This window comes from Leucopleurus acutus (genome assembly GCF_964270905.1).
Source record: "Leucopleurus acutus genome assembly, chromosome: X".
NCBI lineage: Eukaryota > Metazoa > Chordata > Mammalia > Artiodactyla > Delphinidae > Leucopleurus > Leucopleurus acutus.
In genome coordinates, this window is record NC_139148.1 from 39,414,346 (window position 1) to 39,486,434 (window position 72,089).

A 72,089-nucleotide genomic window follows, 5' to 3' on the forward strand; every position below is an offset into this window, starting at 1 on the left:
ACTGAAGACCCCACATTGTATGTAGTTCTCATGTCTCCTTAGTCTCCTCGAATCTGTGACAATTCCTTAGTCTTTCTTGGTCTCTCATGGCTAGTGGTAGGTTGTCCCTCAATATGTCTGATGTTATCTCATGATTCAATTGAGGTTTGGCCTTTGGGGCAAGAATACCACCGAAGTGATGCGGTGCCCCTCTCAGTGCATCATATCAGAGGATACCTGATGTCTATGTGACTTATGACTAGTGACGTTGACCTTGATCACTTGGTAGAAGTTGTGTCTGCCAGGTGTCTTCAGCATAAATTTACTATTTTTCCCTTTGTAATTATGAGTGTGTTGTGGCGAGATAACGTTGAGACGATGCAAACATCCTGCTTCTCATACTATGATCTACTAGTTTTAGCCTCACTGGTGATACCTGCCTGCAAGAATTATTACTGTGGTGTTTGCCAAGTGGTGATTTTCCATTCCCATCATTTCTTCTACTTTTATTAATTAGAATTCTACCATAAGGAAGAGCTCTTGCCTCCTCCATTTCTTTACTTATCTGTTTATTTATTTATATCAGTATGGTCTCGTAAGAATTGATTTTATTCTATGTGTTATTACTACCATTATTTATTTGATATACAAATTGTCCCAAATTTGCCTCCTGGGAGCCCCTTCCTTTCTGGCAACACAAGAGTATTCCAGGCCCATCTTGTACTTTCCTTGTCTAGTCTTGGAATCAGCCATTTCTCCAAAGAGCTCTGGTTTCTTTTACTGAAGAAACCAAGACCCAGGCACTAGGTACTGGGGTGTCACTGCTTATAGACCCTCTCAGAGACAGAGCTAAGAAATATATTTCTGTACACTCACATCTTAGTGATGTGAGCGGTGGGATGGAAACATACATCCGGATGAGTTGATGAGCTCCAAGACTGACCAAGTCCACCAGTGTGCACCCGGACAAACTCCTCTTTTGAGCACGAAGTGCTATTTGGGCATTTTGCCAATTGGTTCTGATGTCTGTCTGCCATTGAGGACCGTTTGTGAGCACTGACTGCTACTTGGGCATTGTGCATACATATGAGAAATCCTTAGAGAGTGTCATACAGAGTGAAGTAAGTCAGAAAGAGAAAAGCAAATATCGTATAATAACGCATATATGTGGAATCTAGAAAAATGGTATAGATGATCTTAGTTGCAAAGCAGAAATAGAGACACAGACGTAGAGAACAAATGTATGGATACCAAGGGGGAAAGGGGTGGGGTGGGAGGAATTGGGAGACTGGGATTGAAACATATACATTATTGGTACCGTGTATAAAATAGACAACTGAGCGGAACATGCTGTATAGCACAGGGAACTCACCTAGTGCCCTGTGATAACCTAAATGGGAGGGAAGTCCAAAAGGGAGGGGATATCTGTATGTGTATAGCTGAATCAGTTTGCTGTACAGTAGAAACTAACACAGTGTTGTAAAGCAGCTATACTCCAATAAAAATTAAAAAAAAAAAGAAAGCCTGAGTTCATAGTGGTACCTCCAGTTCCAGTCTAACATCAGACTTCAAAATTGGAAGGAACACAAAATTCCCTCTTTCTTGACTTGTAACTCCTTTCTCGAGCCATGAGAAGCCCGTCTCTCACCATCCACAACATATTTACCTGCTTGATCAAAACTTAGTTTCGGAATTGCTAACCCAGATCTTCATGAGAAAAATATTTACTGACTAGGGCACAGATTTTGTGGATGGTTCTTTCTTTCCGCTCTCTTTTTAAATTGAGGTAAAATTCACATACCATAAAATTAACTGTTTTAAAGTGTGTGTACACTTCTTGTTGTTTTTCGTCTTATACTATGTAGTCAAAAGGCTTAGTTTCCAAGTTACTTAAGTTAGTTCCTCTGTGTAGTTATTTTATTCATTTGTAATACAGTTGGGTCCATCTGTTATTCTTTGTATTTCATTTTAGTTCAACCCACCTCCTGGTTGATCTTAACTATTTATTTGTGGGTTGTGTGAGGTATTCCCATGGTTCTAAGAGTCAGAGTTATACAAAAAGGCATGCTCAGAAAAGTTTCACTCCCCCCTCATCCCTGCTGCCCCACTCCCATTCCTCTCTTCTTTCCACCTCATTGACACCCACCCCCTGTAGGGAACCAATCTCATTAGCTTCTGGTTTATTCTTTATTTATTTTTTAGTATTTTTTGTGTGGTACGCGGGCCTCTCACTGTTGCGGCCTCTCCCGTTGCGGAGCACGGGCTCCAGACGCGCAGGCTCAGCGGCCATGGCTCACGGGCCCAGCCGCTCCGCGGCATGTGGGATCTTCCCGGACCGGGGCACGAACCCGTGTCCCCTGCATCGGCAGGCGGACTCTCAACCACTGCGCCACCAGGGAAGCCCCCTGGTTTATTCTTTAGATCTATGTATCTATACACCCACACATGCATATACACACACACATACATATGTGTGTATGTGTGTGTGTGTATATCTTTTTTTGCATCACAGGTGAACGGATACGTAAGTGTTTTCTTATATCTTCTTCTTTCTTACATGAAAGGTAGCATCCTATAAATAACCTTGTGAGCTTTTTTCCCCTCACGTCATACTATATCTTGCAAATCATCCCATGTCAGTTCCTAGAGACCTTCCTTATTCATTTGTAGAACTGCATAGCACTCCTTTGTGTGGATGTACTGCAGTTTATTCAACCACTCTCCCATGTACGGGCACTGAAGTTGTTTTCTGTGTTTGCAATGACAAACAACGCTGCAATCAATAACTTCGACGTACTAATTTTGGCGAGAGAGGCTGGCACAAGATCTGAAAGCAGACGAGTCTGCTTCCAGAGCCGCTGATCCCTCTGCGCTGCCACAGGCAGCTCAGACCTGAGACGATGCCCTGCTCACCCTAGTGGGCTGGGGGTGCTCTCTCTCCTTGTCTGCTTCTACAAAGAGCTCCAATGGGCGGGCCACTGGTTGCTCAGCTCCCCTTTGCTGGCCTATTCCTCTAAGTTGCCTTCTTAGAGGGTCATTACATCTGCAAATCAGGGCCCTCAGCCTGGGTGTTGACCATCCCGCACAGTCCGCAGATGCAACCATTTTTTAAAAATGACATGAAGAGCTGCAGACCAATCTGACTATACTTGTGTGCACGTGAGCTCAGCTGTGTCAATATATGTGAGCAACAGGCCTGAAGTGGGCAGGAAAGCCACATCACCACACACAGGCAGTGAGCTGTGAGCTTTCAATGGGCCAAGAGGGATACTTGAACCTCTCGGATACTAAGCGCGGGTGGACTTCCCAAGGATCCCAACGTTACCTGCTCAAGGAGGATTCCCTCCTGAGCCTGGTGGAGACCTAGGCTGTGGAGGCGAGTGTAGTGGCTGCCCGGCTGCCATTCATGATCATCCGAGAGTCTGGAGAGCGGGAGGGAAGAAAAATGGCCCCAGTCAGACTGTCCGGCAGCCTGCGGCATCCTGGTGGTTCCTTTGGTCTGGAGCAGAGCTTTGGGGCAGAGATCAGCGTCCCTCCAGAGAGGCTGCAGCACTCACCTTGGCTGTGTGAGGAGCCCTTTCTGCCAGGAAGCCCTCTGCTCTTGCCCTACATTTACCATTAAATATAGAACGCCCGTATGTGCCAGGCTCTTGAGAAACAGTGTATTATTTAAATAGGATAATAACCCTGCAAGGGTAAATCTTTTTCTCATCTTTTTATGAGTGAGGAAAGAGAGACTCAGAGAGGTTAAGCAGCTTGCCCAAGGTTACACAGTAACCAGCAGAGTCATGATTTGAAGCCAGGTCTGTCTGATTCCAGGGCTCTAGACCTTTTCAAAATGAATACAAATCCAACAAAGTATTTATTTTAGCTCTAGAGGAAACATTCAGGCTCATGCAGTCACTTATAGGCAGAAGTTAGATGCTACAGGGGAGGACTAGGAAAGCAAGAGACCTAAAAATTGTCACTTTGAGCAAATCGCTTGAATCAGTTTCCTTGTTTGAAAAGTAGGACTTGCCCGCAGGGCTGTGGGGACGCTGAGCTGATAGCTGAAGCCAACGGAGTCTGTTCTCCTATGTCAGTTCCTTTGCCATGATGGTTATTAAATATTTTATATCACCTCTGGCTCCACAGCTACTCCCCTTGGTTGTGGAGATCAAGTGAGACCCCAGTAAACCCCAAGAACCCTCTACACAGAGGTTAATTAGTATTCTCAGGCAGCCAGGGCTGGCTTCGTGGGCATCAACGTACAGCCGTACGGGGCCTGCACTTAGGTTAACACTCTGCTGGTCCCATCTTGCAATTCTCAGTGACAGGAGGCCCCACGTTTTCATTTTGCAGGGGGTCCCACAAATTATGCAGCCGGTCCTGCAGGCAGAAAGACAGTAGCTGGCAAAACGCAGAAAAAATAATGCCTCCAATCAGATTCCAGGGGGATGAGAACATAGTACGATGGCTAGGTCTCTTGAGGGTTGACTCACTTGTCTCCTGGCTGTTGAGGGGAAAGAGCTGTTCTCGAGGACGTGGCTGCGGCTTGTATATGTTCAACATGGTGTCTTTGTCCGTTTGGGCTGCTGTAACAATACCACAGACTGGGTGGCTTATAAGCAGCAATTATTTCTCACAGTTCCGGTGGTCAGGAAGTCCAAAATCATGGGGCTGGCAGACTCAGTGTCTGGGGAGAGCAAGCTTCTTGGTTCATAGCCAGGACCTTCTTGCTGTGTCCTCACATGGCGGAAGGAGTGAGGGAGCTGTCTGGGGTCTCTTTTATGAGGGCATTCATGAGGGCTCCACCCCCATGACCTCCAAATACCATCACGTTGGGGGTTAGGATCTCAGCCTATGAATTTTTGCGGGGGACACAATAAATCAGTCTAAAGCACATGGTGTATGAAGAGCACAAAAGAAAACGGATTGAAGAACACAGTCATTATTCTCAGCAAGAATATTTTCTGAGCACGTGCTCTGTGCCTAGCCCTGTGCTGGTTGCTACGGGGAAAACAAAGAGCTCTGTGCCACTAGCATCTTCAGGGAGCTCCCAGCTGGATGGGAAGGCGGAGCACAGATCTCTCTGGAATACCCTTGAGGTTAGCCTCAAATGGGTGCGGGCCTGGGGTTCAGGGGTACAGAGGTAGGATTCAGAAAAGGCTTGCTGGGAGCTGGGCTGTCAGGAAAATCTTTGGGTCAAGGTAGGACTCAGGGTCTTCAATGATGCCCAGGACTTAGTCAGTGGAGGAACGGAACCGTCCAAGCCCCAGCCCTGGTTATGGACGCATAACACACTCCTTCCTGGTGGGTCTGGCTTTTGAATCCATCACAATAGACTGGAGCTGGGGAGCATTGCAAGTTGGGTTCTCTGGAAGCAGACACTAAGAGTTCGGGGTATGTGTTTGTTTCCTGTGGCTGCTATAACAAATGACTCCACAGTGAGGGCTTAAAACGATAGAAATTTATCCTCTCCGAGTTCGGAAGGCCAGAAGTCTAAGATCAATTTCACTGGGCTCAAAAAGCAAGGTGTTGGGAAGGATGGTCAATCCTCGCTCTCCAGACCAAGCCAGGAAGCAACTGTCTCAAAGACTCTCAGGCAGCCCAAGCCTGCCCTCCCAGAAGCTTGGCCTGGCATCCTCACTGTTACAATTGCCCCAGAGGTAGTGCCCGGAGCAGTCAAAAGGGAACTCCCAACCGCACCGCAGTGTACCACCGAACAGGACTTTCCTTGGCTACTCTTTAAATGTGAGTGGAGGGACCAGAATTGGGCAGGACAGAGGCTGAAGGGGAAGGCAAGAGGAGCCTGGACGGGTAGCAGGAGTTCTGGAACTATCCCAGCAAGTCACTCTTCCTCCCTGGGCCTCAGTTTCCCCGTCTGCAGCGTGAAGCCTATTAAGCCAGGCACTCTGACCTTAAAGGTGGTGATTCAGAGGTAGAAAAGAGGAAGCCGACTGAGAGGTGCCTGGGGGGTGGAGGGCTGGCAGGGAGGCTGGGCAAAGGTCCAAGGAAGCCCCACTAATGTTTGAGGGGCCCGGGCAGGAGTATGCACGGAGACCCACATACCACGTGGCTAAACATTTTAAAGATATAAAGCAAACCGCTGAATAAAATATATTCCGTTGGCTGACCTTGAAAAACTATTTTTAGAATGACCTGTAAGGCCAAGTTTGAATGAAAATTCTCAGACAACTTAAGAGTCCTGCCCTGGAGGCCACGGTGTGGAGAGAGCTGGCCCTGGTTCCCGGCTGTGGCTACAATGAGAATCTTCGAACTCACAGACCTTCTGCTCCAGGGAGCAGACCTGGCTAAGCGCCCTGCGCTGTGCTTTGAAATCCATCTTTGCGGTTGGGCTGAGGCCACGCTTCCCACGGGCTGTTCCCTGCCACAGGAATATAAGGGCTCTCCATTCTTGCGAAGCTCCTCTGATGGCTGGCTTTGCCTCGAGGACACCCTGACGGTCTCGCTGAAGCTTCTTTCGGTTGTGCAGATGGCAGTCTGGGATGCCCCAACCTGACCTTCTTGCCCTTGCTTGGGGGAGGGAGGGGTCAACCTTACAGCCCGGCCTGATGGCTCTCCCAGCCTTCTCCGCCTCCCTCCTCCTTTCCTCCCCCCCGCCAAGCCTCTTCCTTAATATTGATACAATCCTTGCCCATTTAATCCTGTCTTGACACCTGGTTCTCTGACAAACACATTGGCCCCCAGCCCAGCCCTCTTCTCTTCTTACCCCTGGCTCCTTCCCACACCATGAAGTGCCTCTCTGGACACTTCTGGGACAGAAGGGCCTTCTGTCCACGTGTCCCCTTGTCCTGCAGTCTCCTCACCCTGTGGCAGCGCGGGGAGCGTAGCAGGAGGGCTAGGGCAGGGGTACAGTCTTCCCTCCGTGCCAGCCTTTTGACCTCCACGGCTCTGTCACATTTGCCCTGGCCGTGCATGCTTCTGGAACATTCTTTGTAACCACCTGGGCTGGGGGGAGGGAGCACGTGTCCCTGGCCCTTCATATCTCTGTGTTTTTGCACTAACTCAAGAGTCTGGTGGAGAAGAGAGAAAAATGAGGCTCAAAGAGGCCGAGTGAGCGTCCACACCTGGTTCTTCCGATGCCCACCCTTGGGCTCTTCCACGATGACCCAGCCAGTGGGGGTAATCATGCCACCCGATGGCATGACTGCCCTCTGATGTTTGGCATGTTCCTTTCTCCCTGGGAAACAAAGGTACCTTTCTCCCAGTGTCTAAAAGGGAGCAGCTTCTTTCAACCGTGCAGCAAGCGAGCGGGCAGCGGAAGTTCAAGGATGTGGTCCCCGGAGGCCAGCAAGGCTCCAGCCCCTCAGAACTTATCATTATACTTGCAGTCTGGGTAGCGGTAGGCAAATCTGGGGTCACAGGTTCTCAGGGGCCTCAAGATGTCCTTCAGCCGGCTGGCGGCTTGGAGGACCTCGGGGTCTGGCCGGGTTCCCTCCCCACAGCGAGCGAGCTCGGCGTCTATCTCCTCCTGCACCGGGGACGGGAACTTGGCCTGGAGAAGTGGGGGCAGCACCTGGCCACACACCAGCACCAGGCTCTGCTTCTCAGGGATGGTGTCGCAGGAGGGCAGCTCGGTCTGGCAGCCAGAGACCAGGCAGCTGAAGATGTCTTTATTCTCTCCCGCCCTGGAGGCTGCTTGGCTGCCTACAAGAGAATGGAAGACATCACACACCCTACAACCTGTTCTCCTTGCGGGGAGGTGTCACTAATGAGAATTGCTGGGCAAAGTGGTTCAGACTCCTAGCATCTCCTGTCACCAGGAGATTTAGGGCTCAGGGACACAATGGCACCTGATGAGACCCTGGGGGGAACTCTCTTGGCTACAATAAGGTGAGGCCTGGGACTTCCCTGGCGGTCCAGTGGTTAAGACTCTGTGCTTCCACTGCAGGGGGCACGGATTTGATCCCTCGTCGGGGAAGTAAGAGCCTGTATGCCACCCAACAAATTAAAAAAAAAAAAAGATGAGGCCTGGGGATGGAAAACGCACTTCTTCCTACCAGAACTTGGGCTTCTAATTGCAAGGTTCTCATGCATATCGTGATTCTCCCATTATTATGACTGAATTAGGGAGCTCAGGAAATTCCTAGGGCTGGTTTCATGTGCCCTCTTTAAACACAAAGTTGGGAGAAAGAACAGGTAATCCAGAATATGCCTTCCGTGGGTTGTAGGGGGACTGCTATTCAGCGGTTCACATATCCCGAATATTCTGGTATCAGCCCCACTTCTTCTCATTTGATTCTTCTTGATAAAGGCAAATCAGGACATGAGTAAGCGTGGTTTAATTGGTCTATCTTTGTAGGCCTTCTCATATAAACAAAATCAGAAATTGGAAATTAAAATCCTCTGTCCTACGATTGGGCTCAGAATATCTAGTCACCACTACAGACTGCGATGTTCAAAGGGTTCTAGAACCCTGGATGAGCCTGTGCACATCATCAAAAACACGATTCACTCATACACCTCATTCAGTGCCATGTTTTTCAATTTGAAAACTTTATAAAAAGCAAAGGTGCCCAAATGGATTGCGAAATGTACCACTGAATCAGCCAGATAGTTCAGCTAAAGCATCTGATGAGAAAGGCTCTGAGGGGGAGATGTATGTCCCCGCGCCACACAGACCCAGTCGGACAACGGCAGTGCCCTCAGAGGGTGAAGCTGGGGCCATAGCACAGTGCAAATCTCCTCCTCCTGTACTGACAAGGTCAAGTCCGGTTCCCCTTTGGAGCTGGAGCAGAGACTTAAAACGGGGAGAGGGACTCTCTCCCGTCCCAAACTTGGGCTGCTCTCACTGTGACACAGGGAGACTGGCGAGGCCCAGTGGTGTGAGCCACACCCCACCCCCAGGCCCCGTTGTCACCCCTCCCTAGCGCCTGTCACCCTGGCTTCCCCTCTGACAGCTGCTCAGCCAGGCCCATGCTGGGTACCTTCCTGCCTGTCGATGACGCCCAGTGCGCTGGCATCCCGGATGAACAGATGCCCGTTGTTGAAGATGCCAAACATGTCCACATCCACGTGGGTGAAGTAGAAGAAGTAGTTCAAATCGTTGCTTCTCAGGGACTCCAGGACACCCAGGAGCTGGTAGGCCAGGTCGGCCACCTGGTCTGCGGGTGCACCATAGAATTCCTGCAGCGGGCTGGTGCTAGTGCTGACCAGGAATCTGCCGCAGGAGCCCAGGTACCTGGGCAGTGGCCATCCCTCGGCGCCCGGGAAGATCTGCCAAGCGAGAGGAGGAGGCATTAGAGGATTAGAGAGAAAAACCTCCTGAGACAGTTCCCTCCCTCTCTCTCTCTCCCCCTCCCTCCCTCCTTCCCTCCCTCTCTCTCATTCTCTCTCTCTCTCTCTCTCCAAGAGCAGACAGAAATATCAGCCTTACTCAGGTACCCAACATCTCAAGACACGTCAGCAAAGCATCCCTTAACCTTGTTTATACCTCTTGGAACATGGCAATACCTTGCTCCCCCGTCCCTCCCCCCACCACTTTTTTATTCCATTGTTGATGGAGGGATTCAGAAAAGGGAGCTCTTCTTTCCATATTGTAGATTGCATTTCAACAAAGTTGCCCCAAGCGAGGTAAGAGAATGCCGATGCCCTTGCTACAATTTTAGAGGGTATTCAGGCTTCAGGGAAATGTGTTTATTTGAAGAGTTGTATAGTTGAAGAAATATGACTAGCATTTCAGATTTCACAGACATCACGGCTTAGGAAGAGGTTATGGGGGAAGAAAAAGAGGGTCAACTTAAGGCTGATTTAAAGAAAATATTTAAAAAAATAACAGTGCAGGCAGTAGATTCTGGGATAGGGCAAAAATTATGAAGGTGACCCTTGGGTGACTCAAGTTTTGGGAACTGGGCATGGTCCTGGGCAAATCTGCCTGGTTGGGGTAATTACACACTCACAGAGACTCCCCCACTGACTGGAACGTTCTGACAGCCTAACACTGGTCTAGGGAAGCACACAGCTGTACCCAGTTTCCTCTGTCTCCTTGTAAGAGCTCCAGGAGTTTTGGATTAACATATACACATTACTATATATAAAATAGATAAACAACAAGGACCTACGGTATAGCACAGGGAACTCTACTGAATATTTTGTAATAACCTATAAGGGAAAAGGATCTGAAAAGAATATATATATATATATATATATATAAATATATATATATATATATATATATATATATATAAATATATATATATAACTGAATCACTTTGCTGTATACTTGAAACTAACACAATATTGTAAATTAACTATATCTCAATTTAAAAAAAAGAGTGGAGGGAATATCCTAGCTTTCTTTTTTTTGACTATTTACTGAGGCAGCTATATCTATAATGGTGTTTCTTTATGGGAGAAATGACAGAAACTATAAATATTAACACTTTTTTTCCTCATTTTCCTTCTTAAAAAAACAAAGTCATCCCCCTTTCTGATGATTTTGTGTGGCCTTCTGCCATTTTAACCCGCTCACCATGTTGTGAAGAACCTTTTCTTGTCCCCGCCCCGCCCACTGGGGCCTCTCCACTGTGTGCCATGCAGAGAGGCCCCCGGCCCCCTGGCGATGTCTAAATGTGCGGCCACGAGTCATCCCGGGGTTGGGGGCAGATCGACGCCATGCCCTTCCTGGGCGGAGCTCAGGGTGGATGGAGACTCCCAGCCCAGACCTCTCAGGAGCCAGGGCTGGAAGCAGCCAGGTCACCTGCCTTGGCCACTAAGTGTAGGACAATTGGAGAAGAAGGCTTCTGAGCGTGAAGGAAAACCAGCAATTCCTTCTTCTCCTCTAGGATTTCAAATGCCAACGTTAGTAGGCAGCTTTTAGCAGGAAGAGCGTGGACCCTGAAGTCAGACAGCTCTGGGTTTGGGTTCCATTGCTGACACTGGCTAAGGGACTGTGGCCAAGTCACTTCATAGCTCTGGGCTCCACTTACCTCATCTGGAAGAGGGGACAATAATAATATTCCTGTGGGGTTGTCGAGTTGTGAGCATTAAATGAGATAATGATGTAAAACATTTAACACAGTGCCTGGCACATAGCTAGTGCTCAAGAAATGAGTTGTTATTATGTACTTAGCCATCATGCCTTTGGCCAATAATATATAGTTAATATATTATATATAAAAATAATATGGGGCGTCCCTGGTGGCACAGTGGTTGAGAGTCCGCCTGCTGATGCAGGGGACACGGGTTCGTGCCCCGGTCCGGGAAGATCTCACATGCTGTGGAGCAGCTGGGCCCGTGAGCCATGGCCGCTGAGCCTGCGCGTCCGGAGCCTGTGCTCCGCGACGGGAGAGGCCACAACAGTGAGAGGCCCGTGCAACGCAAAAAAAAAAAAAAAAAAAAAAGTAATTATATATTATATAATATCTCATAAATAATTTTAATAATATAAATAATTAGAATTAAATATATTATAAATAATTAGAACAAAATAATATAGTATAAATGATATTAAAATAATAATTATATTATAAATAATTATATTTATTTATAAATAATCATAATAACTAATATAATTATTAATTAGAATGATTAATATTAACACAATACTACAAATAATTAAAATATAATCTCGATATAATTATTATAGTTATTAAAGTCGATATAATATTATAAATAATTATAATATAATTAATAACAATACTAATTATTATTAACTGTTGTGGGGCTTCCTCCTCCTCCACCCCCTCCCCTTCCTGCACCTTCTCCTTCGCCTCTTTCTCCTCCCTCTCTTCGTCTCCCGCCCCCTCTTTTTTTTTTTTTTTTTGCTGTACGTGGGCCTCTCACTGTTGTGGTCTCTCCTGTTGCGGAGCACAGGCTCCGGACGCGCAGGCTCAGCAGCCATGGCTCACGGGCCTAGCCGCTCCGTGACATGTGGAATCTTCCCGGACCGGGGCACGAACCCGTGTCCCCTGCATCGGAAGGCGGACTCTCAACCACTGCGCCACCAGGGAAGCCCCTCGTACTGATCTTTGAGACACCTGGTCAAAGTCGCCCTCCTCCACAAAGCCCTTCTGGGCTGCCTCTGGCCGTGAAAGTGGCCATTCCCCGCCGCCCCTCCACCCCAGCTCCCACACCTCTTTCCTCTGCAGCAACCACAGCACTTCCCCACTGCAGAAGCCAACACATATTTACTAAATGCCACAAAGGTACTAATGTGGGCTGGTGGCCGCAAGGTGTGCAGTGATGGCAGAGACAGCTCAACCCAGGGCCTGCTCCCTCGGAGCCGGAAGTGAACCCGCTCCCTGGACGGGCTTTCCGGGGCTGGGGGTCCCTGCATACCTGTAGGAGGATGGGATGGGCGTTGACAGCTAGCGTGTAGAGGAGACGCAGCTTGTCGCGGTCCGTGAAGTGGTCCATGAAGATGCTGCCAGCGTCGGCCACCTCTGCATAGCGCCGGACCACGCGATCCAGGAGTCGCTGTGACGGGCAGCGCAAGAGGGGGCTGGGCAGGCCCTGCAGCAGGTGGGAAAGATCCCGGGAGGAGGAAAGTGTGCTGGGTGCTTGTGGGCGCCGGCAGGACCGGCACGGGCAGGCCCTGCTATTGGGGGAGATTGTGGGGTTGTGGGGGACCAAGTAGGCCCTGAGAGGGTCTGGGGGGGTTATGGAGCACAGTACCCCTGGGGGGCGTGGTGGGAGGGCCCTGGGCAGGCTGTGTGAGGGAGGGCAGGAGTCGAGAAGGGACTGAGCGGTCCTGGGGTCAGGGGAGGCGGGCACTGGGCAGGCAGTGCATCCCTAGCAAGCAGCTGGAGCCTTGGAGACCCTGTGTCTCCACCCGCAGTTTGCAACTGAGGAACTGGAAGTCTGCAGAGTGTAGGTAGGTGTTGGAAGGGCTGGATTCAGGATTTGAACCTGATATGAACTGCATGTTTGCCCTCCCCACACCCCACCACATTCATATGTTGAAACCCTAATCCCCAGTGTGATGGTATTAGGAGGTGGGGCCTTTGGGAGGTCACTTGGTCATGAGAGATTAAGTGAGTTCCCCAAGTCACACATACCTAGTATTTGTACTAAGACAGTACACCAGGTGAGAAGCAGGTAGGTGGAGCCAGGTAGGACCTGCATCCTTATCTTTACTGGGGTTGTAACCCTGTAGCTGGGTGAGCTCAGAGCACTCATTCATTCACTCACCCACCAACATTTGCAGGGAGTCTACCAAGGACCAGACTGTATTTGAGGCACTGCAGATGCAAAGGGGACCACAGTCGACACTGCCCTCCCAGGCCTGTCGGGCGGGGGAGACCATCAAATGCCCAGCAGTTACGACGTGGTGCAGAGGGAGCTATGACTGGTGTGAGGTCAGGGAGATATTGGAGCCCACAGGAGCAGGGCCACACCAGAACTTTTGGAGGCGCTGGCACCTCCAAAATCCTTTGCCTTCATGGGCCCCTTCCTCCATAAAAAATATTAAAAATGATATTTTACAACTGCATTGGTACAAATGCCTTAATATTATATATTCAAACATATTCTTGGATCTAAAAGATCGAGTTTTTCTTATGATTTTAAAAGAAATCAAAACTTATTTGTGGGCCCCTCAAAGGCTTCTTGGAAGACAGTGAAGTCTAAGTGGAGGCCTGAAGCAAGGGTAGAGTTAGCGTGCAAAGAGGGTGGGAGGGTATCTGTGCAGAGGCAACAAGCTGTACAAAAACCTTAGTGACGTATATGACTGCCCAGAATAAAGATTCCATTCTCAGCTTCCTTTGCAGCTAGGTGTGGTAACGTGACTAGGAGCTGGTCAATGAGATATAAGTAGAAATTTCTGAGAAAGGCCCTTAAAGGGAGCAGGTGTATCCTTCTTTACTCCTTCTTCCTTCCTGACTGGAATGTGGAAGTGATGGCTGGTGCTTGGGCAGCCATCTTGGACCAGGGCATGCTAAGGGTTGTGGAGCAGAAAAATGAAAGTAGCCTGGATCTCTGACAATCCCAGAGCCACTATATCAGCCCTGGACAGCTATGTATCAGTTTTTTTTAATGTAAAAGAAAAGTATATTTTGATCTTGTTTAAGCCACTGTTACTTGGATTTTTTGTCACATGCAGCTGAGTCTAATCCTAAATATCACAGAAGAAAAGAATGGAGGCAGGAAGATCAGTTAAGAAGATGCAATGGTCCAGGTGTGAGATGAGAGAATGAAAAGATTTGAGGCTAGTAGAATCTACAAGTCTTGGTGATCGGCTGAATGGGGGAGGGGACCAAGGAAAAAGGAGGTGTCAGAGCTAGTACCCAACATGAGGGTGGACACCAGAGGTATCATTTGTGGAGGTGATTTTAAAACATGTTCACAAACTCTTTGACACTCCTCCCATCGAGGGTGGAGTCTAATTCCCTTCCCCTAGAGTATGGACTGGCTTTGGTGACTCTAGTGACTGGAATGCTTATGGGAGTGATGCTGTATGACTTCTGAGCCTTGGCCATGAAAGGAGATACAGCTTCTACTTGGCTCTCTCTTGTACCCAGCCAGCATGCTGTAAAGAAACCCAGGCTACATGGAGAGAAAGCAAGACCCTTAGCTCTCACCCAGATGAGTGCCTAGTTGACAGTCAACCTCCAACTTGCCAGACACATGACTTGGCCATTTTGGGAATGGGTCCTCCAGTGCTGTATTGAACCACCCCAGCTGATGCCATGTGGAGCCTCGTGAGCCTTCCTACCAAGCCCTGCCCGATTGAATATTTGTGAGCAAAACTGATGATTCCTGTTGTTTTAAGCCCCTGGTTTTGAAGTGGTTTGTTACTCAGCAATAAATAACTGGTATATTTGCTGAGAAGGTTCTGGGCCGTCTTTAGAACTATAGCTGGAAGAGGCTCTAAACCCATCTGGTACCCCAATCTCCCTTTACGGTGGAGGCAGCTGCTTCCCAAGGTCCCACTCACAGAGTGGGGCTGCATCTACTCCTGTTTGGTTTGTGCTGGCCAAGTGCAAGCCCACAGTGATATTGGCCAATGGCAAACAGAATTAGGAAACCAAACATTTCCAATAAAATAATGATTCATTATTTTATTGGAAATACACACTTTCTGGGGATTGCCCATTGCTCTGGAGTTTCCAAATCACTACTCCCTTCTCTATACATGGGCAACAGGGCTAACTCACCATCTTCCAATGAAAGACAAAAGGAAAACCAAACACTGGCCTTCTGTTGCCCCTCCCCCTCTCATGCCCGGTTTCCTCATCCTTGCATTTCCTGTCTGGTGACATCCCTAGGGAACCAGCCAGTGGGTCAAGGTCTTCACGGTGTGGTGCAAGTGACCGGGCTTTTGCTCTGCTGCACTGTCACCTCACAGGGGTCTTCAGTGCACGGTGGTACTGAGAGAGATTGTCACGCTTCTCCACCTCAATCTCTAATAGTTTATAAAACAGTCAATGAGATTTAATGGGTACATCATTGTGATGGTCAGTTTTATGTGTCAACTTGGCTAGGCTATGGTGCCCAGTTGTTCAATCAAACACTAATCTAGATGTTGCTGTGAAGGTATTTTGTAGAGATGGTTAACATCTACAGTCAGTTGACTTAGTAAAGGAGATTATCTTTGATAATGTGGATGGGCCCGATCCAAGAAGTTGAAAGGCCTTAAGAGAAAAACTAAGGTCTCCCTGAGGAGGAAGAAATTCCACCTGTGGACTATAACATCAGGTCCTGCACAAGGTTCTCCAGCCTGCTGGCCTGTCCTATGGATTTTGGACTTGCCAGTCCCCCAATCTCATAAGCCAATTCCTTGAAATAAATCTGTTTTATATATATATAAATATATATATACACACACATATATATATATACATACATATATACACACATACATATATATCATATAATATTATATGTTATATATAATTATATTGCATATTATTATTTTATATAAAATTTATTATATTAACATTTATACTATATTAATATTGGTTAATAAATTATTAATATTGTATTTTTGTGTAATATATTATCATAATACCATATGTACATTACATATATATAATATATACACACACATACACTGGTGCCAAGGGAAAAGCACTTGTTCTGTGCGGAAACAACAGCAACTGAGATGGAAATCTAGATTTGCTTTCACTTTTGAAGCTTCTAGTGAAATCTGAGTACACGAGAAGTAACTTCCCCAATGAGCTGTTTGACCTTCAGTTGGCTTTTATCCACATCCTGTCATGTGTTTTCTCAAAAAAATCACCAGCAATCAGCGGTGTCCCCATTTAAAGGGTTCTTACCGGAACAGAAGCGTGAAAGTTAAATTGTCTAGGCATATGATTCTGTGACTCTGATGGAGAGAGCTGTGCTTGTTGTTCCTCCCTAGAAGCCAGAGAGAGATAAGAGAGTTCAAGAGAGCAGGAGGGGGCTTTCCTCAGAGCAGACCACAACTTAGAAGTCATGTGGCTCTTCAGTAACCTACCCGGAATTGCCCTAGTCCTTCTCAAGTTGAATGCCATGGGTGAGATCTACCCAGCTTGAGGGTCCCATTGGAAGTGGAAGATGGCAGCAGGGAGACAGCATCTCGGCAGGGGTTTGACCGCCTGCCATCACAGAACGTGGGGCACACGCAGCCCATTCCCAGTGGTCCTGTGTGTTGGTGAATTCCGGAGGGTGGCAAGGGAGCTGCATGTGGAGGGCTGACGCAGAAGCCTCTGTGGTGATCACTATTTGAAACCATGGTTGGCAGGACACAGTTGGGGACATTATCCCGGCATACACAGGGATTTTACCTTTTAGTTTTCTCTTGCCCTGTGACTCTCCTGGAAATTTAAAGTGATTGATTTTGAAAAAGCTTAAACAGTTTGTGGAAAATGCAGTGACATTAAATTTCGCAGCTCGTGCTGGCCAATGCAAATGGTAGACTGCATTATCAAGTGATCTAGTAAAATGCTCCCATTTTCCAGATGAGAATACTAAGGTAGGGACCAGGAAAGGGAGGTGACTTGTTAAAGACCATGCTGCTTATTGGTGCACATTATCCTCAAGTTCATTTCCCATATTAATGATCCCACTTGGTTCTGGATGACTTTCAGCTGTTTCCACAAAGGAACTGCTACTCGAAAGGCAAACATTTATGAAGCAACCTAAATGTCCATCAACAGATGAATGGATAAAGAAGTGGTATATATATATATATATATATATATATATATATATATATATATATATATGTCTATATATATATATATGTATATGTATATACATATATATATATATATATATATGTCTATATATATATATATATGTATATGTATATATATATATATATATATATATATATATATATATACATACACACACACACACACACACACACTGGATTACTACTCAGCCATAAAAAAGAAAGAAATTTTGCCATTTGCAGCAACATGGATGAACCTGGAGGGCATTATGCTAAGTGAAATAAGTCAAACAGAGAAAGACAAATATTATATGATTTATCACTTATATGTGGAATTAAGAAAACACAACAAACTAGTGACTATAACAAAAAAGAAGGAGACTCACAGATATAGAGAACAAACTAGCAGTTACCAGTGGGGAGAGGGAAGGAGGGAAGGGCAATATAAGGGTAGGGGATTAAAAGGTACAAACTATTAGGTATAAAATAAGCTACAAGGGTACATTGCACACCACAGAGAATATAGCCTATATTATTTAAGAAAATCAAAGCAAAGATTTACCACCACTGAATACACTTTTTCTGATGAAAAAAAATATGTAGAAGAAAGAACACTAGCTGCTCTTAGAAAGAGAAATCTAAGAAGTCGGCTTTCCTTTAAGATTGGAAGTCAGCAAGCTGAGGTCACAGTGCTAACAAGGCACGGTTTGATTCAGGAATCTGACCTTCCTTCCAAGGACATATCCAACTAATGAAGAGCTTCATGCTGAAATGAGAATTAATTTTCACTTCTCAGATAGAATCTGTTCTTTTGTTCTAAGGCTTTAAAGAACATAAAAATTAGGCAAATAAAAATTATGTTTGCAAATTACGGCACACCTCTAAAGATAGCAGATGTGCTAACTCCAGTCACTTTATTCCCCTCCTTACCCTTTCCAAGGGCTATCACCATCTTCCCCATCAATGGATCAGGACACAGGCGGTGCCCACACTGACTGTAGAGAATGGTTAGCCCGTGTACTTTTTTCCATGCACCAAGAGGATAGACGTTTCCAAAGTTGGCCATCATGGGCGTGTTCATTGTGAGATATTCAAATACTATGGAACTGTACAGTGTGAAAGTAAAAAAAAAAGTTCATGTTGCTGCCCACAGAGGCCACCATTGTTCTATGTGGGGATGTACGAATACACACATGTAGTGATGCCAGAAGAAAAAAAAAGATTGGAAGTTAGCTTTTCCGCTAAGAAGGTTGCCCTGGCCAGCTCAATTTGGAAAGCTGAGGGAAATCTTGAACAAATGAGTTTTTACTTTGAGTGAATTTACTTTTATCAAGCTCTCCTAGCACCCAGGGAGAAGAGAAAGTTCTAGTGCTAATAAACCTGCGAGTTGTCTTTCTGGTTGCACACCTCAACACTTTTCACATGATTTGGTTGTTAAATATGCTTGTGAAGCAGGGTTTAGGTTAATTATGTGTCCTAGTTAATCAGTGTGTCCTAATTAGAACAATGACGATTCAATAACTGTATCAGTTGTGGATAATTAACCGCAAAGTTCCCAAATATGTCTTCAAGCTGCATTGTATTCAAAACCATGAAAATCCCTGTTTGGTTTATGTTATTAAGAGAAACAGCTCACGGTTCTTTTCCAACTTCAGTAGATGGATTCTATCCCCCTCTTTTATTAAAGTTCTTTCTGATTTTTTTTTTTTAATCTGAAACCCAGACTCAATGTGGTTTGTTAACTTTTCATTCTACAAATGCTGGCCACCACAGTGATTATTTTGGAGAAACCCTCTGGGTAATTTTCAAAGTTCAGACATCCAAAAATGTCCTCATAAATCTCAGTCTTTTATGTTACTTTATGATGCAGCTCATCTCAGCCGCTGTTACGAGGTACCATAAGATATTGTAGCCTTATGACAGGCCCCTTGCCCCACTGGGAAGTTTCTCTCTGGTACCGTTCGCCTCGGCTGAGCAATTTAGGTTCCCTGCAACTTAGTCACTGATGGAAAGTTAGTCACAAAGGGTAGAAGCAGGGACAGGAAGTCAGCCAAGAGTGGGGCCAGAATTTGGAGTTTGCCTTGGATCATCTCAGAGCGGATAACATACCCTGCAGCGTTGACTAGATGTTAAAACAACATTAAATCAAAAACTTAACAGACTTGGTTGGGTGGGGTGAGGGATATAAAATGTTTCCCTCGCACCACCGGAAGGCCTGTCTCTGACAGAGCTCCCATTTCCACATGAAACAGAGCCTCTAGCTCTGTGACATCCTTTCTTTGGGCGGGGTTTCTGTTTGTTTAGATTCTTGATACTCCGCAGAGTTTCTGGGTTGAGCCCTGATAGAATGTTTGAGAAGTTCTGTTTAAGTCGATGGGGAGGTCTCCCAGGAGAGAAGTAATGAAGATTTCCCCCTGAACGGGTGGAGTTATGTGGTTTACCCTTTCTCCTGCCTCTACCAGCGCCTCCTGGTGGAACTTCTTCACGTCTAACCTCTCCAGGCCACTGCCTGCCTCCATTCCATCTTGGAATTCATTGGCTTGGGGTGGGGTCTTTGCCTGGATAGGTGGGCAGCCTTCACCCCCCAGCTGCAAAGGTGAAAAACTGGATTCAATACCAACTTCGAGAGGCAGTATGACAAAGTAGTTACAAGCCTGTCCTTTAGAGGCAAGCTAGCTGGCTTCAAATCCCAGCTCTGTCTCTTAACAACAGCCTGACCTGGGGCAAGCTCTTGAATTGATCTGTGCCTTAGTTTCCTCGTGTGTAACTGAGGGATAATATAATAATAATAAGGGGACTCTGTGACTTATCTTCTAAACCTGGATAGTTTTGAGAGTGAAAGGGATGATATTAATAATTAAATCGGGACAGCTGGCGTATGTTGGAACTGTCTCAAGCAAACCTGAATGTATGGTTACCCTAATAATTGTGGTACCCACCTCATCAGGGTGTTGGGACGGTCAAATCTACGGGGAAAGTGTCTGGTACATTGTTGGGGTAGCTAGTAAAGCAGCCTTATTCAGGCTTCAGAGGTGGCACTAGACCGCTCTCTGACGGGACAATGACACTAAAGCAGGCTGCATGCCAAACTGCTGAGCTACACCCAGGCCAGCAGGGGTGGCGCCGGCATACACTGTAAACCACTAGATAAGACAAGGAGTAAGTTACGGGACTTCTTGCACCTTGAGGGCCTGGCCAGCCCCCAGGGATCAAGAACATTCCAAATACCGTATGCTAACACATATATATGGAATCTAAGAAAAAAAATGTCATGAAGAACCTAGGGGTAAGATGGGAATAAAGACAGAGACCTACTAGAGAATGGACTTGAGGACACGGGGAGGGGGAAGGGTGAGCTGTGACAAAGCGAGAGAGAGGCATGGACATATATACACTACCAAACATAAAATAGATAGCTAGTGGGAAGCAACCGCATAGCACAGGGAGATCAGCTCGGTGCTTTGTGACCGCTTAGAGGGGTGGGATAGGGAGGGTGGGAGGGAGGGAGACGCAAGAGGGAAGAGATATGGGAACATATGTATATGTATAACTGATTCACTTTGTTATACAGCAGAAACTAACACACCATTGTAAAGCAATTATACTCCAATAAAGATGAAAAAAAAAAGGGGGGGGAAAAAAAGAACATTCCAAGACTTACGAGTTAAGACCAAGGCATTTATGACAACAACCAGAGCTACAAACTTGCACGTAGGCTGACTGTTATCAGCCTGCGGCCTGGTGCTAAAAGCTGGGCTCCTTCAGTGACAAACGTCACCCGTGGGGTGGAAGCACCACCGGGGACCTTCCCAACTGGGACTCCAGATTGCTGTTCAAGGCACCTCCCAGCGCTTCTTGGACCTGGATGTAGGTGTTTCCCCACTTCGGTGATGTATAAACCTCTGTCTTTACTATTCTTTCTTAGTTAGTTATACTATTCTTTTCTTAATTAGTATACTGTAATCTTTGTTAATTCAATAAACTCTCTCTAAATTCTTGTTTAACTGAGTGTAGAGTGATTATTTTGCCAGCGAATCCTAAGAACCTTGAAACCTAAAGTAAGGCTTTCGGCAAAACATACATGGGAAGGGCTCTATGAGTATTTGCTATTATTTGCCCCAAAGATAGCACCTTTCTCAATTTTCCCACTTCTGTAAGTGACCTTACCATTCTCCCAGTCTTCCAGGTTAGAATATCTGGAGCTATTTTCAACTTCCTTATCTTAACAGCTGGTCTCTCTCGGCTTTGATTCCCTATGTCAAGTTGTGCTGTCATCATTGTGATCTCTAGCATTGTGTTGTGTCCATTTGTGTCATCAGTCACCTCTCCCCCAGCTTGTGCTCCCCCGGGGCTTAGCTGGCCTGGAGGTGTGCCTTTAGGCAAGTCCCTTTCCCTTTCTGAGGCCGTTTCCTCATCTCTCACGTGGGCATTATGGTAGATGGTTGGTTTACACCAGTACGTCACTCGGTTGCCTGGCTCTAGCTGGCTCTCTGGACATTGTAGGTACCTGATACTACTTTCCTGGATGCGTGATAAACATCTCACTGTGCTTTACACACTGTGGAGGGCTTTGTGAACACAAGGTAGTGTTGTCAGTTCCAAGGGTCAATGGGGGTCAATGGTAAAATGCTCCCTCCCCAAATTTCACAATAAAATGGATCTCTGAGTAGGAAATAAGGTTGCCTTTGGAGGGTCAAACAAATGTACTCCACATCGTGACTATGTTGACCCAGGACTGTCTTTAAATTTGGAAAAAAAACAGTTGGGAACCCCAGGAAACCCTAGTCAGGGAGCTCAGTAACTTCAGAGAGAAGGGTTGGGGAATGAGTGTTATCATCTTGTCCCCTATTTGGAGTGGCCAAATAGACATAGTGGTTGGTAAGATTGGGCACCCAGACAGGAAAATCCGAGGGTCAGGAGTTGGCTTTGGGGTCTGGGGAAAAGGGCACCCAGCCCGTGGTCTCCAGCAGCCTGTGGGCAGGTGGCCAGGCCACTGAGGATCACTTGGTTGACTTCCCTCTCGGATCAGTGCTCACCCAACAGGCTTCTGACTATGACTTATCTTCCACTGAGGAACCCTCCTTAGTGGTGGAGCCAGGATTTGAACCCAGGCCTGAATCCCAGGCCAGACTGTGCCGCTTTCTTGCATTGAAACTCAGCCTCTCCTCCCTACTTTCTTCACCGGAAGCTGTGTTTTGGGGGCCTTGTCCTACTTTTGCTACACAGCCTCACTGACCTCACTCCCTTGCCCATCCACCCCGCATACCACTTTTAGGTCCCATTTGTGGAAAGATCCACAGTCTTCAAATCACTTTTCTTTAGAAATGTAAATTCTCAGATTCTGCCTCAGACCTGCACAGTCAGAAGCTCTGGGGCTGCGACTCAGCAGTGCCAGCGTTAACCAGCCCTCCAGGGGATTCTGATGTCCGCTCAAGTGTGAGAACCACTGTCTTATAGAATAAAATTTAGCCCCTCACCCCCCTGCCCCAGTCCTACCATTGCAACGTCTACCCACTGCTCTTGACCCGTACTGTAATCAGGGGGCATGACACTTGCCACTTCCCACAATTACATCTTATTCTCATTTTCATGGCTTTGCCCAGCACACTCTTCTTTTATTCCCTGGAAGATATGCCCTGGTCAGGGCTACCTCCCCTTGCCTACCTGTGCCCCTTACTGTCAAACCTTTAGCAGTCAGAGGCTCACTTGGTGGTGATCCTGGACCCTTCTTCTATGGGGTAGTCAACATCTTGCGTGACCCTGCTGGTGGAAGTGGCGACTAGCTTTCTCCTCCTATTGGAGTCTATCTCTTTCTTCCCACCTCGTCCGTCATCCATCTTCCTCCATTCAGGGGCCCCAGAGGCTTTGCCATTGAAGCATTTGTGGGCTGCTCCAAGATTTTCACTGCGGCAGATGAAATAATCATTGTGGCAGGCAATTCAGCTGATAGTTGGGACAGGCAGGGCAGCTGACACAGAGTAAAACATGTTATTTCATGGTCTGTCATTTTGATTCAGGTATGCCAAGGTTGGTCATAATTCTCCACTGGGCCATTTCATTTTATAGGCTGCTGGGTTTTTTTCTTTCTCTCTTTCTTTCTTTTTAAATCAAAAGACAGGAAGCCAAGTGCTTGTGACAACTCATTTGTGCATGCAAAGTTGTGGAAACTCCCAATGAAACTCAGTAGCTTCTGCAAAGGTCCTGTGGTCCAGGAGGCTCAGAACGAATTCTGATTGTCAGGAAAACCTTCAAACCAGCCTCGAGTTTGCCTGGGGGGAGGGACTACCAAGCTTCTTTTTATCCCCACCCCCTCTGTTGAGGTTGTACCACCTGTATCAGCCAGGGTTCAATCAGAGAAGCAGAATCACTAGATTTTTTTAAAAAACAGGATTTGAACTTATACAATTGTACAAGCAGGTTAAGTAGTCTCTGTAAGGCTGTTGATCTCCCATATGATGCTGGAGCTTGAAGTCCATAGGCAGGCAGTTGAGAAGGGAAGACAGACGCAAAATGGGGGAAGATCAAGGACAACATGGAACCCACAAGCACAAGATGGAGCTCATGACAATGGACGGAAACCCATGTCAGTTCTTATTGCCTCTGAGCTTGATGGTGTGGAGACCTGAAGAAGCTGGGACCCTTTGGCATGAAGCTAACCCTAGCCTGGGAGCCAGAGAAGATGAAGCAGGAGCCCAGGGGAAGGCAGAGCAGACATGCAATACGGTGTGTGAGCCACAAAATGGCCACTGTTGCCCTTCCGCCCTCCCAAACTCCCAACAGAATCTCTCTAACTGGAAACGTAAGGGAAGGGAAGTCTGGGAAATGTAGTTCAGCCTGGTCATGTCGACACATTCCAAACCTACCTCATCACCTTTGGCTCCTTTGCTTCTCTCTTGGTGACTTTTCTGCGACCTTACTGAAGTATCTCACTGGACCCCAACCACCCTAAATATGTATTTAAGGAGTGGCGGTTTGTCGTTCTGAGGAAAGCCTGGATAGAGGCACAGGCTCGGATAGGCCGCTCTGGGCCAGGGTTGTGGGTGAGGAGCTCTCTGTCAGATGGGAGCCAGTGATGGACTGTCTGGTTAGGTCCTGGTTGGCTGAGCCTCCTTTCTGTTGCCAACCCCAACCCCTATTTCCCCCACCTTTAGTGCCCTCACTCCCCTGCACCCTGGTACCGTCTACCAGATCCTTTCTGGGATGGAGGGTAGGGTTAGGAGAGAGAGAAAAGCAGCCACTTCCTAGAGAATGGGTATGAGAAAGTAGAACAAGAGGCCCTGGAGAGAGAGGCTGCAAAGCCCAGAATGGCCAGAGCTGAGTGTTTATCCTGACAAGGAAGTGCTAGCCATCCAGACTAAGGTCGGTCACTAGACTCAATGGGTCTTTGGACTGCATTGCAGGGAGAACCAAAAGGAATTTGGGGAGTCTTCCCCCAACTCACATATATTGTCCTAACCACTCATGTGGGTTAGGAAACTTGTCAAAACTCCCCCGAGGCTGTTGCAAATCATTTATTAAACAAAAATTTATCAAGCCCCTACTTTATAGAAGGCATTGTGCTAAGCACAGGAGTCACACATTTAAATAAGAGAGGGTCCTGACCTCCAAAGAACTGGTACTCTGGTGGGGCAGAGTGACATTTATACTACAAAGTTCAGTACAGGGCAAGATGACACAAACGCTACAAGAGGTGTAAACAAAGTGCTGTGAGAATACAGAGGAGAGAGCAGTAGGGGAATCCAGGAAGGCTTCACAGACGAGGTGGCATGAACATGGTCTTGAAGAATGAGTAGGATTTTGTCAGGTGGACCTCTAACGTCAATGCATTTCAAGCTGAAGGATCAGAATTGAGCAAAAGCAAGGAACAGACGTAAAGGCCATATCTGGCCAATGGAATCATCAGGAAAGAAAGCTGGGACCAAACTGTGAGGCTCTTGAAAAGCATATTTAGGAATTTAGGTTTTATTCTAAAGATACCATACATAATCTTAGAGGCAAAGCTTATTGGCCCTGAAGATGCCACGAACACCCTCAAAAACTGCTGATGGGAGTTCAATTCAGTTTGGTAATTTAAAAGATTTTAAAAGATTAAATTAAAAAGATTTAAAAATGTTCATACCCTTAGACCCAGTAATTCCACCACAGAAAGTAAGGAAGCAGCAAAGCATAGTACTTAATGGTATGACTTCTGGAATCAGGAGATAGACCTTTGTTCAAATCCCAGTTCCAAACTTTTCTAGCCAGGTGATCTTGGACCAGGTAAATAAATCTCCCTAAGCCTCAGATTCCCCATCTGTAAAATGAGAACAAGGATATCTCATAGGTTGTGAAGATTAACTGTGACAAATGTGTATGAAATGCCCCTGGCCCATAGAAAGTAGTCAGTACGTGGTAGTTTTGAAAAGGAAATTTGTCTCAAGAACATAGCACAGGGAGATCAGCTCGGTGCTTTGTGACCACCTAGAGGGGTGGGATAGGGAGGGTGGGAGGGAGGGAGATGCAAGAGGGAAGAGATATGGGAACATACGTATATGTATAACTGATTCACTTTGTTATAAAGCAGAAACTAACACACCATTGTAATGCAATTATACTCCAATAAAGATGTTAAAAAAAGAATATAATATAAAGTTCTGGCAAAGATGTTGCAGAAAGATGGTCATCAAAGTATTATTTATAATAATGACATCAAATGATATAAACACTAGTGAATAACATTATGGTATACCCACGTGATGAAATGGAGCTTATAAAGAATTTTAATGATATGGGGAATAGTATGTGATATAACATTAAGCCATAGAGAAATATACAACATGAAACATATCACTTATTTTTTCTTAAGTTAAATCTGACTAGAAAAAAGACTAGAAGTAAAAACACCAGTGTGTTAACGGTGATTGCCTTCGGGTGGTGGCTTAGAAAGCAATTTTTCCCCCTACTTCCTTATGAGTTTTTTTTTTTTTTTTTTTTTTTGCGGTACACGGGCCTCTCACTGTTGTGGCCTCTCCCGTTGCAGAGCACAGGCTCCGGACGCGCAGGCTCAGCGGCCATGGCTCACGGGCCCAGCTGCTCCGCGGCATGTGGGATCTTCCCAGACCGAGGCATGAACCCGCGTCTCCTGCATCGGCAGGCGGACTCTCAACCACTGCGCCACCAGGGAAGCCCCTTATGCGTTTTTAAAAAATATACTTTATAAATTTTTATAATAAGTATATGTTATTTAATCATAAAAAGAAGGGAATTCCCTGGTGGTCCAGTGGTTAGGAATTGGCGCTTTCACTGTCAGGTCCCGGGTTCAATCCCTGGTTGGGGAACTAAGATCCCGCAAGCCGTGAGGCATGCCCCCCCCCCCAAAAAAAGTTAAACATTGAACTGGGAAGGGAAAGATCTGTTATTTTGAGAGTGTCGCAGGTAGCCAGGTTGAGGATGTGTCTGAGAAAGGAAAGGTGAGAGGCAAGGAGACAATTGATGGGAAGAGTTGAGGGTGCTGCATAGGAGAAGGACTTGGCTGAAGGTGTTCTCTGTGCACAGCCAGGAGGTCTGTGTCAAGGGAAGGAGGTCTGTCATGGGGGAACTCTTGCAGGAAAACGTGCTCAGACAATATGATGGCCTCCTGAGCTGTGAGGGCTTGAGGTATTAAGGTGAAACAGTCAACTAAAAGGGGAAGCCCTAGATTGTTCACCATTGGGTAATGGGCAGGACTTCAAGGAGGACAGAGAGATCAGATGGACCCAAGGATGATGAATATCAAGAATTAGGTAAGCCCCATGACTGTAGCCATCTGATCCTATAAAAATCAGATAGCTTCACATATAGGCTTCTTTAGACCCAGAACTGTGAGGAAAGGACTATAATTTTAGGGTGAAAAGAAGGTGCCAATCTCAAGATGCTAGAAGGCAGTTAGATTGGTTGGTTAATTAAAAAGTCATTTTTAGGGAATTCTGTGGCGGTCCAGTGGTTAGGACTCCATGCTTTCACTGCTGGAGCCCAGGTTCGTTCCCTAGTTGAGGAAGTAATATCCCATAAGCCATGCGGAGTGGCCCCCCCCAAAAAAAGAAAAAGAGAAACAGAAGAAAAAAGTCATTTATAGTCTAGAGACGCCCCCCCCCCCAAACAATGGCATATATGCTGTCCACTGTCTTGTCCCCAGAACTGGAAAGTGTCACAGGTAAATAACTACCTACTGAATCTGAATACACGATGTTGTACAGAAAGTCTCCACCACAGCCAATGCCATTTGGGAGGCCCTAGATGCCGGGTTAGCCTGAATCACTGACCTTCCCAGAAGCCTCTTGGTAGGAGGCAGTGCTTACCTAGAGAAAGTGGAGGAAGGGCAATTGGTTCTTGCTTTTCACCTTTCCTTTTGGTGTCTTATCTTCCCTTTGAGGTGCTGTGCTCAGAAGTGCTTGGGCCAGCTTACCAGGCAAGCCCTTGGGGGAATCACCCCTCCTCCTCCTGAGCAAGAGGCCCCCCATCTATTTCTTCCTCCCCTGCCCTGGGTCAAAATGCCTCAGCCATCTCTCTTCCAAGATAACTATGGAGAGATCAAGCCCTGGAGAAGCTAATGGATAACTGTGTCACCATCCCTCTCACCCAAATTAGGTAGACATTTCTGGTATCTGGTATCATATTCCAAGGAGTAGAAACCATGGGACTTTCAAGCTTGTTAACACCTGAGTCATGCCAGTAAAGATGCTCTCTTGGGGAAAGACGGGACTTTCAGAGACTCTGAAATCTGACAGCCTCTAGAGATGACCAGGGAGTTAGCACAGGTGTGGATCAAGAGTCACCCTGAAGCCATGAATAGTGAGTGGTGAATGATGTCCTATTCATTCACTCATTCAATCACTCCTCTATTTCCCAAAGATTTATGAAGTGTCTACACAATGTCAGACATGTGTGTGGGAAGACATTGATGAATAAGATGCAGTGCCTCCCCTCAAGTAGTTCCCTGTCTGGTTGGAGAGTCAAAAAAAGAAAGAGAGAGAGGGAGAGAGAGAGGAAGGAAGGAAGGAAGGAAGGAAGGAAAGAAGGAAGGAAGGAAGGAAAGAAAGAAAGAAGGAAGGAAGGAAGGAGGAAGGGAGGGAGGAGGGAAGGAAGGAGAGAAGGAAAGAAAGAAAAAGAAAGAAAGGAAGGAAAGAAAGAAAGAAAACAATGCCATGTCCTCTATAGAAAGTGTTTTTCTGGTCTGCTGTAAGTGTGTTATTAAGTCAGATTCTCCTCTGGCTCTCATTGCAGGCTTGATTCCTTTCATATGTGCTGGGCTGAAAGCCACAGGTATTCCCCACACTTTCTTCAGCGTTGAAATAGTATCCAAAATGCCAAAGCCTTTTAGAATAAGGTGAGAGTTTCAAAAGCAAGAAAGATGGCTTTCATAGCTATATTTAGGATTTGCATATATGAATGCAATAGCACCAGTTTTTTTCTCTCCTGGACAGTAGATCATTTTGAGATTTCTAGTGCTGGCCATAACAGAGTAACTGGTATCAGTCTTACCCTTCTGATGCAAATAGCTATAAACCCACACAAAACATATAAAACAACTGTTTGTGGGAGTTGGACCACCACCCACATAGGGCAACAATCCTTGAGAGAAAGGATGCACATGAGCTGAGCCCCACATTCACACTGTCTTTTCCCCCAAGGACATTTTCCAAGCTGCAGTGCAGGGTCTTGCTGGGTAAAGGAAACAGCAATTAGGATTTGGGGCTGCCTGAGTAGCTGGGATTTGGGGGGCAGGGTCCTATAAAGGAAAAGCCACAGAGAAGGAGCGCCCAAAATATATGTGAAAGTTTCCCTCAGATCTTTGGCCAACTCCTAAACTGCATAAGAACAGGGTGGGACTCTAGAGCCCTAGCAGAGAACCACGTTAGAAGGCTATATCACTGAGCAGAGATTTCAGAGGCCACATAGCACTGGAGAGATGGGGGTCTGGGCTAGACATCTTAGTGAGCACCCTGGGCTTTTGATTGGACCTCAGAAAGTCCACATTCCAGTGGTAAGGCTCAGGTCCTACCAGCAAGGACCATGTCCTGGGAGTAAGGGCAAAACTGAAAGAGACCTGCACTAACGAAGTCTTAATCCCAGCCTCAACAGGATTAAGGCAGTGGTTCTAGACTGGGGGCAATTTTGCCCCGCAGAGGACATTCTGCACAACATCTGGAAACAGTTTGGGTTGTCACAGTTGGGGGTTGTGTTGCTACTGGCATCTAGGGGGTGGGGGCTGGGGGATGCTGCTAAGCATCTTAACAAATGCACAGGACAGCCCCCATCCCAATCCCCTAACAAAGAATGATCCAGCCCCAGATGTCAATAGTCACAAGACTGAGAAACCCTGGATTCAGGTGAGCAATTTCGTTGGCTGCTAGAGCAAAACTCAACCATCTTTAGGAGAAGACAATGTAATTTCGAACCTCTACCATGTGTTATCCTTAAAATCCAGCATACAGTTAAAAATTACCAAAAAATGTGCAGAAGCAAGAAAAACGAATTGATAATCAAGAAAAAAGAAAACAACCAACAAAAGCAGAAGTAGAATCAGAGATAATCTGGATTTTAGAATTAGCAAGTATAGAATTCAAAGTAACTGTGATTAAGATTTCAAGAGAATAGAAGAAAAGACAGGCAAAATTAATGAAAGGAAGAGAATTTCAACAGAGAATTGGAATCCACAAAAAAAAATTAAGTTGACATTTAGGAATACAAAATGCAATATCTGAAATTAAGAAGTTACTACTGGGTTTAACACCAAACTGGGCACAGCAGAACCTAAGATTAGTGAGCTATGTATGAGAGAGAATACATGAAAGCTTCTAGAAGTAAACAGGGGGATACCTTTGTGACCATGGGATCCCATGTGACCATGGGATAATCGAGATATTTAAAAGAAAATAATTGATAAACTGGACTTCATTGAAATTAAGAATGTCAGTTTATCAAGAGATACCATTAAGACAGTGAAAGGGCAAGCCATGGGCTGGGAGAAGATATTTGTAATACATATATCCAACAAAGAACTCATATCCAGAATATAAGTGTAACTTTTACAAATCAGTGAGACAGACAACCCAATAAAAAATGGACAAACAGGTTATGCCAGGACTTTACAAAAGATGGAATCAAAACAGCCAATAAATATATGAAAAGGGCCCTTATATTGTAAGTTATGAGAAAAATACAAATTCAAACCACACAATGAGATATTGCTAGACACCCACCAAGATGACTAAAATGAAAGACTAACAATATCAAGTGTTGATAAAAATGTGGAACAACAGAACTCTCTCTTCCGTTGCTTATAGGAGGAAATCAGTACAACTACTTTGGAAAACTGTTTGGCAGTATTGACTAAATCTGTCCATAGGTACAGTTATAACCCAGAAACTTCACTTCTGTATGCTTACGTTCACCAACTGACATAAATAAGAATGTTTGTTCATCAATGGTAGGATGAATAAATTGTGACATCATCACACACATCAGTGGAATATTCTACTGCAATGAAAAAACAAACTACTGGTCATGCAACAACATGGTTAAGTAGCATAACATGTTGAGGACATACTGTGTGATTCCATTTAAATGCAGTTCAAAACCAAATAAAAGTAATTTATGGTGATTTAGGTCGAAATAGTGGTTACCATTGGGAAGGGGTGAGGAGATCAACTGTTCCAGTTTGCCTGGGACTGAGGGGTTTCCCAGGATGTGGGACTTTCAGTGCTAAAACAGGGATAGTCTCAAGAAATTCAGATGGTTGGTCACCCTAGAGGCAGTCTTTTTAGAGAGGGCACATGAAAGAGCCTTCTGAGGGGCTGGAAGTGTTCAGTATATTGATGTGGATGGTGGTTACATGAATGAATACATGTATAAAAATTTATCTAGCTCTGCATGTTAGATTTGTGCATTTAAATATGTAAGTTACACTTTGAAAAACTTTGAAAAGAACTCTATTTTACAAAGAATAGAGTGAAAAGAAACTAAAGACGTTTTGAGTAGGGCCATGGGGAGAATCTTGGTGGGTAACAAAATAAAGGCCCAATTTTCATTCTTTTTTTCTTTTTAAATATTGACATATGTCGTGAATTTTAAAATTTATTTATTTATGGCTATGTTGGGTCTTCGTTTCTGTGTGAGGGTTTTCTCTAGTTGTGGCAAGCAGGGGCCACTCTTCATTGCAGTGTGTGGGCCTCTCACTGTCGCGGCCTCTCTTGTTGCGGAGCACAGGCTCCAGACACGTAGGCTCAGTAGTTGTGGCTCACGGGCCCAGTTGCTGCGCGGCATGTGGGATCTTCCCAGACCAGGGCTCGAACCTGAGTCCCCTGCATTGGCAGGCAAATTCTCAACCACTGCGCCACCAGGGAAGCCCACAATTTTCATTCTTAATGTTTGCTAGTCTTCTTTGACAGGTATTGGGAGTTTGATCTGAAAAGGGTGGAGCAAAACGGTGGTGAACAGGTATGGGAAGCCAAAATGCGTAAAGGAAGCTTCCATTGTTTGGAATGAGTTGTCCCACCTGGAAGATTCACAGAGACCTTGCAAACAATATCACTGAATCTTGGGCAGTGAACGCAGAGAACAGAAAAGGCATGAAAATCCATTTCTGATATTCAAAGGAGCAAAAGGGTAGATTTTACAAATTACTGGATCATAGGAAATATTCTAAGACAGGGTATTAATAGGATGATTTGTGCACCTCTAGAAGAGGAAGTGATGATCTTAAGTAGTTACTGAGGATTCATTTAACTGAATCATTCTAGACTATTTTTTTCTTTGACATGGTTATTTGATTTTTAACCATAGAAATGCAATAGACTTAGAATATATAGACTTTAGTGAGGAATTCAATAGTAAGTCTTAGGATAACTCTTTTTTTTTTTTGTCTGGATTGGGTCTTCATTGCTGTGTGCAGGCTTTCCTCTAGTTTCAGTGAGTGGGGGCTACTCTTCGTTGCGGTGCGTGTGGGCTTCTCATTGCGGTGACTTCTCTTGTAGCGGAGCATGGGTTCTAAGCGCACGGGTTTCAGTAGTTGTGGCTCGTGGGCTCTGTAGTTGTGGCTCATGGGCTCTAGACCACAGGCTCAGTAGTTGTGGCACATGGCCTTAGTTGCTCCGCGGCATGTGGGATCTTCCTGGCCCAGGGATCGAACCCATGTCCCCTTCATTGGCAGGCAGATTCTTAACCACTGGGAAGTGGTTATCAGGGAAGTCCCTCATGATAACTCTTAAAGGAGACTGTGAATTAAGACTTTGATGGCATAGAAAATTAAGATGATTAGTAATTGGTTAACTGAGTTTACCTAACAGTGAGTGGATTCATCCACATAGAGTAAGAAGGCTTTCTCTTTGGCTCTGTTCTATTTAATATTTTTATTAATGACTAGGACCTAGATAAAAGTCGTGTTCATCAAAATTGAACGTGATATGTAGTTGGGTTGGTAGTGACTATAAGTAACACAATCAAGGTGACAGGCTGGAATAATGGATTTAATCTGAGAAGATCATACTTAACGGGATAAATAAAAGGTTCTGTTCTTGAAAACTAAAATCTAGCTGCAGAAGGGGTTTTGGCTGACACAACTTTTCACATGTACCAGTAGGAGGGGAATGACCAAGATAGCAAAGAGAATTGGGAATGTTTAGATTGCAAAACCAGGATTTAGGAGGTGAATGTATGGGAGGGGGAAATGTTACGTTTAACACCAAGGAGTAGAAATTACTTAATAGTTAAAATTAGTGAAAGCTACAAGAAGACAGATTTGAGATGCACTTCCTAATGATCCGTTTGGTTCAAAGAAGGAACAGATTGTTTCTGAAGGTAGTGAGTTTCCTGTCACTGTATGGTAGGACAAAGAATGGAAATAGTGTGAGAATTTGAACTGGTGGGCTTTCGAGGTTCTGTGAACTCCAAGAATCTATGACATATGTGTGGTTCAGTGGGTAGTAATCTATTTTGATCTTTAACAAATTGACCTATTGCTCTGTGGTCTGCTGTCTCATGTTAGGACCAAATTGACATGCAGATCCCCAGTTTTATGTCTTTTTGTCTTATTCCTCCCCATTAATGAACAAATTTGTATTGCGAGCTGCCTGACACACACTGGATTGGCTTCCAGTTATCCTCTGAGCAGTGATTTGGCAAAGCAAATCATAGATTAGGGATATGTAGAGTTTTTAATCATTGTTATTTTCTTGATATGTTTACTATTTCAGTTTTTTGCTCTGTGGTTCAAAAGATAATGTTTTTAAATGCCAGGTTTGGTAGGTTTTGGGGCTTCCCCGTTTCATTATTGTTTATGTCTGATTTTATTGCCTTTTAATCAGAGAAAAAAGCCTTCGGTATCTCTACTTTTTAAAATGTATTGAGGGGCTTCCCTGGTGGCGCAGTGGCTGAGAATCAGCCTGCCAATGCAGGGGACACGGGTTCGAGCCCTGGTCTGGGAGGATCCCACATGCTGCGGAGCAACTAGGCCCGTGAGCCACAACTACTGAGCCTGCGCGTCTGGAGCTTGTGCTCCGCAACAAGAGAGACCGCGATAGTGAGAGACCTGTGCACCGCGATGAAGAGTGGCCCCCGCTCCCCGCAACTAGAGAAAGCCCTCGCACAGAAACCAAGACGCAACGCAGCCAAAAATAAATAAATAAAATGTATTGAATGTTTTTGTGGCCTAATAAACAGTTTTTAGAATGTGACCAATATATCAATTATTTCTATCATTAATTTTTTCAAGTGAATATCTTTATAGATATATATACCATATAGCTTAACCTCTGCTTACTGCATATTATGTGGACACACGTAGAGGCATAGTCAAACCCCAGGACTCTGAGCCAAGTCACGCTATAGCAAAAGCATTTGTCCCAGAGTACCTCACGATAGGGATAGCGAGATAGCAAGGAAAGAAATCAAAGAACAAAGGGTGGCTTGATTTATTTAAGAAGGTGCTTGGTTGGCTAACATCTAAATTCAGGGAAAGTGGAGAGCCCTGTGAAGGCTAAGTCTGCTCTAGATGGTCCATCTTGGTGACTGCCCAGGCTTCAGTAATGCTTTGGCTGGGAGCTGCCTCTGTTCTGCATTTGAGACTCATTGAGAAGGAACCACTGGCAACTCATCTCATGTATACCTTCCCTGAGTCTTCTCTTGCCTCCTTTTTCTTTTCCAACTTGTCTGTGTCAAGGCTGGGGAAACCTTTCATTGTCTCCTTTTCACTCGTGAGATCCATCAAGAATAATTTAAGAGTCATTTTCGAGGACAGGCTGGGTGGTCTATGAGTCATTTTTCTATGAGCCTAGGATACAATGGAGACCTGTAGATTCATAATTTAGCCACTGTCCTCTTCCAAAGGATCCCTTTGCCACAAATGCTGAGGCGACGAAGTCTCGGTGGTTTTAACTCTAAACATATCCCGTGATTCAAAGTCTTATTTGTTTCAACTCTCAACAATTATATGATGGAAAGGAGAAAGTGGACTCTGGGTTGGGGGGTTGCCTCCAGAAACTCGCATGGGCAACAAAAGAGAAGCACTACTACATCCCCACGGTTGCGGAGAGCCAAGTCTCGCGATCTCATAGTCACAAAGGGGCCCTGCTTTCCGAAGACCGTTCAGCCAGAGAGTGTGCGCTGATGTCCTGCGAATATTGCTCTGTATGATGGCGCTTTTAGTTGCTTAAATTTCCTCTTCCATTTCAGCTTTGATTTCCATGTCAGTTAGATAAGTATGAAAATGGTACATCTACCTATCAGCTGTTCTCCTTTCGGCATCAATATAGCCATGTCATTTTTGTAAAAAAATGAATGCAACTTTTTGGAAGGGTCTTTGACCTGGTAGTTTGTGAAGGATTAAAATATTTATAGTCTGAAAACTAGCTGTGACTACAATATAAAATTTCCATCTTCATTCAAACACTTTATCATAACCTGTCTTGTATCAGAACTAATCAAATCTGGTCTGTCTCCCCCATTGGGGTGTCATCTCTCAGAGTGCAGGGACCTTGTCTTGACAGCCTTATACCCTCCTAGGGCATAGCATATGTCCTGCAAACACCCCTTAAATAATTTTGAATTAAATTCAAACCAAAGGGGAATTTTATTATTCGTTTAGCAGTTACCTCTAAAACTATATTCTGATTAAATGGTTAGTGTGCATTTTGGTTACTTTGCTTATTTCCCTTATTGTATTTATGTGAATGAGACCAAGGAAGTAAAATTGCCAGGCATCCTGGTTTAAACAAAGATCCCTGAACACTCTATACCACCATCTAGTGGGAGGAAAATCTCCATGGTCATCAAGCCGGTTCCCAATTGAGGAAGAAACGGGATCTGTGTATAGAACAATGTCAATAGCAGCTGGCAGTTGAGGGGATGGGAGGGGGACACGATGGAGGAGATGTGTTTTCCTCTGACTAGCCATGTTCTTCTGAGGGGGGTTGCCTCTTTGTGCCTGGCGTAATAGCAGAGGAAGCCTTCTTTGTGGTTTTGCGAACAAGCACATCATGACAAACCCTGGGTGCTGTTCTTGGCTGTGGTTCTATTTGTGGGCTAGTAATTTAGGCTGTGAGATATTCCCATTAGAATGACACAGCTTTTAGAGGAGAAAAGTCACGGTTTTATTAGCGTGTTACACACACACACACACACACACACACACACACGCATACACACTGCATTTTTTCACCCTCTTGCTGATTCCTGGTCCTGTCCCACTTCCTTGGCAGCCCCTTGCTACAGTGTATTGCCTGTGGCTCAAGAGAGTGTCCTTAATACAAAGCTGCACTTGGCCGTGCAGGAGGGGAAGCCATGAACTAGCTGGCTCAGATTCTGATGGTAATCACTGGGGCTTCTCATCCAAGTTGACTTTCTTTATTCATAAGCAGGACCAGCAGTCAATGTATACAAGTTTTTGTTTGAGCACTTGTTTTCATCTCTCTTGATTGGATGGGTGACTTTCTTTTCTCCCCACCTTTGGTGATGCTGGGTCTATTTGAAAGCACTTGATAGGTGAGTTTTGCTAAGAAGAAAAGAGCAGGAATTTGGGTACTGCCTGGATAAGGTCTGGGAGGGAAAGGATACAGAGCACCTTGTGCTTGCTGTGGGATCCTAAGGGCAAAGGGTCTCTGGAAAGGACAGGAGGGTGAAGAGACAGTGCCATAATTGGATGGCAATGACCTTGAGCTTGGTGGATGAAAGAAGCATGGGTTTGTCCAGAGTTGATAAAATGGCTACTGATATTTTTCTGGTTTTTATAAGGATAGGAAAACTCTCTGGTGGGGATGAAAAGATGGGCTAGGAGATCCCCCCCTCAAAAAAACGAAAAGAAAGAAAATGGTTATGATTTTGGCTGTGTCTAAACAAGGTGCTGTTAATGGATGCCTTTTTAGTAGAAAAAAGGAAAAGGAGTACCTTCAAGACGGCGGAGGAGTAAGACGTGGAGATCACCTTCCTCCCCACAGATACACCAGAAATACATCTACACGTGGAACAACTCCTATAGAACACCTACTGAACGCTGGCAGAAGACCTCAGACCTCCCAAAAGGCAAGAAACCCCCCACGTACCTGGGTAGGGCAAAAGAAAAAAGAATAAACAGAGACAAAAGAATAGGGACGGGACCTGCACCAGTGGGAGGGAGCCGTGAAGGAGGAAAGATTTCCACACACTAGGAAGCCCCTTCGCGGGCGGAGACTGCGGGTGGTGAAGGGGGGGGAGCTTCGGGGCCTCGGGGGAGAGCACAGCAACTGGGGTGCGGAGGGCAAAGCAGAGAGATTCCCGCACAGAGGATCGGTGCCGACCGGCACTCACCAGCCTGAGAGGCTTGTCTGCTCACCCGCCAGGACGGGCGGGCCTGGGAGTTGAGGCTTGGGCTTCGGAGGTCTGATCGCAGGGAGAGGACTGGGGTTGGCTGCGTGAACACAGCCTGAAGGGGCCAGTGCACCACGGCTAGCCGGGAGGGAGTCCGGGGAAAAGTCTGGAGCTGCTGAAGAGGCAAGAGAACATTGTTTCGGAGTGCGCAAGGAGAGGGGATTCAAAGCACCACCTAAACGAGCTCCAGTAATGGGCGTGAGTCACGGCTATCAGCTTGGACACCAGAGACGGGCATGAAACGCTAACGCTGCTGCTGCAGCCACCAAGAATCCTGAGTGCGAGCACTGGCCACACCCCCCACCATCCCTAGGAGCCTGTGCAGCCCGCCATTGCCAGGGTCCCATGATCCAGGGACAAATTCCCCGGGAGAGAACACGGTGTGCCTCAGGCTGTTGCAACATCATGCTGGCCTCTGCCACAGCAGGCTCACCCTGCATTCCAATTATAACTACAATACCCCTCCCTCCCCCGCCACCTGAATGAGCAAGAGCCCCCTAATCAGCTGCTGCTTTAACCCCGTCCTGTCTGGGCGGGAACAGATGCCTGAGGGCGACCTACACGCAGAGGTGGGGCCAAAACCAAAGCTGAACCCCAGGAGCTGGGCAAACAAAGAAGAGAAAGGGAAACTTCTCCATGCAACCTCAGGAGCAGCATATTAAATTCCCACTATCAACCTGATGTACCCTGCATCTGTGGAATACCTGAATAGACAACGAATCATCCCAAAATTGAGGCTGTGGACTTTGGGAGCAACTGTAGACTTGGGGTTTGCTGTCTATGACTGATTTGTTTCTGATTTTTATATTTATCTTAGTTTAGCATTTAGCACTTGTTATCATTGGTGGATTTGTTTATTGGTTTGGTTGCTCTCTTCTTTATTATTATTATTTTATATTTAAATAATTTTTTTAATTAAAAATTTTTAAATTTATTATTATTATATTTTTTCTTTCTTTTTTTCTCGCTTTTCTTCTGAGCCATGTGGCTGACAAGGTCTTGGTACTCCGGCCTCATGTCAGGCATGAGCCTCTGAGGTGAGAGAACCGAGTTCAGGACATTGGACCACCAGAGACCTCCCGGCCCCATGTAATATCAATTGCCAAGAGCTCTCCCAGAGCTCTCCATCTCAACGCTAAGACCCAGCTCCACCCAACAGCCAGTAAGCTCCAGTGCTGGATGCCCCATGCCAAACAACTGGCAAGACAGGAACACAACCCAACCCATTAGCAGAGAGGCTGCCTAAAATAATACTAAGTTCACAGACACCCCAAAACACACCACTGGACATGGCCCTGCCCACCAGAAAGACAAGTTCCAGTGCCACCCACCAGAACACAGGCACCAGTCCCCTCCACCAGGAATCCTACACAAGCCACCGAACCAACCTCATCCACTGCAGGCAGACACCAAAAACAATGGGAACTACAAAACTGCAGCCTGTGAAAAGCAGACCCCAAACACAGTAAGTTAAGCAAAATGAGAACACAGAGAAAACACAGCAGATGAAGGAGCAAGGTAAAAACCCACCAGACCAAACAAATGAAGAGGAAATAGGCAGCCTACCTGAAAAAGAATTCAGAGTAATGATAGTAAAGATGATCCAAAATCTTGGAAACAGAATGGAGAAAATAGAGGAAACATTTAACAAGGACCTAGAAGAACTAAAGAGCAAACATAGAATGATGAACAATACAATAAATGAAATTTAAAATTCACTAGAACGGATCAATAGCAGAAAAACTGAGGCAGAAGAACGGATAAGTGACCTGGAAGATAAAATAGTGGAAATAACTACCACAGAGCAAAATAAAGAAAAAAGAATGAAAAGAATTGAGGACAGTCTCAGAGACCTCTGGGACAATATTAAATGCACCAACATTCGAATTATAGGGGTCCCAGAAGAAGAAGAGAGAAAGAAATGGTCTGAGAAAATATTTGAAGAGATTATAGTTGAAAATTTCCCAAACACGAGAAAGGAAATAGTCAATCAAGTCCAGGAAGCCTAGAGAGTCCCATACAGGATAAATCCAAGGAGAAACATGCCAAGACACATATTAATCAAACTATCAAAAATTAAATACAAAGAAAAAATATTAAAAGCAGCAAGGGAAAAACAACAAATAACATACAAGAGAATCTCCATAAGGTTAACAGCTGATCTTTCAGCAGAAACTCTGCAAGCCAGAAGGGACTGGCAGGACGTATTTAAAGTGATGAAAGGGAAAAACCTACAACCAAGATTACTCTACAGCGAGGATCTCATTCAGATTCGATGAAGAAATTAAAACCTTTACAGACAAGCAAAAGCTGAGAGAGCTCAGCACCACCAAACCAAATGCTAAAGGAACTTCTCTAGTCAGGAAACACAAGAGAAGGAAAAGATGTAGAAAAACAAACCCCAAACAATTAGGAAAATGGTAATAGGAACATACATATTGATAATTAGCTTAAATGTAAATGGATTAAATGCTTCAACCAAAAGACATAGACTGGGTGAATGGATACAAAAACAAGACCTGTATATATGCTGCCTACAAGAGACCCACTTCAGACCTAGGGACACATACAGACTGAAAGGGAGGGGATGGAAAAAGATACTCCATGCAAAATGGAAATCAAAGAAAGCTGGAGTAACAATTCTCATATCACACAGAATAGACGTTAAAATAAACACTATTACAAGAGACAAAGGACACTACATAATGATCAAGGGATCAATCCAAGAAAAAGATATAACAATTGTAAATATTTATGCACCCAACATAGGAGCACCTCAACACATAAAGGCAAATGCTAACAGCCATAAAAGGAGAAATCGACAATAACACAGTCATAATAGGAGACTTTAACATCCCACTTTCACCAATGGACAGATCATCCAAAATGAAAATAAATAAGGAAACACAAGCTGTAAATGATACATTAAACAAGATGGACTTAATTGATATTTATAGGACATTCCATCCAAAAACAACAGAATACTCTTTCTTCTCAAGTGCTCATGGAACATTCTTCAGGATAGATCATATCTTGGGTCACAAATCAAGCCTTGGGAAATTTAAGGAAATTGAAATCATATCAAGTATCTTTCCTGACAAGAACGCTAGGAGACTAGATATCAATTACAGGAAGAAAATCTGTAAGAAATACAAACACATGGAGGCTAAACATACACTACTTAATAACCAAGAGATCACTGAAGCAATCAAAGAGGAAATCAAAAAATACCTAGAAACAAATGACAAAGAAAACACGACAACCCAAAACCTATGGGAAGCTACAAAAGCAGTTCTAAGAGGGAAGTTTATAGCAATACAATCCTACCTCAAGAAACAAGAAACATCTCAAATAAACAACCTAATTTTACACCTAAAGCAATTAGAGAAAGAAGAACAAAAAAACCCAAGGTTAGCAGAAGGAAAGAAATCATAAAGATCAGATCAGAAATAAATGAAAAAGAAATGAAGGAAACAATAGCAAAGATCAATAAAACTAAAAGCTGGTTCTTTGAGAAGATAAACAAAATTGATAAACCATTAGCCAGACTCAGCAAGAAAAAAAGGGAGAAGACTCAAATCAATAGAATTAGAAATGAAAAAGGAGAAGTAACAACAACACTGCAGAAATACAAAGGATCATGAGAGACTACTACAAGCAACTATATGCCAATAAAATGGACAACCTGGACAAAATGGACAAATTCTTAGAAAAGCACAACCTTCTGAGACTGAACCAGGAAGAAATAGAAAATATAAACAGAGCAATCCCAAGCACTGAAATTGAAACTGTGATTAAAAATCTTCCAACAAACAAAAGCCCAGGACCAGATGGCTCCACAGGTGATTTCTACCAAACATTTAGAGATGAGCTAACACCTATCCTTCTCAAACTCTTCCAGAATATAGCAGAGGGAGGAACACTCCCAAACTCATTCTATGAGGCCAACATCACCCTGATACCAAAACCAGACAAAGATGTCACAAAGAAAGGAAACTACAGGTCAATATCACTGACGAACATAGGTGCAAAAGTCCTCAACAAAATACTAGCAAACAGAATCCAACAGCACATTAAAAGGATCATACACCATGACCAAGTGGGGTTTATCCCAGGAATGCAAGGATTCTTCAATATACGCAAATTAACAAACTGAAGGAGAAAAACCATATGATCATCTCAATAGATGCAGAAAAAGCTTTCAACAAAATTCAACACCCAATTATGATAAAAACCCTGCAGAAAGTAGGCATAGAGGGAACTTACCTCAACATAATAAAGGCCATATATGAGAAACCCACAGCCAACCTCGTTCTCAATGGTGAAAAAAGTGAAACCATTTCCACTAAGATCAGGTACAAGACAAGGTTGCCCACTCTCACCACTCTTATTCAACATAGTTTTGGAAGTTTTAGCCACAGCAATTAGAGAAGAAAAAGAAATAAAAGGAATCTAAATCAGCAAAGAAGAAGTAAAACTGTCACTGTTTGCAGATGACGTGATACTATACATAGAGAATCCTAAAGATGCTACCAGAAAACTACTAGAGCTAATCAGTGAATTTGGTAAAATAGCAGGATACAAAATTAATGCACAGAAATCTCTTGCATTCCTATACACTAATGATGAAAAATCTAAAAGAGAAATTAGGGAAACACTCCCATTTACCATTGCAACAAAAAGAATAAAATACCTAGGAATAAACCTACCTAAGGAGACAAAAGACCTGTATGCAGAAAACTATAAGGCACTTATGAAAGAAATTAAAGGTGATACAAAGATATGGAGAGATATACCATGTTCCTGGATTGGAAGAATCAACATTGTGAAAATGACTATACTACCCAAAGCAATCTACAGATTCAATACTGTCCCTATCAAGCTACCACTGGCATTTTTCACAGAACTAGAACAAAAAATTTTCACAATTTGTATGGAAACACAAAAGACCCTGAATAGCCAAAGCAATCTTGAGAAAGAAAAACAGAGCTGGGGAATCAGGCTCCCTGACTTCAGCCTATACTACAAAGCTACAGTAATCAAGACAGTATGATACTGGCACAAAAACAAAAATATAGATCAACAGAACAGGATAGAAAGCCCAGAGATAAACCCATGCACATATGGTCACGTTATCGTGGATAAAGGAGGCAAGAATACATGATGGAGAAAAGACTCTTCAATAAGTGGTGCAGGGAAAACTGGACAACTACATGTAAAAGAATGAAATTAGAACACTCCCTAACACCGTATACAAAAATAAACTCAAATGGATTAAAGACCTAAATGTAAGGCCAGACACTATAAAACTCTTAGAAGAAACATAGGCAGAACACTCTATGACATACATCACAGCAAGACCTTTTTTGACCCACCTCCTAAAGAAATGGAAATAAAAACAAAAATAAACAAATGGGACCTAATGAAACTTAAAAGTTTTGCACAGCAAGGGAAACCATAAACAGGATGAAAAGACAACCCTCAGAATGGGAGAAAATATTTGCAAATGAAGCAACTGACAAAGGATTAACCTCCAAATATACAAGTAGGTCATGCAGCTCAATATCAAAAAAACAAACAACCCAATCCAAAAATGGGCAGAAGACCTAAACAAACATTTCTCCAAAGAAAATATACAGATTACCAACAAACACATGAAGGGATGCTCAACATCACTAATCATTAGAGAAATGCAAATCAAAACCACAATGTGGTATCACCTCATACCGGTCAGAATGGTCATCATCAAAAAATCGACAAACAGTAAATGTTGGAGAGGGTGTGGAGAAAGGGGAACCCTCTTGCACTGTTGGTGGGAATATAAATTGGTACAGCCACTATGGAGAACAGTATGGAGGTTCCTTAAAAATCTAAAAATAGAACTACCATATGACTCAGCAATCCCACTACTGGGCATATACCCTGAGAAAACCATAATTCAAAGAGTCATGTACCACAATGTTCATTGCAGCTCTATTTACAATCACCAGGACATGGAAGCAACCTAAGTGTCCATCGACAGATGAAAGGATAAAGAAGATGTGGCACATATATACAATGGAATATTACTCAGCCATAAAAAGAAACGAAATTGAGTTATTTGTAGTGAGGTGGATGAACCTAGAGACTGTCATACAGAGTGAAGTAAGTCAGAAAGAGGATAACAAATACCATATGCTAACACATATATATGGAATCTAAAAAAAAAAAAGGTTTTGAAGAATCTAGGGGCAGGACAGGATTAAAGAGGTAGACATAGAGAATGGACTTGAGGATACGGGGAGGGGGACGGGTAAGCAGGGACAAAGTGAGAGAGTGGCATGGACATATATACGCTACCAAATGTAAAATAGATAGCTAGTGGGAAGCAACTGCATAGCACAGGGAGATCAGCTCGGTGCTTTGTGACCACCTAGAAGGGTGGGATAGGAAGTGTGGGAGGGAGACGCAAGTGGGAGGGGATATGGGGATATATGTATACATATAGCAGATTCACTTTGTTATACAGCAGAAACTAACACAACATTGTAAAGCAATTATACTCTAATAAAGATGTTAAAAAAAGAAAAGGAAAGAAGGAAAGCTTGTTTAGCTGTATGTTAATGCACGATGACAAAATTGGTAGAGCAAGTTTTAGCACAAGAAATTGAAGAAAGGGACCCACTTATTACAACAACACTGCCATACATTTCTATGGTGATGGACTTTTTCTAAAACACCTTCATAGCTATAAGCTCACTAGTATGAATGAATCTGGTAAAGCAGGCACTACTTGCTGCCTTTTGAGAAACAGGGAATCAAGGCACCCAGCACAGTGTCTGGTGATAGTAGGCATGCAATTAGGATTTCTTAACTAAGTGAAGTAGAGTCATGTGAAATCAAAGAATGTCAGAACTGGGAGGGCCTTTGAGATGATCCAGACACCTCCCCCCAGCACAGTTTTGGAGGAGGAATGTCAGGGAAGAGTGGGGAAGTCCTAGACTTAAATGCAATGTCAACTGGTCAGTGAGTGAAGGATCCAAGTCAATAGTCTGTCCTTTGTCCCCATATAGGCTGTTATCATAACATCCACTACAGCACTTTGTGGTGGTTTGTGTTCTTGTCTGTCCTCACCATTGGGCCACATGATCCTGGGGGGCAGAGCTTGTGTCTGTTTCATCTTTGTCACATGGATGAACAGGAACCAGAAGCTCTCTGCTCTTCCTGGGTCTCTGAGCTCCTTCATGTTCTGCCACAGCTGTTAGTGGCAGAGTCAGGACTCAACCACAGTTTCCAGACCCCAGGGATCCTTTGCCCCTACCACAATGTCTATACTCATCAAGGTAGGTGGCATTAAATGTACTGGGCAGGTTGCTTTGGACTGCCTAGGCCTCCTGGGATAATCCCCACTGTATTATGGAAGTGTCTAGAAAATGAAGGAAAGAGGGAGTCTTCCTTAGTTCAAAGCCCAAGGCCAGTTTAGCCACTTTCTGTGGAATCTCAAGTGTATCTTGTGCACCAGGATGTTCTGTCCTTTGGTACATTTGCTAGGTCCCAGGTGGAGGTATCCAGGGCCGGTGCCTTGGGGGAAATGTGCCTGTCAGCGTGGGACCAGACAGCAATGGGGGCAGGAAGAAGTGATGGGATTTTCAAGGGGTTCTGAAACAAACCCTTGCATATCTTGTTTTTCTCTTCCTGGGGCCTTCTATTTGCTCCTGAGCACGTATTTGAGGCAAAGCAGAGGAGGTCTCATATTAGTCCTTCCCATGCCTCAGTATTAGCTGTGGTCAGCCTGAGAATGGCAGATGGTGGGTACCCAGGCCAGTGCATGGAGGCTCTGTCTGCAGAAAGAGAGGCACAGGGGCATTACACCTAGGGTGTGTACCATGGTGTGGGCTTTGATATCTGTCCTCTGTCTTCTGGTTCTGCCCAGTGTTGAGAAGCTCCCATAAGGTTCTTCCCACCTGAGCCTCCACTTCCAGTTTCCCACACCAACTCCAAGACCCTTAGGTTGGGTCCTGCCACCACCTCCCCAACCTGGCAATAGTTTGACTTCCTCTGGCTTATTTTCTCCCCACTCCATGCCAGTGAGATTCATAAAGTGCAGACTACAAAAGGACCACATTGGAAAGCTCAATATCAGATGATGGCCATGTCACCAGCAGCTCGATTCCTCATGATTTCAAGGCAGTTTCCACACGACTTTAGAGTAAAGCCACATGGTCTTGCCACGTGGTCGAGATATGCAGGGACCAGTGATTCTGCTTTGTTCTGGGTTGCTTATCTCAAAGAGACCAAAGGGAAGGTCTGTTAGTGCTCAGAAGTTACCCAGGCAGCCTTATGTGCCCATATGAAGGGGCTAATGGCCCGGAGAGTCCAAGAAACAGACTTGGCATGCCCCTGAGGGATGCTAAATCCTCCAGCCTCATCATGACAGGGAGACTGAGGTGAGCCTCTCCTCTCTCATCTTTGCTGAAGGTGAGTGGCTCCTCAATCCTTTGAGGCAGCATCTTCTGCCCCAAGGGGCCAGCTGGATGTGTGTGGAGTTACATGACTGTGCTGGTCCGGATGAAAAACACGATACCAGTGGCGATAGTGCAGGAGGGGACCAATGCAGGATAAGATGGCACTGGCAACGTGCTGAAGTTCTGAAGGCAGCCTACTCGTGGGAGTGGGTAGGAGCTCTCAGATGGGAGGAGGGAGCTGTGTTATCAGAGTCTGCTTTTGCAGTGACTCAGGTTTGGTTCTTCTTTATGGTGGGAGATTAAAGAGGAAGCTGATTTTCAAAGTGGGGTCTCTGGATCACGAAACGGGATGCATATGGGAGCTTCTAAGAACGGTCACCGTTTAGGGGTTGGCAAACATTGTGGTGAGGGGGGGGAAGGCTGGTGAGGGTCATCCGTCCTTCAGACCAGAGGTGGGAGCTAGGAACTGTTTTCCAAAGAGTCGCTGAGAGTCATATCAGAGAGAATGGAGAATGACAATGGGAAGGGTCCCTATAACTAAACCTGTTTAGTTCCTGTCTTGTCACAAGCCATGCTGTTTCATGACATTGTTTTGTCCCACTTTAGACAGACTACAATTCCTTTTGCCCAGACTGAGATGTGAGCTGGGAATGGATTCTGCACCCTCTCCCCACCCCCAGGGCCAGTACTCTCACCTGCACCAGGTCCGGTGTGAGGCGCTTGGCCTGCAGCCATTTCTGGAACCTCCCTGTTTTCCGCAGGACGCGCTCAATGCTGCAGGTCTTTGGGGCAGCTGCGGAGGCACAGATTCTCCTGTCCGAGATCTCGTTTTGGTGTTTGCTGACCAGCCTTGAGATCTCCACGGGGCGCCAGGTTTTGAAATCATCCGAGTAATTTACAGGGTAAGAAGGCAAGTCGTCGGGAATCAGTCCAAGGCGTGAGGCCAGCCAGTTGTCAAACCTGGAAGAATAGCGCTTTGGGGATCAGCCTGGGAGCTGGAGAGAGGGAGCAGGGACTAAGCAGGGACCAGCCACACTGCCAGAGCCAGCAGAGCCCGGGGACAGGGAGATGGGGGAGAACATCTGCTCTGATCCATTTCTTCTCCTTAGACTGGGAAGCTCCAAGCTCTTCCTGTGAGAGGACTATTTGTGTTTCCTCAAACTTAGGGAAGTGTATATGTGATGTCAGAAAAGGTGAGGGATTTGCATACCGAAACCAAACTTTTATCTTTTTCATCCAAATGGCACAGAAGGGCTAGTCATGGCTTTCTGAACTTCTACTCCACGTGAAGGCAGCAGCTTTACATATGCCGGTACCTTTGATTCTCCTAATAACCCATCCCCACTTTACAGATGAGGAAACTGAGGCTTGCGGAGCTTAAGTGCCTTGCAAGTTCAGATAATATGTTGCTAAGCAGGGATGCAAACTCAGGGCTGCCTGTTAGAAAAACCCATGATCTTTCTGCTTCACTGCACTGGTTCTAGCAAAGGCCCACTCTGTGAACAACGGCTGGGTCTTGAAACCACAGTTCTTGAAGAGGCTTCTGGTCCTGAACTGGGGAGGGCACTGCCTCTTCATATCCAACCCCAAAAAGCCCCATCAATTTTGCTTTCAGTCCACAGATAAGTTATCAGTACCAACCAAGTGTCAGGGAACAGTGACTGCTAAAGGGTCACCAAATTCAAAGCTATGTGGGATCCAGGAGGTGTGTGACTCCACACAATGGAATCCTCCCCAGGGGAGAGGCACTGGCCTATTACCATTTGCTGATTTTCTAGGCACCACCTTGACCCATTTCTCCAGTCATTCCTCCATCTGTGTGCCGACAGTTCCATCAGGGAAGAATGTTCAATCTCCTTCTGATTAATGTATGAAAAAGTACTAAGAAAATGTGTCTCTTCACTATTATTAATAATTGAGGGTTATACTGCAAATGAAAATTAGGCTTATATGTTATACATTTAATTTATTCTTTTTAATTTATTTTATTGTAGTATAGTTGATTTACAATGTTGTGTTAATTTCTGTTGTACAGCAAAGTGATTCAGTTATACGTGTATATACATTCTTTTCCATATTCTTTTCTATTATGGTTCATCACAGGATATTGAATATAGTTCCCTGTGCTATACAGTAGGACCTTGTTGCTTTTAATTTAATTTCAATAAGAATCTTTAAATTCTTATTATTGGGCATTACTGGGCGACCTCATGATAATGAGTTTTGGAGGAACTAGCTCCAAACCCTACATTGTATTGTTTTCTCACTTATATGATACAGTTACCCTCTTAGGGTAACTAAGACTCTTAGACTGAAAGCTTTTCAAAGAAGGTGCTCTAAGAAACTGTCAGTAAGTACCTTCTGCAATGCAGGACCATTCAAACTGCAGTGGAAGTAGGCACAAAGAATTCCATTCAAGGACATTGCCACAGATCTGTTTAAAAAGACCAGACACCGAAAACTTGCAAGGAATCAACTCTATTGGAATTTTTAGGACAACCATGGGAAATGATCCTCCCCACTGGGAGAATAAGGAAGGGCCTAGGCCTCCGAGGCAGGCCTGTTTCCTGTAGCTACTCTTGTTCATGGGGGTTCAAACCACCCCTCCCCAAGGGCCTGTGACTAAGGATTTACAACTAGGTGGCTCTCTTTGATAACAATAACAGCGATACACATTTATGAATCACTTTAGCAGTCACTTTGCTGAACTCTGTATGTGCATTAAGTCAGTTAAACCTTTCAACAAACCTATGAGGTCAGCACTGCTATTACCATGCAGATGAGGAAACTGAGGCACAGAGAAGTTCAGTGGTTTTCTCCAAGTCACACAGCCAGGAACTGGAGGAAGTAACCTTCAGGGCTCCAGAGCTTGTACTCTAAACCACTTTGCTGCTACTTAGTCCTCTATCATCTATTTTATGAATTTGTGCTTGGTAACAGACGGGTAACATTATTAGGAGTTATAGCTAGCAGGGCCCTTAAAGATGATTTTGTCCCTGTCCCCCTTCCATTATATATATATATATATATATATATATATATATATATATATATATACACACATACATATATATGTATATATATATATACATATATATATTTAATTCTTTTCCAGATTCTTTTTCCTTATAGGTTATTAGTTCTCTGAGCTATACAGTAGGTCTTTGTTGGTTATCTATTTTTTTAAACATCTTTATTGGAGTATAATTGCTTTGCAATGGTGTGTTAGTTTCTGCTTTATAACAAAGTGAATCAGCTATACATATGTTCCCATATCTCTTCCCTCTTGCGTCTCCCTCCCTCCCACCCTCCCTATCCCACCCCTCTAGGTGGTCACAAAGCACCGAGCTGATCTCCCTGTGCTATGCGGCTGCTTCCCACTAGCTATCTATTTTACACTTGGTAGTGTATATATGTCCATGCCACTCTCTCACTTTGTCCATTATAGTTTGAGGATGAGAAAATTGAAGATGACTTGTCTGAATAATCATAGAAAATTAGTGGCAGGGGAGGACAGATCTCAGGGGTCTCTGTCTCCCAGTTTGTGGGGATGGCATGGAGACGGATGCCCTACCCTGTGGGATAACCTCATTGTCCTCTTTTTCTGTCCCCACCTTCTGAGGAGGCTCTACTGAAAGGACAGCACTGACTTGGCAGGTGACTGTAATGGATCCCGGTGCATGTCCAGCCATGGCTTGAGGTGTCCCATGAGGACCAATTGAGGACAAATAAACAGGTTTACAGGCCACACTTCTCCCCCTTTCCAAATGGTAATAACTTTAGGATGCTGAATGGGAAACAAATGAATTTTCTTACGACTTTGATTACCCACTTCATTAAACTGAAGAATGTCAGTGAGAAAATGGGCCCTGCTGTTTATTCACTAAAATGTTAATATCCTAGAATTTGGAAAACCACAAAATAGAGGCAGAGTTCTAATCTTCCTTCTGAACTGACATCATGGGCATGTTTGTAGTGAGCCTGGCTGAGTTCCTCACTGGGTTAAAAGATGGACAAGCAAGATCATAGTTTCCCAGAGCTGGAAGGAAGAATAAACGTCATGTGGTCCCATCCCTGCAAGCTCCTCAACATGGAGAGCAGGCTGGGGGTGTAGGGGAGAGTGACAACATTGGAACGAGAATGTATATTTCTTGTGTTTGCATCCAGTCAAACACGAAGTTTGTAGCCACGCCTCCCTAAATATTTCGTGCCTCTCTTCCCTCTTCTCTACCCCTCAGGACACTTAAAACATCCAGCATCTTTCCAAAGCTCTCAGGATACAGTTCATACTTCACAAGGCTCTTCCTAAGCCCATCTCCTGCTGCTCCCCTCACAAGCTTGCGTTGGTCTCACCAAACCACTGACCATCCTTGGCTAAGCTGTATTGTTTTGGGCCTCTGAGCCTCCACTCATCTTGTTATATGCTGATCCCTTTATCTGAGACACCTTCTCTTTCCTCCCTGGATAATCCCTACCCGACACATTAAATCCCAGACAGGTATCATCTCTTCTGATTCTCACTCCCTCATGCCCCCAGTCTGAGATAGGTTCCCTCCCACATGCTCCCATGACATCCTGTGTAGGACATTTTGTATAGTCCTCATACTCTGCTTTAATCATTGGTTCATGTCTCTGTCTTCCTTCAGGGCCAGGACTGGGCCTCCTTCAACTTTGTAACTAAGTGCCTAGCAGAGTGCTTGGTTCCAAGTTAGTACCCAATGATTTTAGTTGGATGGATGGATGGTTGGATGGGTATTTGAATGAACAGATGGTTAAGTGAGTAGAGGAATACATGGAGGGATGGATGAATGGGATGCACAGAGTGAAGGTTGGGTGGAAGAATGCCTAGAGGGGTGCTTGGATGAATGGGTGAATGGATGGATGGATGGGTGCATGTATGGAGGATTGAATGTGTAGATGGATATTTTTGCCTTAAGCTCTGGGGCCCTGAAGCTCTCAAGATCTCTGAATTCATTTGAGGAAGTGAGTTAAAGCAGTAATTACTATCACCTTCTGAGGTGAAGGAGAAAGACAAGGGCAAGGGAGAAGGGAAGGCAAAAAAAAGCTTAATGATTTACTTATTTTTCTGTGAGTCATCCACCACTCAGAAGTATTTAAACATTCTTTAAGACTTTGGGAATGGGGGGTGAGGATGTAAGGCCATTTGGGTACAGTAAGGAAGGCAAGGTAAGACGTCCATCCTTGTAAGAGCTGAGGAATCCTTAGGAGTGATTCTGATCAGAAATACTGCCATTAAGTACCCCATACCCCACACTTTCACCTTACCTGTTACTCGCACATATGCAAATACTGATCAATCAGATCCTGGTAGAACTTGCCAGTTGGGGTGGTCACTTAGAATTTTATATATAAGGATATATTCAGTAGGAAGAATATGTAAATCAGGTTGACTCATTTTTCTAGCTTCCCTTAACTTTTTCATTCATGATTTGAAAGTCAACATGTAATGCATGGAAAACTGGTACTGAAAACATTCTAATGGTCAAAGATCATTGGTTGTGTATGGGAAGCATCAGATTCATGATTACCATTCTTGCCAAAGAAAAGATAGGGAAAGAAGGAAAGGTGACATCCTTCCACCAGTCATGTGTCTTCAGCCTACCCAGCCAGCCCGGGGAGCTCACCCTCTGTTTGTTGCTGAACAACAAGCATTGTCCAATCCTTATTGAGGACCAGGACTGGAGTTCTAATGCTTGCCTGGCTATAGCATTTCAGTCTAACATCTGAAAGTTTTGGATGGGCTTTCTCCTAAGGTAGCATTATGACCAGTTTTAAAAGTGGAAAAAAAAAGTGGAGAAATGTTTGGAGATGAACAAAAACGATGAGCAAACACACCATTGGAAAGAGAGGCAAAGGATGTGAACTTGTAGACAATTTAGCAAAGAAGAAATACAAACGGGCAAGAAGCCTGCAAAAAGGGCTCAACTGAGAAGAAATCCATAATAAAAATAATAGTAATAGTAAACACTTGTGAGTGTGCAAAAAGTAAACTCTATAGGTAGAAGTCTCCATTTGGAGATATATATATGTATATATCTCATAATCCTAAAAATTCACTGTATTTTTTGACTCAGAAATTTCACCTTTAGGAATTTGTTACAGGAATTAATCACTGATGTGCATAAAAGTCTAGCCACAGGGATCTTCAACATAGCACTGTTTATAATAATGAAAAGTGAAAAAAAAACGCTTGTTACCCCACAATAGTTGATTAGTTAAATAAATTATGGTTGATTGATGCAATCGAATACCACGAAACCACTAAAAATCAAATTGTGGAGAAGAATAGTTAATGTGGAAAGGTGTTCCGATACATGGTTAAATAAAAGTTTCCAAAAGGGTATGCACAGTATGATCACATTTTTGTTGAAAAAATTTTAATCCATACTTAGAAAAAAGGTGGTAAGGATCATATACCAAAATGTTAACTAAATATTTTGAGGAATTGTCTGTGATTTTTATTTTGTGCTTTCTTTAATCAATATTTCCTGAAAATTCTAAAATAAAGAGATATCACTTTTAAAATAAGGAAAATACTATTTACAATGTAGAGAAAAGGCTATAACAAGTCCACGTTCCCAGAGCCACTTACTACCTCTCGCTGCTTCCTTGCGCTGAGGATGTGATTTCTCAACGTGAAGCATTCCAAACCTCAACCTGCCCTGCCTGGTGTTTCCCTGCTTGGATCTGCACACTTCCCTTTCAGGCGGGCGCACGTGGAAAATGAATTCTGAGGGAGCTGAAGTAATATCCTGAACTCAACTGGAACACAAACCTGTTTGGGGAAATGCTTCCTGAATATGGTCATTACCTGACTGATGAGAAAAACCTCATTTCTTTCCACTTGAAGAGCCGACTGTAATATTCATACACTCTTGTTTACTTATCTGGAGGAGGATATGAATCTGGAGCTCTTCCTCAGTTGAATCCCTTAATTTCCCTCCCTCTTATCTTAAAATATGTCCATATTCTTACTGCCTTCTTTCTCCAAGGAATCAGTGCCACTTCCCCTGTGTTTTTGGTCCTCTCCATCCCATTTCTTAGGTGGGAAATCTTGAGTTCATTTCCAACATCTTCATTTCCTGTCACATCGAGTTGATCAACAAAATGATTCTCTAGCTGAACTGACTTGCATCCTTCCTGCCCTGCTTTGTTCCCAATGATCTTTCTCTTGGACTAGGAGAACTGGTCTGACAGCCCCTGCCAGCATCACCAGGTTGTTCTGCACACTGCTTTCCAGAAGATCTTTCCAAAATACAGGCCTCATCTTGTCCCCACCCTACTTAACATCCTCACCATTGCCTGCCGTACAGCTTCCTCAGTTGGAGGTCTTTCAACTTTTTAACATTCAAAATGCCTTAAAAATGGTCTAATAGGACATGTACACACTACTATATATAAAATAGATAACTAATAAGGACCTATTGTATACCACAGGGAACTCAATACTCTGTAATGACCTATATGGGAAAAGAATCTAAAAAAGAGTGGATATATGTATATGTATAACTGATTCACTTTGCTATACACCTGAAACTAACACAACATTGTAAATCAACTATACTGCAATAAAAATTTTTTTAAAATGTCTAATAGGAAAAGTTCACATCCACTCCCTATAACATCTACCATCTCACAAAAGAAGTTCTTTTTGTTGGTATTTTCTATTTGTTATTTCTGTTTAGTAACTTAGTAGAATACTCAAATATGTCTTTGGTTAATACAGATTGGAAATAAAATTATCGTAAATGAATGCCTTCTGCTTAGTCATCAAATCTTACAAGCCAGAGGCAGGGCCTTGGGGGAAGGCATAAGAGAAGAGGCCTATTACAAAGGGTCTATTGAAAAGGCTGGAGACCACTGGCTCACAGGTTAAGTCCCAATTCCTTGGTATGGCATTCAAGGCCCCTGGCCCCATCTGACCCTTCCAACCTCCTCCTGCTGCCATGCCTCCTCATGTGCCCCATGCTCCAGCCACTAAGACTTCTCACCTCTTCCCACACCGCTGGGCCTTTGCTCAAGCTGATCCTTCTAACTTAAGCTCCTCTCCTCCCACTAAATTTCAGCTCATCCTTCAAGGTCTTGCTCAGAACACCTTCCCCTGAAGAAGCCTTTCTCCAGTCCCCATTTGGAATTAATATCCTCTCCCTGGACCTCCCCGAGGTCCCTTACACTTCACTTCTGGCCTGCATCAGATCAAGCCTTATTGTTATTTGTAACACCGTTCCCCTTTCCTGATATCCCGGAGGGCAATGACCAGAGTTATAGCAATGCCATTACAGCACGTGCTGGGTCTTGGCCATAGTAAAGGCCAAGTAAAGGCCAACACATTGACTGTGTGTTGGCAGGCCTGAATTCCAGAGTGTGGTACTATTCTTTGGTGAGAGCCAGGTGCATTGAGATTTACTGAACTTAGGTTTTCCTCTGATCAAGGCAACATCTCATAGCAGAAAACTTGTTCAGAAACTTTGGAGCAAACTGCCTCGGTTTGAATTCCAGATCTGCCACTTATGAGGTGGTGACCTTGGGCAAGTCACTGAACCTTGCTAGGTCTCAGTTCACTATCTGAATCATGAGTGCAAAACACTAACTGCCAGGATTGTTGTGAGGAGAAAATAAAAACAGCTTTAAATTGTCTGTCACATAGTAAGCTGTCTATAAATTTTATTTCCTTCCCACTATGAGAAATGAACTTGGTAAATTCAATAGTCCCAGGCTACTCCATTCACAGAAAACTTTAAAACTTTAAGCTCCCATTTCCAAAGGAAACTTTGGATTTAGCATTTAGAGCTGGAATTTGGCTTTACACCTTACCCCCTTCCCATCCCAACTTTAACTCATTCCCACTATGATTAAATGGCTTTGCTTCAGCTCCCACCCATAAATTCATAAATTACATCCTGACTTGATTTCAAGAAACTCCTGGACATCATCACATGAAGGGAACAGAATTTTGCCCCTCAGAGTTATCTGATTGAGATTCTGACCTTATTTCTTCTTTAAAGAACTTCTTGCAAATAGATGTCCCGATGCAGGCATTACATTTATCAAGACCGAGGAAAGTCCTTCCAAAATTGTAGCTGGTTCTGACTCGGGGCACCAGAGTAGGAGAGGGAGAAGCCGGCGAGGAGACAGAGTAGCTCAGGCCTGAGATCCACAGCAGCAGGGCTGGCCAGCCCGGGTGGAGGGCTGCAGCTTCAGGCCCCAGCCGCGGCTCCATCATGGGCTCGGGACTCCAGCTGCAGCCCTCGGCTGCCCACTTAGGGCTGTGCAGAGGCAGGTCTTGGCAAAAGAGAGAGGGCTGGCTTCAGGGCGCTGACCCCATCCCAGCTTCCCAGGTTTCTGTTTGAGGATGCTAAGGAGCTTGGGGCTAACGAGGCTGGGGAGGAGGTGAGGAAGTCCATGGAGGATGCTGATAACACCGTTTCCAGAGTTACTCTTCCTCTGCCCTGGGGCGGCTGCTGCAGCCTGGGGAGGGGCTGACTAGCAGATTTCGGGAAGGACAATGGCCAGGGCCTCCCTGTGCAGTCTTTTTGACAAACACAGGATATCCTGGCTGGGCAGGAAAGGTCCATGCAGGATGTATGTCCGACCTGGTTTCCACCTGGGAGTGTCAAAGGATCTTGAAGGTCTCCGCCCTCCACTGTTTTAATTCTGGGTGTATCTGTCCCTATGGATCACACACACACACACACACAAACACACGCACACCAGCCCCTCCCCGGCCCCCTGCGGTAGATAATTTGGCCTGTCCCTTAACCAGCCATATTTGGCTGTGAAATAACTAGAAGTCATTTTGCCGGCCATTAAGGGACACATTTGATACTGATTTGAAAGGTGAAGCCTTTTTACTCCTTAGGGAACAGACAAACGCAATCTGAGAAGAAAGGAGGGGAAAGGACCCAGTGGCCTCTGGCATGATAAGGGGAGGACCAGAAAGATCCTTCTGCCTGCACCCAGCTGTGTCTGTCCCTCTCCTCCTTGCCTGAAAGTCCCTCTTCCTTTACTGCCTGACCTCCCTTCTCAGTGGCCGGCCTGACTTGGTGGGATATGACTGCCCCAGGATGGCCTTCCTCATGACACCAAGAAAAGGTCCATAGCATGGAGCAGATGGCAGTGCTAATTTAGGAATATGTAGAGAGGACCAAATCAGGGAAGGCAGGCTTGGGTTGGGAGAAGGAAAAAAAACTGGGCATGGCCTCAGGAGAATTGGGGAGTTTTGCTAAAGATTGATGGGAAGAGCAGGGTACGGGCAGTTCTCTGATGGTTAAGCATGTGCTTATTAGCTAGCTGTATATGCTCCTCAGTCAAACGTCATGCTTTTTTTTTTTTTTTATCGTGGAGTTGTGAGAATTCTTTATGTATTCTAGATACTAGTTCTGTGTTGGTTATGTGGCTTGCAAATATTTTCTCCCAGGTGGTAACTTGTCTTTCGTCTTCTTAACGGGGTCTTTTGCATTGATAAAAAGTACAGAAATACTGAAAAAAAGGTACAGGGCTAAGTACAGATCCCTGGGGAAAGTGCTGCAAATGGTGTTCCAGATTCAATGTGATTTAACAAAATATATATTGTACTTACTGTTACCTCAAGGTTTTAATTTAGGTCCTGCAGGTGATCTCAGCAGCAGGGGAGCTAAGAGCCCAGGCAAGTTGCTCATGGACAGTACAGCAACACGTTGTAGGAAGGGCGCTGACTAAAGTTACTAACTGTTCCAGTTTGCCCAGGGCTGTTGGTGTTAGTCCTGGAATCTCAGGTAACCCCTTAATCTTGGGAAAACTCGAATGATTGGTCGCCCATATGAGGACCTGATAGACCTCCCATAAGAGTTGTATGATATGGGGAGGGGGAAGGGTGAGCTGTGACAGGGCGAGAGAGAGTCATGGGCATATACACACTAACAAATGTAGTAAGGTAGATAGCTAGTGGGAAGCAGCCACATGGCACAGGGATATTGGCTCGGTGCTTTGTGACAGCCTGGAGGGGTGGGATAGGGAGGGTGGGAGGGAGGGAGACGCAACAGGGAAGACATATGGGAACATATGTTTATGTATGACTGATTCACTTTGTTATAAAGCAGAAACTAACACACCATTGTAAAGCAATTATACCCCAATAAAGATGTTAAAAAAAAAAAAAAGAGTTGTATGAGATGAGATCTCAGGTGTGCCATTTGGCTATTAGGTTGAAGGACAACATTAAAGGTTGGAGGGCTTGAGAGGCACCTTGGAGGCAGACCTGTAGATCACACACACACACACACACACACACACACACACACACACGAGGTTTTTTTAAAAACTTAGTTAACTTTAACTTTTTCTCATGTCATTAAATATTCTTCCATGAGACCATTTATAAGTACTGCATTCCATTATATAGATGTCATACAATTTATTTAACAAATCCCTTATTTTTGACACTTTGGTTGCTGACGGGTAGGATTTTGACAGCTGAAACTCCTGAAAATGATGGAAACCAGATTTTTTTCCTCACTTCCAAAATGCCATGAATTGTAAGATCTACCATCAATTTAAATACCAGCGTTTTAGAGGAAAAATATAAGAAACACTATATCAAGTATCCATTAAAAAGTGCTCTAAATTATCCCTATAACTTTAAATATATGCTACTTCCCATTTTTGAATCATGACCAAATTTTGGTTGTGTTTTTCACATTCAGAGTCTGAACGTATACTGAGTTGCTCATTTCAGGGGACTTGCTGCTTTTCATAATGTTCTCATGATTCTTAGTCTCTTTGGTACCTTTAGTGATATGGCAAGTATAGCAGGTAAGATTTTCAGTCTATACGTTCAGATGTGAAGACCTACAACGTTACATTTTATAATTCAACCTAATTTTTATTTTGAGCCTTCCATTCTGGATTGGTGGGAAGTCTTAGCATGGTTATTTCTTGAGTTCTTCCCTTCTCTTCTGGAATTTCATTGTGGTTCGGTGAGATTTACTCAACATTCAGCCACTGGGTGGAGATGTTTGGTACCACTGCCCGCCATGGGGCCTGTTACGATTAGTCCAAGTTGCTTCTTAATCCCTTCAAACTCTACTTGGGGCTCATGCTTCAGCCTGCAAGACTGCCCACCACGCCTTTAGATGAACCTTGAGTGTCACTTCCTTTCTGGGGTTTTGCCACTCCCTTACTCTTGCATTCCTAGTCCACCAAGAGGCCATATTTACTTTCTAACTTGCCACATTCTCCCCCTGACGGAATGAGAAAGGGACTGTCTGCTTGAATTGGTAGGGGATGGGAGGGGCAGAAAGAGGAAAATACAAGGGTAAAAAAACACAGGTTACTGTCTTCAAATGCTTTTCTGCCACACAAAGTATATCAGGTTTTGCTTGCATGACTTATTTGGTTGGAACCATAGTTTCACTTTTTCCCATAATTGAGTTATTTGTCACTAGAAGTTAAAGAGCTTCCTTAAAAGTCAACCAGCCCCTGGGACAGATTTTTCAGAACCTAGCAACAATTCTTCTTCATGATGTATACTCCACCAGGGCAGAGATTTTTTATCTCTTTTGCCTCAAGCCTCCAGAGCAGTTTATAGCATATGCTGCCTCATTTTAAGTAAAAATTAGGGATCCAAGTTAATATACAGCTGCAATGACAATTAGACGAACTAATCCCTTCTACACATTGCAAAATTCTCAGTCACAGGCAGCAAGGAGCCTTTTATAACTTCTTCTTTAATTCTGAGGCTGACAGTTTTCTTGTGACTTTGAGTATAAGGGGCTTCCTAATTTCAGAAACACTGAAGATTAAAAAAATCTGTGGCTCAGCACTGAAGAAATCTGCAAGGCAGCCGACTGCCAGGAGGAGAAACAATAAAAGAAGTATTTTGATTTGTTTGATCCCAGGGGTGGGACACATGGGCAAATGGTGAGGCATAAATGAAGGACCCCACTGAAGGGGCCTTGGCTAGGAGGCCAGTGGTTTGGAGTGGCAGGGAAGGTCAATGTGGATGATGTGGGATGGATTAATGTGTGAAGGACACTGGGCATGACATGGAGTCGGTTTGAAGAAATGGTGCCCAAGACCAAGGACATGGCAGTAGGAATGAAAGCAAAGGGATAAATGTGAGGGGTAATAAGAAGCATGGTCTCCATGACTTGGAAACTGAGTCAATGAAGAGAATAAGGGAGAAGCAAAAATTCACGGAAACTCAGAGTTTTCAAATCTGGCTGACCAGGAAAATATAATACCATTGATAGGTGCCGAGAATGAGGAAGATGAGCTGGCGTTGGAGGAAGACACAAATCCTGGTTCTGAATCTTTGAATTTAAAACATTAACTGCTAACATAGGTCTTATTAATTGATCTCCATGGATATGATTGCTTTAGAATATCAGAATGTGCGCAACTAAACTATTACCCAGTTCTCATATTTCCATCTTGATGATAAGGATATAGCCTTAGATTTTGATAAATATCTTACTGAAATCTGGTACTATATCATCAGCGTTCTCCTGACGTGTGTATGCCAGGCTAGTAACGTAAAAAACAGTGAGATGAGCTATCACGGGATTTTCTTGGTGAACCCCTACTGACCCTTACTGATCTCCACTGCCCATTGTAAGTGCTCACAAACAGTAGTTTTGCTCAGTAGTCCAGACTAGACTTTCTAGAGGTCACCTTAAAAAAAACCCTGAACATCTTCAGTCTTCTGGCATCTCCCTTATTCAATATTGTAGCAGCTGTGGAGGTGCGCTGCTCTATCTCCTTTCATGAAAGAAGGTGTGGATCAACCGTGAAGAGTGCAGTTAGCTGATGCTCCCCAACTGTTAGCCCTTCAGGATCCAGCTCAGCTTTTGAGCTGAGGCCACACTCTTCCTGGGCAGCCCCTAGCCAATTACTGAGCATAGTGGAAGTAGTAAGGTTTGGCCATCTCTGCCGATCAGAATTCCTTTAATGAGGAATCTGTGGTCCAGAGCTCCCTGCTGGGTTGGCTGAGGCTTTGTCAGATCTGCATCGTGGTTTTAGGTACTCCCTGCCCCAAACGGCTTCCTCTCCCCAGGCATCTGCAAATCTCTAAACCTCTTGCACTCCTAACTGCATCTCAAGAGTCTGATTCCTGGAGGGCCCAAATGACACAAAAATGATTCTTCTATGCTCTCCTGACATTAGTCCTAGGATCAAATGTCTAAGTTTATTTTTGGAGGGGGGCTGAGAAATAATTTGTTTAACATGAAGTCCCAAGGAAGAGATCTCATAATTCCCTCAGCTCTCTTGGGCTTTGATTCTTTCTCAAAAAATATTAACCCTACTCTTTAATATTTAAAAATTGTTCCCCTTGATGTAAAAGGTGGCAACCTGATAGGGTTCAGCTTTCTCTCTGTCCGTACCATCTTATTCAAGGGGGTAGATCTATTCTTTTGTGGTTCTTCTTTAGATGAGCATGGTTAAAAAAATTTGCCCTTAGCATGTTTACCATCTCTAGTTCCTCACTTTACAATTTTCCTGACCAGGACTTCAAAATCTCTAATAATACCTTACAATGTGGAGACTTCTGTAGTTTTATAAAGAACTTTCACATTTATTATTCCACTAGATTCTTATAAGACACTTGTGAAGGAGGAGGATGCAAAGCTAATAATTATTATTATAGATGAGGAAACTGAGATTTAGAGATGTTTAATGGACAACAAATGTCACACAGCTAGTACGTACCAGACCTGAGGCTTGAACTCAGCTCCTCTGAAGCATAACACAGGGCACCATCTACTCTACCACAATGCCTCTCAAGATGTGGCGTGAGTTTGTACTGGTGGTTTCAGGGAGTCTAATTTGCATCCCCAGATGTGCAGAAGTGGCTCTGGGTTCTCAGAAGGCTTTCCACATATTTTGGCAACATAACCAAGGAACATGGCATCCTTCTGAATCAGTCACATGGGACTAACCTGTGCCCTCTTTGCTCTGTTCATCAGGGACCAATGCATGAATTGCTGGTGCCTGTGAAGATCTGTATGTTGTCATGAAGTGCCAGCAACTTCAGATGTCCAGGACTCACCTAGGAGAGGTTGCCAGCCATTGGGCTTCTTGGTACTGTTTCTCTTCCTCCATAACCCTGTGTTATTTTTCTCTATTCACCATCACCCTTGTGATGCTGGGTTTGATTTTTCTCTACTTTCTTTCTTTCTTTCTTTTTTTTTTAAACATCTTTAGGAGTATAATTGCTTTACAATGGTGTGTTAGTTTCTGCTATATAACAAAGTGAATCAGCTATATATATACCTATATCCCCATATCTCCTCCCTCTTGCACCTCCCTCCCACCCTCGCTATCCCACCCCTCTAGGTGGTCACAAAGCACCGAGCTGATTTCCCTGTGCTATGCGGCTGCTTCCCACTAGCTATCTATTTTACATTTGGTAGTGTATATATGTCCATGCTACTCTCTCACTTCATCCCAGCTTACACTTCCCCCTCCCTGTGTCCTCAACTCCATTCTCTACGTCTGAGTCTTTATTCCTGTCCTGCCCCTACGTTCTTCAGAACCATTTTTTTCTTTTTTTTTAGATTCCACATATATCTGTTAGCATACGATATTTGTTTTTCACTTTCTGACTTACTTCACGCCGTATGACAGACTCTAGATCCATCCACCTCACTACAAATAACTCAATTTCATTTCTTTTTGTGGCTGAATAATATTCCATTGTGTATATGTGCCACATCTTCTTTATCCATTCATCTGTTGATGGACGCTTAGGTTGCTTCCATGTCCTGGCTATTGTAAATAGAGCTGCAATGAACATTGAGGTACATGACTCTTTTTGAATTATGGTTTTCTCAGGGTATATGCCCAGTAGTGGGATTGCTGAGTCGTATGGTAGCTTTATTTTTAGTTTTTTAAGGAACCTGCATACTGTGCTCCATAGTGGCTGAATCCACTTACATTCCCACCAGCAGTGCAAGAGGGTTCCCTTTTCTCCACACCCTCTCTAGCATTTATTGTTTGTAGATTTTTTGATGATGGCCATTCTGACTGGTGTGAGGTGATACCTCATTGTAGCTTTGATTTGCATTTCTCTAATGATTAGTGATGTCGGGTATCCTTTCATGTGTTTGTTGGCAATCGGTATACCTTCTTTGGAGAAGTGTCTATTTAGGTCTTCTGCCCATTTTTGGATTGGGTTGTTTGTTTTTTTGTTATTGAGCTGCATGAGCTGCTTGTAAATTTTGGAGATTAATCCTTGGTCTGTTGCTTCATTTGCAAATATTTTCTCCCATTCTGACGGTTGTCTGTTCGTCTTGTTTATGGTTTCCTTTGCTGTGCAAAAGCTTTGAAGTTTCATTAGGTCCCATTTGTTTATTTTTGTTTTTACTTCCCTTTCTCTAGGAGGTGGGTCAAAAAGGATCTTGCTGTGATGTATGTCATAGAGTGTTCTGCCTATGTTTTCCTCTAAGAGGTTAATAGTGTCTTACTTACATTTAGGTCGTTAATCCATTTTGAGTTTATTTTTGTGTATGGTGTTAGAGAGTGTTCTAATATCATTCTTTTTACATGTAGCAATCCAGATTTCCCAGCACCACATATCGAAGAGGCTCTCTTTTCTCCATTGTATATTCTTGCCTCCTTTATCAGAAATAAGGTGATCATATGTGTGTGGGTTTATCTCTGGGCTTTCTATCCTGTTCCATAGATCTATATTCCTGTTTTTGTGCCAGTACCATACTGTCTTGATTACTGTAGCTTTGTAGTATAGTCTGAAGTCCAGGAGCCTGTTTCCTCCAGCTCCGTTTTTCTTTCTCAGGATTGCTTTGGCTATTCAGGGTCTTTTGTGTCTCCATACAAATTGTGCAACTTTTTTTTCTAGTTCTGTGAAAAATACCAGTGGTAGTTTGATAGGGAATCTGTAGATTGCTTTGGGTAGTATAGTCATTTTCACAATGTTGATTCTTCCAATCCAAGAACATGGTATATTTCTCCATCTGTTGGTGTCATCTTTAATTTCTTTCATCAGTGTCTTATACTTTTCTGCATACAAGTCTTTTGTCTCCTTGGGTAGGTTTATTCCTAGGTATTTTATTCTTTTTGTTGCAATGGTAAATGGCAGTGTTTTGATAATTTCTCTTTCAGATTTTTCATCATTAGTGTATAGGAATGCAAGACATTGCTGTGCATTATTTTGTATCCTGCTATTTTACCAAATTCATTGATTAGTTCTAGTAGTTTTCTGTTAGTGTCTTTAGGATTCTCTAGAGATAGTATCATGTCATCTGCAAAGAGTGACAGTTTTGCGTCTTCTTTTCCAATTTGGATTCCTCTTATTTCTTTTTCTTCTCTGATTACTATGCCTAAAACTTCCAAAACTATGTTGAATAATAGTGGTGAGAGTGGGCAACCTTGTCTTGCTCCTGATCTTAGTGGAAATGGTGTCAGTTTTCCACCATTGAGGACTATGTTGGCTGTGGGTTTGTCATATATGGCCTTTATTATGTTGAGGAAAGTTCCCTCTATGCCTACTTTCTGCAGGGTTTTTATCATAATTGGGTGTTGAATTTTGTTGAAAGCTTTTTCTGCATCTATTGAGATGATCATATGGTTTTTCTCCTTCAATTTTTTAATATGGTGTATCACATTGATTGATTTGCGTATATTGAAGAATCCTTGCATTCCTGGGATAAACCCCACTTGATCATGGTGTATGATCCTTTTAATGGGCTGTTGGATTCTGTTCACCAGTATTTTTTTTGATGATTTTGCATCTATGTTCATCAGTGATACTGGCCTGTAGTTTTCTTTCTTTGTGACATCTTTGTCTGGTTTTGGTATGAGGGTGATGGTGGCCTCGTAGAATGAGTTTGGCAGTGTTCCTCCCTCTGCTATATTTTGGAAGAGTTTGAGAAGGATAGGCATTAGCTCTTCTCTAAGTGTTTGATAGAATTTGCCTTTGAAGCCATCTGGTCCTGGGCTTTTGTTTGTTGGAAGATTTTTAATCACAGTTTCAATTTCAGTGCTTGGGATTGCTCTGTTTATATTTTCTATTTCTTCCTGGTTCAGTCTCCGAAGGTTGTGCTTTTCTAAGAATTTGTCCATTACTTCCAGGTTGTCCATTTTATTGGCATATAGTTGCTTGTAGTAATCTCTCATGATCCTTTGTATTTGTGCAGTGTCAGTTGCTACTTCTCCTTTTCCATTTCTAATTCTATTGATTTGAGTCTTCTCCCTTTTTTTCTTGCTGAGTCTGGCTAATGGTTTATCAATATTGTTTATCTTCTCAAAGAACCAGCTTTTAGTTTTATTGATCTTTGCTCTCATTTCCTTCATTTCTTTTTCATTTATTTCTGTTCTGATTTTATGATTTCTTTCCTCTGCTAACTTTGGGGGTTTCTTGTTCCTCTTTCTCTAATTGCTTTAGGTGTAAGGTTAGGATGTTTATTTGAGAGGTTTCTTCTTTCTTGAGGTAGGATTGTATTGCTATAAACTTCCCTCTTAGAACTGCTTTTGTAGCTTCCCATAGGTTTTGGGTTGTTGTGTTTTCATTGTCATTTGTTTCTAGGTATTTTTTGATTTCCTCTTTGATTTCTTCAGTGATCTCATGGTTATTAAGTAGTGTATGTTTAGCTTCCATGTGTTTGTATTTTTTACAGACATTTTCCTGTAATTCATATCTAGTCTTATAGTGGTGTCGTTGGAAAAGATACTTGATGCAATTTCAATTTTCTTAAATTTTCCAAAGCTTGATTTGTGACCCAGGATATGATCTATCCTGAAGAATGTTCCATGAGCACTTGAGAAGAAAGAGTATTCTGTTGTTTTTGGATGGAATGTCCTATAAATATCAATTAAGTCCATCTTGTTTAATGTATCATTTACAGCTTGTGTTTCCTTATTTATATTCATTTTGGATGATCCGTCCATTGGTGCAACTGGGGTGTTACGTCCCCACTATGATTTTGTTACTGTTGATTTCTCCTTTTATAGCTGTTAGCATTTGCCTTATGTATTGAGGCGCTCCTATGTTGGGTGCATAAATATTTATAATTTTTATATCTTCTTCTTGGATTGATCCCTTGATCATTATGTAGTGTCCTTCTTTGTCCCTTGTAATAGTCTTTGTTTTAAAGTCTATTTTGTCTGATATGAGAATTGGTACTCCAGCTTTCTTTTGATTTCCATTTGCATGGAATATCTTTTTCCATCCCCTTATTTTCAGTCTGTATGTGTCCCTAGGTCTGAAGTGGGTCTCTTGTAGACAGCATATATACGGCTCTTGTTTTTGGATCCATTCAGCCTGTCTATGTCTTTTGAATGGAGCATTTAATCCATTTAAATATAAATTAATTACCAATATGTATGTTCCTTTTACCATTTTCTTAATTGTTTTGGGCTTGTTTTTCTATGTCTTTTCCTTCTCTCGTGTTTCCTGACTAGAGAAGTTCCTTTAGCATTTGTTGTAAAGCTGGATTGGTGGTGCTGAATTCTCTCAGCTTTTGCTTGTCTGTAAATGTTTTAATTTCTCTGTCAAATCTTAATGAGATCCTTGCTGGGTAGAGTCATCTTGGTTGCAGGTTTTTCCCTTTCATCACTTTAAATATGTCCTGCCAGTCCCTTCTGGCTTGCAGAGTTTCTGCTGAAAGATCAGCTGTTAACCTTATGGAGATTCCCTTGTATGTTATTTGTTGTTTTTCCCTTGCTGCTTTTAATATTTTTTCTTTGTTTTTAATTTTGTTTAATTAATATGTGTCTTGGCATGTTTCTCCTTGGATTTATCCTGTATGGGACTCTCTGCGCTTCCTGGACTTGATTAACTATTTCCTTTCCCATATTAGGGAACTTTCCAACTATAATCTCTTCAAATATTTTCTCAGTCCCTTTCTTTTTCTCTTCTTCTTCTGGGATCCCTATAATTTGAATGTTGATGTGTTTAATATTGTCCCAGAGGTCTCTGAGACTGTACTCAATTGTTCTCATTCTTTTTTCTTTATTCTGCTCTGCAGTAGTTATTTCCACTATATTTTTTTCTAGGGCACTTATCCGTTCTTCTGCCTCAGTTATTCTGCTATTGATTCCTTCTAATGAATTTTTAATTTCATTTATTGTGTTGTTCATCATTGTTTGTTTGCTGTTTATTTCTTCTAGGTCCTTGTTAAAGATTTCTTGTATTTTCTCCATTCTTTTTCCAGGATTTTGGATCATCTTTACTATGATTACTCTGAATTCTTTTTCAGGTAGACTGCCTATTTCCTCTTCATTTGTTTGGTCTGGTGGTTTTTACCTTGCTCCTTCACTTGCTGTGTGTTTTTCTGTCTTCTCATTTTGCTTACGTTACTGTGTTTGTGGTCTCCTTTTCGCAGGCTGCAGGCTCGTAGTTCCCGTTGTTTTTGGTGTGTGTCCCCAGTGGTAAGGTTGGTTCAGTGTGTTGGGTAGGTTTCCTGGTGGAGGGGACTAGTGCCTGTGTTCTGGTGTATAAGGCTGGATCTTGGCTTTCTGGTGGACTGGTCCATGTCTGGTGGTGTGTTTTGGGGGGGGGGGTCTGTGGCCTTATTATTATTTTAGGCAGCCTCTCTGCTAATGGGTGGGGTTGTGTTCCTGTCTTGCTAGTTGTTTGGCATAGGGTGTCCAGCACTGTAGATTGCTGGTTGTTGAGTGCAGCTGGGTATTAGCATTGAGATGGAGATCTCTGGGACAGCTTTCACTGTTTGATATTATGTGGAGCTGAGAGGTCTCTGGTGGACCAATGTCCTGATCTCAGCTCTCCCACCTCAGAGGCACAGGCTTCACACCTGGCCGGAGCACCAAGACCCTGTCAGCCACATGGCTCAGAAGAAAAGGGAGGAACAAAGAAAGAAAGAAAGAAAAAAATAAAGTTATTAAAATAAAAAATAATTATTAAAAATAAAAAATTAAAAAATAATAAGAAAAGGAAAAAAAAGAAGGAAAAAAAGAACAGAGCAACCAAACCAAAAGACAAATCCACCAATGAAAACAAGTGTTAAAAACTATTCAAAAGAAAACTGGCCAAAACAAAACAAAAAAAAACGGACAGAGAGGATCCTGGGACAAATGGTAAAAGCAAAGCTATACAGACAAAATCACAAAAGAAGCATACACATACACACAAAAAGAGAAAAAGGAAAAAAACATATATATCATTGCTCCCAAAGTCCACCACCTCAATTTTGGGATGATTTGTTGTCTATTCAGGTATTCCAGAGATGCAGGGTACATCAAGTTGATTGTGGAGATTTAATCCACTGCTCCTGAGGCTGCTGGGAGAGATTTCCCTTTCTCTTCTTTGTTCTCACAGCTCCCGGGGTTCAGCTTCGGATTTGGACCCGCCTCTGCGTGTAGGTCGCCGGAGAGCGTCTGTTCTTCGCTCAGAGAGGACGGGGGTTAAAGGAGCCGCTGATTCGGGGGCTCTGGCTCACTCAGGCCGTGGGGAGGGAGGGGTACGGATGAGGGGCGAGCCTGCGGCAGCAGAGGCTGGCATGACGTTGCACCAGCCTGAGGCGCACCGAGCTTTCTCCCTGGGAAGTTGTCCCTGGATCCCGGGACCCTGGCAGTGGTGGGCTGCACAGGCTCCCAGGAGGGCAGGTGTGGATAGTGACCTGTGCTCGCACACAGGCTTCTTGGTGGAGGCAGCAGCAGCCTTAGCGTCTCCTGCCCGTCTCTGGGGTCCGCGCTAATAGTCTCGGCTCGCGCCTGTCTCTGGAGCTCGTTTAGGTGGTGCTTTGAATCCCCTCTCCTCGGGCACCCGGAAACAATGGTCTCTTGCCTCTTAGGCAGGTCCAGACTTTTCCCCGGACTCCCTCCTGGCTAGCTGTGGTGCACTAACCCCTGCAGGCTGTGTTCACGCCGCCAACCCCAGTCCTCTTCCGGGGCTCCGACAGAAGCCCGAGCCTCAGCTCCCAGCCCCGCCCGCCCCAGCAGGTGAGCAGACAAGCCTCTCGGGCTGGTGAGTGCTGGTCGGCACCGATCCTCTGTGCGGGAATCTCTCCGCTTTGCCCTCCACACCCCTGTGGCTGCGCTCTCCTCTGCGGCTGCGAAGCTCCCCCCTCCGCCACGTGCAGTCTCTGCCCGCAAAGGGGCTTCCTAGTGTGTGGAAACCTTTCCTCCTTCACGGCTCCCTCCCACTGGTGCAGGTCCCATCCCTATTCTTTTGTCTCTGTTTATTCTTTTTTCTTTTGCCCTACCCAGGTACGTGGGGGGTTTCTTGCCTTTTGGGAGGTCTGAGGTCTTCTGCCAGCATTCAGTAGGTGTTCTGTAGGAGTTGTTCCACGTGTAGATGTATTTCTGATGTATTTGTGGGGCGGAAGGTGATCTCCATGTCTTACTCTTCCACCGTCTTGAAGGTCCCTCCTCTCTGCTTTCTTGTTCTGGCTTCACTTTTGGATATTTTTCTTCCATCTTGCCAAAAAAAAAAACCCCAAACAAACAAACAAACAAAACCAGAAGAAAAAACCCTACCTTCTCTCCAGTAACTTAGCTCCTAGAAGATGGTCCTCAAACCCTGCCACCTCTCCTGAAACCAGGAGACTAGTTTTTTTGCATCTTCTGTTATCCCAATGGTCAGTGGCTCAGGCAGGAAGGCAAATGTAGATATGTCCATCAGGCTATCGGACGCCTTCTTACATTGCCCATAACCCTTGAGTAGCAAAAGAAATGGTTATCTTTTATGGCTTCTGTGAAAGCTCTGCCCTGAACACCTCATGAAGCTGACCTTTTGAAACTTAGGCTGCTGCAGAGCTCTGGACACTTTCTGCCCCTCAGTGTGTCCTTTGATGCTGGACATTTGGTTCCTCCCCTGACAGAGAGGAAAGAGAAGGAACACTTGAAGGACCCTATGTTACTTTTTCAAATATTGTGTCCTTTTATTTTTTAAATAATAAAAGCAGTACATCTTCTTAATAGAAAACTTGGTAGATGAAAAAAAATTAAAGTGAACATTAATGGTTCTGGGTATGAACTGTAATTTTTTTAATGCATTTACACCATACTTGCTTTTTTTTTTTTTTTTTTTTTTGTGGTACGCGGGCCTCTCACTGCTGTGGCCTCTCCCGTTGCGGAGCACAGGCTCCGGACACACAGGCTCAGCAGCCATGGCTCACGGGCCCAGCCACTCCGCGGCATGTGGGATCTTCCCGGACCAGGGCACGAACCTGTGTCCCCTGCATCAGCAGGCGGACTCTCAACCACTGCGCCACCAGGGAAGCCCCATACTTGCTTTTTAACTTAAAAATACACTGAAATAATTTTCTGTGTCATTATTTTTCCTAAAGCGGAATTTTTCATGGATGTATAATATGTGCCGTAATTAATTGAACCAGTCCCTATTATTAAGACATCTGCTAAAAATTATGCAGGATTTAATTTCTCAAGTGGCAAAGTTTCAAAACAAACATTTTGGTTTTATTCCTGAAATCTTGGAAGGTATATCAGATAGGATATCTGTAACTGCAAATAACAGAATATTCCTACTGATATTTGTCTAAATACTACAAAATCTATTATCTCATGTATGAAGTCCAGAGATTTAGTGGGCTCCAGCAGCTCAAATATGTCATCAAAGAGACAGGATCTTCAGTGGTTAGGACTCCGTGCTTTCACTGCCGAGGGCACGGGTTCAATCCCTGGTCAGGGAACTAAGATCCACAAGCCATGCCATGCAGCCAAAATAATAATAATAATAATAATAATAATAATAATAATAATAAAAGAGACAGGATCTCTCCACTTTGCATGTTAAGTCAGTCTGTTTTCCCTCCAGGCTGGCTCCCCTGTTCATAAATTGGTGGCTGCACTTTGGGGCCTCACATTCAGACATGTCAACTCCTAGTAGAAGAATAGGAGACATCTCTTTTCTTGGAGCAAGAAACTGTTTCCCAGAAGTCTCTCTTCAGATCTCATTGGCTAGAATTGGATAAAATCCTACCCCATCACTGTGAAGAGGACTGAGATTACCATGTAGGAGTACATTTTCTTGCAGGGTGGACAGCTAAACCAAAACAAGGTGTGGTTAGGGAGGAAAAAAGTAGGGAAATGAATGCTGGCTAGTACTGTCTTGGTTTGGGTTCCCCAGAAACGAACTCTGAAACAAGGATTTGAGGATTGAGAGGTGATCTCAGGAAATACTGGTAGGGGAGGAGGGAGCTAAGAGAGGGAAATGAAAGAAGCCAAGAAAGAGTACATTGCCAAGCCAGCTACCACTGTGGACAACTGGGATTCAGTCCTACTGGGGAATTCTGGGAGATAGTGGAGAGCACACACGTTGGAGTTATTCCAACTGAGGGGCAGGGAGCTGGGGTATTATAGATCAACTCTCATCCGCCATTGGTTGAAGGCTGCTCTAGGGGATATTAATTCCATGGTAGTTCCAGCCAGCCCCACATAGGCTGTCAATAGTCAGAGGAAGATCTCAGTCAAAGTGTTGCACTGTTTGAAGTTGGAAGCCATCAGTCAGGATGGGAATGAAGGAAGTACCAAGGGCAGGTGGGCTGAACATCCACAGTTTCCACCAAGGTGAGAAGCCAGCAGTGTGTCCTACCATAGGCACCTAGGGAATTACTTCGGGAAAAACTTTCATCCTCCAATGTTGGGACTAGTTAATACATCAGGAAGAATCACAGAACTTTAGAGCTGGAAGTAATTGTAACAATTATCTAGACTAGTTTAACCTCCTATGCCATTTTAACTGGGGCCAAAAGAGTTCAATTGATGAGCTTGGGGTCAACGATGGCAGATCCTGGGGTAGGAATGCTGGCAGGACTAGTGTTTAGGGCAATGGCAGAGCAGGAGTATTAATTTTTTGGCAAGAATTTATTTCAAATATTGAAGTTGTTATTATGGAAGCATTCAGAATTCTGTTATGCTTCCTTATATTTATTTTACTATTTGAGTTTATTTTGAATTATAGTATATACGGGGTGGGGCATATAATATTTTTAGGGCTTCTTCTGAAGTTCCTGATCTAGACTTAAACCCAGGGGTCTGGGTTCAGTTTAGTGAGCACCGCCCTACATACACCAGGCTGCTCCTCCCAAGGGAAGGACTTTCACTGCTCTGCCCTGGGGTTGATGTCAACATCAGGCTCAAATGGGCCTGGGGCCACCTTGATCTTCTGAGAGTATTGTCCTCCAGATTGACTCAGCATCAAGAATTGAGCTGTTCCACAAAAAAAGAACAAAATAATGCCATTTGCAGCAACATGGATGGACCAGAGATTATCATATTAAGTGAAGTAAGTCAGAAAGAGAAAGACAAATACCATATGATACGTGGAATCTAAAATATGACACAAGTGAACTTATCTACAAAACAGAAACAGAATCAGATACATAGAGAATAGACTTGTGGTTGCCAAGGGGGAGGGGGGTGGGGGAGGGATGGACTGGGAGTTTGGGATTAGCAGATGCAAACTATTATATATAGAATGGATAAGCAACAAGGTACTACGGTACAGCACAGGGAACTATATTCAATATCCTATGATAAAACATAATGAAAAAGAATATGAAAAAGAATGTATATATAATCACTTTGCTGTATGGCAGAAATTAATACAACATTATAAATCAACTATACTTCAATAAAATAAATTATAAAAAAAAAAGAATGGAGCTGCTGAGTGGGAAGATACATGTGGATGAGCCTTGGTGTTTCTTGAATTGTGTTCCATGAGAAAACAAATCTAAGAATGCTCATAGGTTTTACAAGAATAAAGGCTTCTCTGGTTGTATAAATGTGGTTTTGCTGCTGTTGTGTTTAACTGCAGGGCTTTTTAGAGCTCTTAAAACGTCAAAATGTTCTATGAAATTCCAAGAGAAGGGAATAGTACTCAATGTTTCCTACAAGTTTTTGAACAAGGAACACTTTCTAGCAGAAACTTTCACAAGCTAGTGTTCCTCACATCCCCTCAGAAATGCTAAGATGATCTCTACCTAACCAGTCTTCCTGTGAAAGTCTTAGGTTGCCTGATTCCTCTTATAGTATGGAAAGCTCTGGATGGGGAATTGAGGCCTGGGCTATGTTTTCTTTCCTAGCGGGACATGGTATTATTGATGTTGTCATAAAGTATATTTGTGCTTAGTTTTCCAGGAGTGGTTGAGGGTTTGTGTCAATCCAGCTGTAGTTGCTTACTCTGCCTGTCTTGTGATCGAAACCAGATGACTTGCACCAGACAAAATGTGAAATCAGATGAGCCACAGCAGTTATGTTCCAACCAGTGGAACAAACTTCAATGGCCCCTGAGGACCTGGGACTGGGGACAATCCTTCCGGTTTCTTTTTAATTGTGTTTCCTTACTGTCTTCTCTTGGAAAAGCCTTCTGTGGTCTGCATGAGATCAATCAGTCGTGTCTTCTATTTGCAAGGTCTTTTGCTCAGCAAAGAGATGAGAGCCAACAGGCAAACTCTTTGCACAATTGCCAAGGATGGTTGAAATATGATCCTTAACAGCAGACCAGCAGGCTAGGATGGGCCCTCAGTGCTTTTCTTCAGAAGTCTTCTCATTCCCAAACCATTTTCAAACTGCAGTTTCCTTTCCTTTCTTGTGAAACACTCAAAAGAGGCAGCTTTTTGTTGTGGAGGAGCAAATCTGAGTTCTGTGCCTTGACTGCTTATTGAAAGAGAAAGAGTTGGGGTGAATTGGGCTCCCCCAACCAGCTCCTCATAGGCCTGAACTAACAGATACACAAACTGTGTGGGGGTCCCCTGGCTAATGAT

The 72,089-nt window shown here is 43.9% G+C and overlaps 1 protein-coding gene across 1 annotated transcript; it reads right to left on the bottom strand.

Annotated features, from left to right (window-relative positions):
* Positions 1 to 7,288: 7,288 nt before the first annotated feature.
* DIPK2B (divergent protein kinase domain 2B) lies at positions 7,289 to 54,628 on the bottom strand (the record flags this gene model as incomplete). The annotated part of the gene is made up of 5 exons (XM_082864502.1): positions 7,289 to 7,629; positions 8,910 to 9,198; positions 12,262 to 12,435; positions 46,080 to 46,344; positions 54,393 to 54,628. 5 exons carry the CDS (start codon positions 54,626 to 54,628, stop codon positions 7,289 to 7,291), a joined length of 1,305 nt encoding a protein of 434 aa, XP_082720628.1.
* Between the last annotated feature and the right edge of the window lie 17,461 nt (positions 54,629 to 72,089).